Below are 72,089 nucleotides of genomic sequence, written 5' to 3'. Positions count from 1 at the left end.
TGATTTTCTTGAATTCTTCGGGACACAAGTAGTTGAACATGATATCACAGGCTTAATAATTGTACTGCAACATCTTCAGCTCATCTGTTGTCGCATCATGATTCGTTTCTGTCCCTTCTCTGAAGAAATCACCTTGCACACCAACACGAACAACACCCGAAACGGCAGGATTATGACCAAGAATATGCATTTTCATATTATGCTTCCAACTAGCAAAGTTTGTACATCAAAATATGGACCTCTACGATGATAATTTACCTTATTGGACGCCATACTCTCCTAGGTTATGAAACCAATGCAATGGATACCAAAGCTCTAATACCACTTGTAGGATTGAAAGTATGTCTAGAGGGGGGGTGATTGGACTACTTGACAAGATAAAAACCTAGCCTTTTCCCAGTTTTAGTTGTGGGCCGGTTTTAGCAATAATGACTAGTGAAGTTCACCCTGCACATGCACATCTAAGAGTATAGCAGCGGAAAGTAAGACATGCAAATGTAATGTAGAGGGTAAGGTAAGAAGATCAAACGCAAAGGTTGACATGGCGATTTTTGGCATGGTTCCGATAGGTGGTGCTATCCTACGTCCATGTTAGTAGAGACTTCAAACCACGGAGGGTAACTGATGTGAGAGTGTAACATCATAATATTACCTAAGTAGTTTTGCTGGTTGATGACAATACCTTTGCGGACTAATCGTGTGCTTTGAGCATTCAGAGGTTATCAGGTGGCATGAGACGGTTATTCTACCCCTCAGATATTGAACGAGAAGATGGAGTACTTCATAAGATTTAGTGTTGGTGGACTTGAGTCATAGGATAATTCGTACTATCAAGAGGGGGTCCGCAATTGGAAATGTTGGGAGAATCTCTCACGTACACATTGTTCTCCCTCTTTCCTCCCCATCACTTTTGAGTTGTTTTTCGTTATTAGGATCAGGTGCACCTTCATAAGCTGTAACACTGCTACCATGGGCGGTAGTACCGCTCAAGCGGTAGTGCCGCCCTGTAGTACCGGGAGTTTTACCGCTTGTGTTTGTGCACCTGGTGGCTTCGGGACTTTGCCTCGTGGTAAGCAGAAGTACCGCTTGGGGTAGCACGGTAGTACCGCTTGGGCGATACTGCCACTCTCTACTACCAGCTCTACTTCCGCTTAGGTTTTCGTTTTTTCGACTCTGTTTCGAATAGATTTTTGGGCGGCAGTACTTAGCAGTAGTACCGCTCTGGGCGGCACTACCGTACTGCTCCCCTCTGTCTCATTCGTCTGGGTTGTCGATCATCGCTAAGCGGAAGTACCGCTTGTAGGAGCGGTAGTACCACCCCGTGATGCCTCTCATCTTAATTGTACTACCCGGTACTTCCGTGCAAGCGGAAGTACCACTCCCCCGAGCGGTACTACTGGTTATGCACGGTTTGTAGGCAAAAAATGGTCAGATTTCCCCACCACTATATAAGTGGGTCTTCTTCCTTGTGGAGACTTACCTCTCATCCTTAAAAAGCTCCATTGTTGCCCCTAGCTCGTTCTTGCGCGATCTCCTTCCCGAGCCAACGATTCTTGTTAATTTTCTAGGGTTTTGAGGAGAAGGCATGAATCTACACTTCCACAAGTGATATTTGATTCCCCCCACTAATCCCTTGCGGATCTTGTTACTATTGGGTGTTTGAGAACCATAGAAGCAAGAGGTTACCTCGAAGCAATATTCCATTCTCGTGAAGCTTTGTGGTCTCGTTGGGTGCTTCCAATTAAGTTGTTGAGATTGCCCCAACCTTCTTGGCAAAGGTTCGGTTGCCTCCTTCAAGGGCACAAATAGTGGAATCACGGCACGTCGCATTGTGTGAGGGTGCGAGGAGAACACGATGGCCTTAGTGCCATCTTGGGGAGCATTGCATGTCGACACCGCTCCAACGGAGACGTACTTCCCCTCAAAGGGAAGTAACTTCGGTAACACATCCTCGTCTCCAACGGTTCCACTTGTGGTTATTTCTAACCTTTACTTTGTGCAAAGTTGTTTGTTGTTATTATTGTTGATAGCATCATATAGGTTGCTCATCTAGTTGCACATCTAGTCAACCTATTTTTTGCTAATCCTTAGATTCAGATAAAAGTTTAAAATTTGGGAGTTGCCTATTCACCCCCATCTAGTCAACCATATCGATCCTTTTAATTGTTATCAAAGCCTCGTCTCTGTATTAAGGGTTTCACCAACCAAATAGTATGGCTGTCAACGAGGTTAGGGCGGTGGAGTTGCCCGAGGCATCTGCCGCGAACTTGGTCTCCTGAGAGGACCTAAATGAGGCCATGTCCACCTTTAAATCCTCAGTGGCTACCGAGGTCAAGAGCATGCTCAAAGATTTCCTTGGTTGTTTCAAATTGTCTATCGACCCGTTGCATGTGGTTAATCCCACAACTTCGGATACGGGGACCAATTCCGAAAAGGAAAATGCAAGTAGTGATAGAGATAAATTGCCTCGAGGAACGAGTGGGGCAAATATCTTTGTCGCGGTTCCTCCTCCCGTGGTCTATGGAGGACCGGTTCACCCACCGCATATTATTAACCTCGGTTCTCCACCTAAGCTTGTTAAGAATGATTTTGCTAACTGGGTTTTCCGTATAAAGGGTCATTTGAATCACAACTCAACACAATTTTGGAGAATCATTCACCAAGGCTATTACCCACGTGATCCAAGAAACCTCACTCCAAGAAAAGAGGTTGACAATTAGCTTAATCACTCTGCCTTGTTCATCCTTCAAGCAGCTATTCCTATTGAAGATCTTGCTCATTTGTGTCCCTTTGCTCATGCCAAAGATTGTTGGGAGCACATCATTTCCATGTACAAGGGAAGTTCTAGTATTCAATGGTCGAACTATGAAGTTATACTTAATGAGGCCGATAAATTTCTTATGATTGAGGATGATGTTCCTCGTGATCTCTATCGAAGGGTGACAACTCTTGCTATTTCTCTTCAAGATCATGGAAGAAAATATGTGGATGAAAATTGGATCAAGCGTAAGTTTCTCAAGGCCATTATTCCTTTCAACAAATCCATATCCTCCGTCATCCGTTAGAGGCCAGACTTTCACTCCATGTCTCAAGTGCCGTGTTGGATGAGTTCATTGCCATGAACATATTGAACAAGACCGCTGACAATGCTCTAGTTCATGTTGAACGGTCAAGAAAAGACTCTCCCAACCTCGCTTTGAAGGCCAAGACTGTTTTAGAGGAAGATGAAGAAGAAGAAGAAGAGGAATTGTGCCCCGAAGACACCAATTACACTTATCAAGAGCATATGGCTCTTGTGTCAAGACAGTTTTGGGGAAACAAGAGAAACTCAAAGCTCGGTTTCTCCAAGAACAACTCAAATGGGGCCAAAGGCAAGCAACATGTGAGTAATTGCTACAATTGTGGCAATGTGAGTCACTTTGTGGCTGATTGTCCTTAGTAGAAGAGGGAAGACAATGGTGGCTAACTTATTCGCAAAGACAGGGCCAAGCCCTTCCCCAACAAGAACAACTTCTTCAAGGACAAGCCCCAAAAGGTGTTGGTGTCTCAAGAAAAGTACCTATCCGATGAGGATGATGACAATGATGCAAGTGGTGAAGTATCGGGAATGGCCACGGTGTCCGTTGCTTCTTCCTCCCCAAGAAAGGTGTCCCTCTTCAACGCCCCCAATGAGAACCACACTGCCAAGTGCCTTATGGCCAAGGCATCCAACAAGGTAACCTCCAACATCAAAACTATCATTTCCACTACCCCCTCTCCTATGGTTAGTGGATATGAACAAGAGGAGGTTAATGATGAAGGAAACTCCTTTGATAGTTTCATGATAAAAATCAAGGGTAGAACCAAGAAGCACTTCGTTTCTCTCTTGGAACAACTCGGAGAGTCTAATGACCTCATCGAAACTCATGAAGAAACTATCTCTATTTTACAAGGACATAGTCGTGACTATGTTGATGAGATAGTTGATCTCTCCATTTCTATTTAGGAAGAGCAAGGGCTTCGTTTGACTCTTGAGGAGTCACATAACGATGACCTTGCTAAATTACAAAAAGATCTTAATCATGCTCTTGTTGTTACTCGTGTGCTTGAATCTTAAAGGTTGCACTCGGGGCTTGACCATGCTAGAATCAAGAAATAGCTTGACATACTTGACAAGGCCCACAAGGCCTTGAAGAGTGCTCATGCTTCGTTGAAAGAGTCTCATGCTCAACTCCAAGTAAAACTTACTAAGGAGAAAGCCACATGTTCTCCGTTTGTTTTAATTGATAATGCACATGCTACTAACCCATGTTGTGAGCATGTACATCTTGTGGATGAGAATGCCAAATTAAAGGAGCATCTTGAGAAAGGCCTCGTCACATGCATTCAAGGCAAAAAGAATCTCAATGATCTCCAGATCACTCAAAAGGAAGTGGTTGCTAAGGAAGGAGTTGGGTTTGCCCTCAAGGCCAAGAAGAACAAGAAGATCAAGACCAAGCAACCTCCCTTGCTTAAAGAATCCTTTGTCAAGGCTAGGGAGGGTACTCACGAAAAGAGCAAAGCTAAGGTTGGTAATGTCAAGAAGGGAAAAACCCTCCCTCCTAACAATGCCGACGACTTTAACCCATCTTATGTTTTATGTCGTGCTAGTGATGGAAATGTCTTTGACAAATTTGTTGGTTGCCCTTATGAGTACATTGAATGGTCTATTTGGGTTCCTAAGACCCTTGTTACTAACGTGAAAGGACTCATTAAAGAATGGGTACCTAAATCCAAGCATTAATCTTATGCAGGAGTTTGCTTCCGGACCGAAAGCAAGGACTTGATGGTGGATGTTCATCCCGACCCATCTATTGCCACCTAAGTCTCCTTTGGTGATGATGTGATTTCAAAGGTATTGGGTCCTGACAAGGTGGTAATTTCTCCGGAACTTACCATTAAAAAGGTCATGCTTGTTGAGACCCTCGCATACAATTTACTTTACATTCATCAACTTGCACTTATGGGTTTTAGTACTTTATTTGGCATTGACTCTGTGGCCTTTTTTTTGGAGCAAGACTCTTAAAGTAGCTTTTGTTGGGCATGTCGAGAATGGTTTCTATTTGGTTAACTTTTCAGAGCGACCCACTAAGACCACTACTTGCTTAATGGCTAAAGTTGATATTGGCTGGCTATGGCATCACCGACTAGCCCATGTCAATATGAGATCTTTGCAAAGTCTCCTCAACGGGGACCACATTCTTGGACTAACAAATGTAAGTTTTCTAAAGATCGTGCTTGCAGTGCGTGCATTGAAGGAAAGCTACACGAGACAGCTCACCGCCCCACGACTACCATATACTCGAAGAGGCCTTTAGAGCTCCTTAACATGGATCTCTTTGGTCCTCCATCTTTCGATAGTCCTGGGGGAAGAAAGTATTGGTTGGTGATATTGGATTATTACTCAAGACATACTTGGGTATATTTCTTCAAGAGGAAGAGTGAGACTCAACAAACCGTCATTGACCTTTCCAATGAAGCTCAATGATAACATGATGCAAAGGTATTGATGATTAGAAGTGACAATGGCACTGAGTTCAAGAGTTACACCTTTAAATGAATTTCTGAGTGATGAAACAATAAAGCATCAATACTTTGCACCTTATACTCCTCAACAAAATGGTGTAGCAGAAAGGAAGAACCGGACATTGATGGACGCAACAAGAACCATGTTGGCGGACATTAAATCTCCGTATAAATTTTGGGCCGAAGCCATCAACACCGCATGTCATGCATCCAATCGGCTCTACCTCCGCAAAGGCTTGAACAAGACTCCATAAGAAATTCTTACCGGTAACAAGTTGAACCTCAAGTACTTCCGAGTGTTCGGTTGTAAGTGTTTCATTCTTAAGAAATGTGCTCATTTGTTTAAATTTGAACCTAGATCTCAAGAGGGCATATTTGTTGGTTATGCTACAAACTCTCGTGCTTTCCGTGTTCTCAACAAGTCCACTAGACTCATTGAGGAGACGTGCAAGGTGTAGTTTGATGAGAATAATGGCTCCCAAGTGGAGCAAAGTGGTCTTTTGTGATGTAGGTGATGAAATTCCTCCCCAATCCATAAGAATAATGGGTGTGGGACACTTCCTCCCCGTTGAGGAACCCCTTATGGAAGAAGGAGAAGAACAATGTTCCACTCAAGTGGAACCATCACCAACGCATGACCCACATGCTTTCGTAAAACAAATTGAAGGACCTCAACCCTCTGATCAATATCAAGGATAAGTTCAACCTCGTGATGGTGCTGCACCAAGTGATGTCCTTGATCAAGCTCACCGTGAGAATTCTCTAGATCAAGAGCAAGATCCAGATCAATAACAAGTTTAAGATCAAGAACTAGCTTGCAAAGGCAGTAAAGGTCTCAAAAGGCTCCTCCCCAGCTTACCCCTCAGGAGATTCAAGAAATACGTGCTGCCAGGAATGGTGAAAAACTCATAAAGAATTCTCACATACTCGAGAATGTCTATGACAGCTTAATGAGAGGGGGTAACCACTCGTCGTCAATTAACAAACCTTAGTGCCCATCATGCATTTGTTTCTTGCGTTGCACCCCTAAAGGTACGAGAGGCTCTCGAAGACATGGACTAGGTTGAAGCCATGCATGAAGAACTCAACAACTTCGAGCGCAACAAAGTTTGGCTATTGGTGCCAAGGCCAAAGGAGAACCACAATGTCATTGGAACAAAGTGGATCTTTAAGAAAAAGCAAGATGCAAACGGAGTTGCCGTTCGTAATAAGTCAAGATTGGTAGCACAAGTCTACTCCCAAGTCGAGGGTATTGACTAAAGTGAAACCTTTGCTCCTGTTGCTCGTCTTTAATCTATTTGCATGTTGCTTGCATTTGCTTCGCATCACAACTTTAAATTATATCAAATGTATGTGAAGAGTGCATTTCTTAATCGTCCCCTTAAAGAGTTGGTTTATGTCAAGCAGACCCCGGGGTTAGAGGATCCCAAACTCCAAAATCAGATATATGTTCTTGATAAGGCACTATATGGCCTTAAACAAGCCCCACGTGTGTGGTATGAGCACCTTCGGAGATATTACATGATCGTGGGTTTGAAGTTGGGAAAATTGACCCCATTCTTTTTAATAATAAGGTGAAAGGTATTTTGTTCATGTGCCAACTATATGTTGATGATATTATCTTTGGTTCTCCTAACAAAGCTGAAAAGTTTGCCACACTAATGACCGAAGAGATTGAGATGTCTATGATGGGAGAGTTGAAGTTTTTCCTTGGATTCGAAGTCAAGCAACGAAGTCAAGGAACCTTCATCAATCAAGCAAAATATACTCAAGACATGCTCAAAAAGTTCAAGATGGATGACCTCAAGCCAACCAAGACAAAACACTCCTATGCCTCTCAACTGCCATATTGACATCGTTCACAATGGTAAAGCTATGGATCAAAAGGTATATCGCTCTATGATTTGTTCCTTGCTTTACCTTTGTGCATATAGACCAGATACTATGCCGAGTGTGGGAATTTGTGCATGATTTCAATCCGCACCTAAGGAAAGTCACTATGTGTCTGTCAAGCGAATTTTTCGATATTTGGCTCATACCCCAAACTTTGGCCTATGGTATCCCAAAGGTGCTTCATTTGATCTTATGGGTTACTCATATTCGGATTGGGCGGGAGACTGTGTGGAGAGGAAGTGAACTTCCGGATGTTGCCAATTTCTTGCTCGCTCTCTAGTAAGTTGGTCTTTCAAGACGCAAAACTGTGTTTCTCTCTCGTCCACCGAGGCCGAGTATGTCGCTGTTGCAAGTTGTTGTGTTCAGTTGCTTTGGATGAGGCAAACTTTAAAGGATTATGGTGTCACATGTGACAAAGTGCCTCTTTATTGTGATAATATAAGTGCTATCTCAATCTCGAATAACCCGGTTCAACACTGCAAGACGAAGCACATTAGTATTCGTCACCACTTCATCCGGAATCATGTCAAGCATGGGGAAATTGACCTCATTTACCTCAACACTAATGATCAGCTTGCAGATATCTTCACGAAGCCATTGAATGAAGCAAGATTTCATGAGTTAAGGCATGAGCAAAATATCATTGATTTGTGCATTGTGGATTGAAACTAGGCACATCCCACCACTCTCATCATACTATCTTGTTTAGGTGTAGCCATGAATTTAGCGGGAGTGTTGTTCTCTCAATGAACTCTCCCACTCCCTATTATGCATAAATCAATCAAGTCTTTAACTTTGACCATGTTAAATGGTACTAGTGCTTCAAAGACGAATTTTGGTCATGGGCCCAAGGTCCAAATCTTCGCGGTGCCATACCAATTGACTCAAACATAGGTGGCCTCGGCCACCACCCCTTCCTCGTGAGACATTTGCTTTTTAAGAGCTTTCTCGTTTGTGGCGTGATTCTCAGTCTTGTTTCTCTTCCTTTGTGTGTATCTTTACTTCCTTGGAGTTTATTCTCTTATTTTGTCTTGGTTGAATTGTCTTGGTTTTTCGGAAGTTTGTTTTCGTTGTTTGGGGTTGAGCTGTTCTTGTGACACAAGCGGTACTACCGCTCAGGCATGGCCAATACTACCATGCAAGCAGTCCTACAGCTTCGGAAAATGCCTCGGGGGTTACGAGATGTGCAGGGGGGTTCTACCTTCCCCCCATACCCATTCTCTTCTCCTCCCTCTCGTTCTCCTTCTCATAGGCGGCCGCAACGCTCCTGGATGCTGGCTTCGGATCTCCTTGTCTGGGTCGTTCCCCGCTCGTCTAATCGCAGGGGCTCCCCCTTCTGCTCCTTGCACCATGGACTCTGGTACTGCCCATCTTCTTTTCCCTTCATTTTTGTATTTTTCACATCTTGTTCTAGGGAAAGCATGAGGTGCTTTCATGATTTGTTAGCGGATTCTAGGCGTAAGTAGGTATGCATTTGTCTCCTTGTATAAGTATTCTCTCATTTATCTTCGTTTTTTGAGAATGTTCTCACTCGTTCTTCCATTCCCGTGCCATGGAAGCAGTTTCGCCACTCGGGCGGTAGTACCGCTGCTAAGTGACTGGTACTAAGCGCAAGCAGAAGTACCACTCCCGAAGCGCGGTACTACTGCTGGTACTCCAGAACCTCTCTTTTGTGTTTTTCTTTTTCCGAGGTCTTTCTATTCCTTTCATTCTTGTTTGTCGGTTGGTATTCACTTATGTCTTGTCCCTTTCTACCATTTTTTCTGAGTTCCAGGTGACGGTGCCTCCGCCCCTCCTCGTCGCGTGAATCTTGGACGGGTTGGTGGTTCCCAGCGGTTCCGTACGTCTAAAGTTGCCAAGCGAGTGCCAATTCCAAGCAACCTCAACAATAGGTGAAGCGGGCTGTTCCCAAGAAGAAGGCTCCCAAATGCCTTGATGAGATGACCAATGCTGAGGTTGTGGAGTTTCGCAAGCGTAACCCATACCGTCAACCTCAGTAGAAGTGCATGGTTGGTCGCCTGATACGTCTCCATCGTATCTACTTTTCCAAACTCTTTTTCCCTTGTTTTGGACTCTAATTTGCATGATTTGAATGGAACTAACCCGGACTGACGCTGTTTTCAGCAGAATTGCCATGGTGTTGTTTTTGTGCAGAAATAAAAGTTCTCAGAACGTCCTGAAAATTTATGGAGAATATTTCTGGAAAATAAGAAAAATACCTGCGCAAATATCCACCGGAGGGGACGGGCCGGTGGGCCACAAGCCTTGTAGCCGCGGCCTCCCCCTGGCCGCAACTACCAAACTTGTGGGGCCCACGTGGCTCTACCGCCCCCAATTCCAGCGCTATTTATTCCCTTTCATGCCGGAAAAAATCTAGAGAGAATATTTCATCGCGTTTTCGATCCAGAGGCGCCGCCACATCCCGTTCTTCATCTGGAGGGCAGATCTGGAGTCGTTTTGGGCTCCGGATCAAGGAGATCGTCGCCATCGTCATCATCAACCTTCTTCCCTCTCCAATTCCATGAAGCTCTTCATCGTTCGTGAGTAATCTATACGTAGGCTCGCTTGGCAGTGATGAGTAGGATGACATCTATCATGTAATCGAGTTAGTTTTGACGGGGATTGATCCCTATTATCCACTATGTTCTGAGATTGATGTTGCTACTACTTTGCCATGCTTAATGCTTGTCACTAGGGCCCGAGTGCCATGATTTCAGATCTGAAATTATTATGTTTGTCACCAATATATGTGTGTTTTAGATCCGATCTTGCAAGTTGTAGTTACCTACTATGTGTTATGATCCGGCAACCCCGGAGTGACAATAACCGGAACCACTCCCGGTGATGACCATAGTTTGAGGAGTTCATGTGTTCACCAAGTGCTAATGTGTTGGTCCAGTTCTTTATTAAAAGGAGAACCTTAATATCCCGTAGTATCCATTTGGACCCCGCTGCCACGGGAGGGATGGACAATAGATGGCATACTAGTTCTTTTCCCTAAGCACGTATGACTACACACGGAATGCATGCCTACATCACATTGACGAACGGGAGCTGGCCACATATCTCTCCGTGTTATAACTGTTGCATGATGAATGTCATCCAACAAATCACCGATCCATTGCCTACGAGTTTGTCCCACTGCCACTGTTACTTGCTTTGCTCTACTGTTGTTACTACTGTTACTTGCTACCACTGTTACTTGCTTTGCTCTGCTGTTGTTACTACTGTTGCTGCTATTGTTACTTGCTGCCACTATTACTTGCTATTGCTGCTACTTGCTACTGCTGTCACTACTGCTGTTCCTTGCCACTGTTGTTACTCGTTACACTGCTACCACCTGCTACAATACTTTTTTGGCGCCATTGATACTTCAGTTAGGAATAGTCTCCTTTGTCAACAGATCGTTTCTGGCACCGTTGTTATCATACTACCTTTGCTGCTTATATCTCGCTTGCAGATACTAATCTTTCAGGTGTGGTTGAGCCGACACCTCAACTGCTAATATTGGAGAATATTCTTTCACTCCCATCGCGTCGAACCAACAAATTTGGGTTGAATACCCTACCCTCAAAAACTGTCGCGATCCCACGCGCTGGTGGGCCATTGCAAGACAATTGCTAATTGTTGAGCAACTGGGGAGTAGCTCTTTTCTGGCGTCGTTGCCGTGGAGGCATCAAGTGAGGAATAGTTGCACGTCAACAGCATTTTTCTGGCGCCGTTCCCGGGGAAGGATAGCTATATTCTCTGAGTCACTTGGGATTTATATCTGCTGATCACTATGAAGAATCTGAAATATCCAAGAACCGAAGTTTTGCCCTCAACTACGAGGGCAGGTAAGGAACTGCCATCTAGATCTGCACTTGATTCACCTTCAGTTATGAATAAGTTTGCGACACCACCTCCTGCTAGTAATATTGATATGTCGCCTATGCCTGATACTGCTAGAGATGCTATTTTGCCTGATAATGCTATGCCTGATACTGCTAGAGATGCTATGCCTGATACTGCTAGAGATGCTATGCTTGATAGTCCTTTGCCTGATGATGCTAGAGATGCTATTTTTCCTGATGATGCTATGCTTGATACTGCTAGAGATATGATAACCCACAAGTATAGGGGATCAATTGTAGCCTTTCTCGATAAGTAAGAGTGTCAAACCCAACGAGGAGCTAAAGGTAGGACAAATATTCCCTCAAGTTCTATCGACCACCGATACAACTCTACGCACACTTTACGTTCGCTTTACCTAGAACAAGTATGAAACTAGAAGTACTTTGTAGGAGTGATAGGATAGGCTTGCAAGAAAGTAAAGAACACGTAAATAAAACTAGGGGCTGGTTAGATAAAGAAACAACTACGAGTGTCTAACGAGTGTGGAAAAATGGTGGTAGGCGTTGTGGAATTGTCCCTAAGAAATTGACTACGTTACTAGATCGATAGCAAGTATCATGTGGGAGAGGCCTCTGCTAGCATGTCATCCCTTACTTGGAATTCTATGCACTTATAATTGGAACTATTAGCAAGCGTCCGCAACTACTAACGTTCATTAAGGTAAAACCCTACCATAGCAATAAGATATATTGGTCCCCCTTCAATCCCATATGCATCAATTTCTATGCTAGGTTTGAAGCTTCTGTCACTCTAGCCTGCCAATACATAGTCCTATCAACATACAATTAACCCTATGGTGTGATCCACGCGCACGATCATATGATGGGCACCAAAGGACAGCAACATAACCACAAGCAAATTAAAACAATCATAGCAATTCATCAATCACCGATAGGACAACGATAATCTACTCAGACATCATAGGATAGCAACACATCATTGGATAATAATATGTAGCATAAAGCACCATGTTCAAGTAGAGGGTACAACGGGTTGCGGGAGAGTGAACCACTGAATATAGATGGGGGAAGATGATGGAGATGTTGGTGAAGATGACGGAGGTGTTGGTGTAGATCGCCGTCACACTATGATGTCCCGGGCGGCGTTCTAGCGCCGCCGGGAGAGAGGGGGAGAGAGCCCCTGACGTCAGCTGTTCTTTCCTGGCAATGACTCCAGAAAAGTGCTGATCCTGCAATCTCTAGTGTTAGCTAGACGAATGCTTATAAAAACTAACCTTCTCCTGCAACGGCACCAGAAGAATGCTCATAGCACTCCCCAGTAATGAGACTAGAAGAATGTTGTTGATGGCCCACCAGCGCGTGGGTTCGCATCAGTTTTCGAGGGTAGAGTATTCGGCCCAAATTTGTAGGTAAGCCACTCAGGAGGTGATAGTACACTCTCAAGTATTAGGAGCTGAATTTGTCAGATTCAACCACACGTGAAAGATTAGTATCTGCAAGCACAGTAGTAATAACAAAGTAGCGAGTAACGGCAGTGTAACGAGCAATAGCAGCGGCAAGGAACAACAGTAGTGACAGCAGTAGCAAGTAGCAACAGTAGCAAGCGACAGTACTAGCAACAGTAGCAGCAGTAGCAGCAGAGCAAAACAAGTAACAGCAGTAGCAACACTAGTAGCAGCAGCAGAGCAAGACAAGTAACAGTAGTAGCAATAGTAGGACAAACTCGTAGGCATTGGTCGGTGATTTGTTTGGATGATATTCATCATGCAACAGCTATAACACAAAGAGATAAGTGGCTAACTCCCGTTCGTCAATGTGATGTAGGCATGCATTCCGTGTGTCGTCATACGTGCTTAGGGAAAAGAACTTGCATGACATCTATTGTCCATCCCTCCCGTGGCAGCGGGGTCCGGAAGGAAACTATGGGATATTAAGGTTCTCCTTTTCATAAAGAACCGGACCAACGCATTAGCACTTGGTGAACACATGAACTCCTCAAACTATGGTCATCATCGGGAGTGGTTCCGGTTATTGTCACTCCGGGGTTGCCGGATCATAACACATAGTAGGTAACTACAACTTGCAAGATCGGATCTAAAACACACATATATTGGTGGCAACATAATAATTTCAGATCTGAAATCATGGCACTCGGGCCCTAGTGACAAGCATTAAGCATGGCAAAGTAGTAGCAACATCAAATCTCAGAACATAGTGGATACTAGGGATCAATCCCCATCAAAACTAACTCGATTACATGATAGATCTCATACTACTCATCACCGCCCAGCGAGCCTACGAATAGATTACTCACGAACGACGAAGAGCTTCATGGAATTGGGGAGGGAAAAAGGTTGATGATGACGATGGCGACGATTTCCCCTCTCCGGAGCCGAAGACGGACTCCAGATCTGCCCTCCATATGAAGAACAGGTGGTGGCGGCACCTCCGTATCAAAACGCGACGAAAACTTCTCTTTTTATTTTTTCTGGGACGAAAGACAACTTATAGAGCTGGAGTTGGGGGCGGTAGGTGCCTGTGGGCCCCACAAGCCTGCCCACCGCCACCAGGGGGTGGTGGCGGAGCAGGGGCCTGTGGCCCACTGGCCCACCCCCTGAGGTGGATCCTGGCGCAGGTATTTTTGATATTTTCCAAAACTGCTCCCCGTAAATTTTCAGGACGTTTGGAGAACTTTGATTTCCGCACAAAAATAACACCAAGGCAATTCTGCTGAAAACAACGTCAGTCCAGGTTAGTTCCATTCAAATCATGCAAATTATAGTCCAAAACAAGGGCAAAAGAGTTTGGAAAAGTAGATACGTTGGAGACGTATCAACTCCCCCAAGCTTAAAACCTTGCTTGTCTTCAAGCAACACAGTTGACAAACTGAGAGAGAAAGAAAAACTTTGACAAACTGTGTTTGATCTTGTTGTTGCAACTATGTCTAACTCATAACCAGAATTTCAGCAAGATCACAAGTTAACCACATAAGAAAATGACACAAAGGTCTCACGGTAAACTAATATCAATGGCATAATCAGCTAACGAGCAAATAATAATGAGTTTCAAATACGAACACTTCAATCAAAACATGCATGAAGCAATATGAATAGGTAGTATCTCGCTAGCTCTTTCTGAGACCGCAAAACATAAATGCAGAGCACTTCCAAAGATCAAGGGCTGACTAAACATTGTAATTCATAGCAACGAAGATCCAGTCATAGTCATACTCAATATCAATCAAAAGCAAAGCATAAAAATGACAGAGGTGCTCTCTAATTGGTGCTTATATAAGAGGAGGATGACTCGACAGGAAAATAAATAGACATGCCCTTCGTGGGGGGAAGCATTGATTTGCAGAGGTGCCATAGCTCAAGATTTGAAAACAGAGATAATAATTTTGGGTGGCATGCTTTCATTGTCAACGCAATGACCAAGATTTCTCAATATCTTCCATGCTACTCATGCTATAGGCGGTTCCCAAACAGAAAAGTAAAGTTTTAACTCCCCACCACCAATCAATCACACTCCACGGCTAGTCGAATCCTCGGGTACCGTCCATACTAACATCAATCCCGGGGGAGTCTTGTTTTACAGTTATGTTTTCGATTTAAGCATGGAACTGGGCATCCCAAATATCGGCCCCTTTCTCGTGAATGACTGTGAATAAACACATGTCGAGGATAACACTCCTAGCATGGAAGATACCAATAGCCCTCTGTCACCACATGAGCGGTTCGGGCATGCAAAACAGATTTATTTCTTGAAGGTTTAGAGAATGGCACATGCAAATTTACTTGGAACGGTAGGTAGATACCGCAAATAGGTAGGTATGGTGGACTCTCATGGAAAAACTTTTGGGTTTATGGAAGTGGATGCACAAGCAGTATTCCCGCTTAGTACAAGTGAAGGCTAGCAAAAGACTGGGAAGAGACCAACTAGAGAGCGACAACAGTCATGAAGATGCAATGAGTTTGACTAACATTGAATGCAAGCATGAACAGGATATAAATCACCATGAATGATTTTGTTCCAACTACATGCATGAACATGCACCAAGTCAAGCCACTTGAAACATTCAAAGGAGAATACCATCCTATCATACTACATCATAGTCATCTCAAAATCTATAATGGCATTCAAGACAAACCATTATAAGCTGTCAGCTGAATAAGCATGGCATCAGAAACTATGATCTCTAAGTTGTCATTGCAAACATGGTTCTCTCACAACAAAGCTAAATCTGGGTCGACAAGCTAGTCATATTTACAAAAACAAAATGGATAGAGTTCATACCAGCTTTTTAGTCTCAGTCACTTCATCATATATCATCATTGTTGCCTTTCATTTGCACGATCGAACGATGAAAACAATAATAAGCGCATTGGACTAAGCTGAATCTGCAGGCAAACATAAAGGAGAAGATAAAATAATATGGCTCTTTGAAATCTAAACAGGTAAGCATGGAAGAACCAATAAACATTGTAACCAATACCTTCTACCTTGACACAAAGAAAAAGAAAACTATTTACACGGGAAAGCTCCCAACAAGAAAAATAAGAAAGAAAAATCTTTTTGGGTTTTCTCAAAAGGACACAAAACAAGAAAATAAGAAAACAAAAAGAAACTAGCATGGATAATAAAGTGGCAAAGTGTAAACACCGGCTAACAATGTGAAAGCATAAGCATGAATGTAAAGTCAGTGAGAACACGTACTCCCCCAAGCTTAGGCTTTTGGCCTAGCTTGGCCTACTCCCATGGTGGGAAATAACTAGCTACGGTATACTCTGGAGAAGACTGTGGATGCCACTGCTGTGTGAGCTCCTCTGGCTCCCACTGATAAACTGGCGTCTGGTACTCGACTGGCGGCTCGGGCACGGGCGCCTGTGGTTGGGCCAACCCCGATATGCGTAAATGTCCGCGGGCATAATAGTGTACCTCCTGCATGAAGATCAAACAAAGAAGGAGCAGGCAAAGTAATAGTCTCTCGAGTACCCTGACTAAACACCAGGTTATAAATCATCCGTCTACCAGCATCTCTATCCAGAAAATGATGGCGAACCATGCTGTCATAATCCAGATATCTCTCAGGAAGAAGCATCTCTCCTTCCTCTCCCAGTCTAATGGGTATCTCAGAGTGTCTAGCAAGACGGGTAGCGTAGATACCTCCATAGACAGTACCTTTAGAACGGTTCAGGTTCAACCATTGAGCTACTATAGCGCCCAAGCTATAAGTCTTATCGTTATAAAGGCCTTCACGCAAAACCGCAAGGTCGGGAGAACTAAGTGATCCAGCCTCCCCACGGCCAATCAAACATTTTCCCACAAATAGTGAGAAGTACCGAAGCACAGGAAAATGTATGCTAGCAATTGTAGCGCGAGACACTCCTCTCTCCTCTCCAACAGCAATAGAACCAATGAAATCCTCCATGTCCCGTAGACGAGGGTCACGGATATCCCCAACATAAGGTAATTTGCATACATTGCAGAAATCCTGCAGCGTCATGCACTGGGGAACATCGTATATCATGAACTCAACCATGGGAGGATTCTTCCTCGGATAAAAGTTGAAGCTTTGAACGAAAATATTGGTGAGGAGGAGATATTGTGGGCACTTATCTTCAACGAACGCAGTAAGACCTGCGTTCTCCACCAAGTAATAAAAGTCTTCATAAAGTCCGGTGGCGCGCAAAAATTCATCACTTGGCCACTCGCACGCTCGAACTTCTATGACTTGAGGGACTACGTACTTGCGGTGGTTCTTCTCATCCTCCTTGTGGTTACGGCTTGAAGAGCCTCTCAAGAACCTCCTCATCTCTTCCTTTTTCTAGCTGTGAAAAATTCTGAAATTTTTAGAGACTTCGAAAGAAAAGTGAATAAGGATTAACCCAACTTGTAGCAACTACTCCTACTAGTGCCTAGAGACCGTATCACGCGCTAAAACTACTTGGGACCAGCTAAAATCAACTTTTATAGCTCAAGAACAGGGTCACTAAGGTAGCAAGAATACGCGAAGGATAAAGCACTAGAGCAAAAACTAATTGGACCAATGGAGGAGTCACTTACCAAGGAGCAATTTCCCCAAAACAGTTCGGAGAATGGTGCTTTGAGCAAGGAGATCGAAAATCACAGCCAAATGAGCAAGAACATGGGTTTCAGGTGCGAAACAATTTTTTCTGGAGGTGGAAGAAGAGGCTGGGAGCTGGAATGAGTGGAGGGGATGCCTGTGGGCCCCACAAGCTTGCACCCCGCCACCAGGGGTAGGTGGCGGTGGGGGGGCTTGTGGCCCTTCGGTCAGGCCCCCTGACCATCTCTTAGGCCCAGAAATTTTCAAAAATTCCAGAACAAATCATACTAAATTTTCATGACCATCGGAGAACTTTTATTTTCGAGGTATTTTCTCCGGGACACTAAAACAGAAAACAGGAAACGCTAAACTAATTCCATCATTTTTCTTCTAAGAAACAGAAAAGGAAAACTCAAAACAGAGGTATGTGACTCTCTGATTCATCTGTTTCATGGTCATCGAAAGAAATCCCTCAATGGGGTTGATCAAATCCTTATGACAAAACCTTCTCGAATCGCAAGAGAGAACGGAGAAATTTCGAATAGCCACTAAGTCACCTCAATGGGGATATGTATCTCCCCAACAAGCAAATCATACTTCATCTTGACACGAGGAATAGGGCATTCAAAGCTCCCAATGAGAATCGATGAAGTCTTCTCGATAGCATTGATGCAATGTACTGGATATCGTTTCTTCGGGAAGTGCACGGTGTGCTCAGTACCGTTGACATGGAAAGTGACATTGCCTTTGTTGCAATCTATAACAGCCCCTGCAGTGTTTAAAAAGGGCCTTCCAAGGATGATAGGCATGGCATCGTCCTGGGGAATATCCAAGATAACAAAGTCTGTTAAGATAGTGGTATTAGCAACCACAACAGACACATCCTCGCAAATGCCGATAGGGAAAGCAGTTGATTTGTCGGCCATTTGCAGAGAAATTTCAGTGGGTGTCAACTTATCCAATTCAAGTCTACGATAAAGAGAGAGCGGGCATAACACTAACACCGGCTCCAAGGTCACATAAGGCAGTTCTTATGTAGTTTCCTTTAATGGAGCAAGGTATAGTGGGCACTCCGGGATCACCAAATTTCTTAGGAGTTCCACCTTTGAAAGTGTAATTGTCAAGCATGGTGGAGATCTCAAGATCTGGTATCTTCCGTTTATTAGTCACGATATCTTTCATGTACTTGGCATACGGAGACATCTTGAGCATATCAGTTAACCGCATCTACAGAAAGACGGGTCTTATCATCTCAACGAAGCGCTCAAAATCCTCATCATCTTTTTTCTTGGATGGCTTAGGAGGAAAGGGCATAGGTCTCTGAAACCATGGCTCTCTTTCTTTACCATGCTTCCTAGCGGTGAAGTCATTCTTGTCGTATCTCTTAGGTTGTGGATTATCAGGATTAACCGTAGGTTCAATCTCCACATCCTTATCATGGCTAGGTTGAGCATTATTATGAACATCACTGTCCATATTGTCACCAGGTTCATGTTCATCACCTGATGTGTTTCTGCATCAGACGTAGAAATATCATTAGGTTCTTCAGGTGTGATAGTATTTGGTGAACTGGCGTGCAGGTTTCTATCATCCTTCTTCTTCTCCTTCGGATGACTAGGTGTATCAGCATTGATTCCTTGATAATCTTGATCAATTCTCTTTGGATGACCGTCAGGATACAAAGGTTCCTGAGTCATTTTGCCTCCTCTAGTAATGACTCTGATAGAGTTGTCATTTAATTCATTGAGCAGGTCACTTTGAGCTTTAAGTACTTGTTCTACCTGAGTAGTAATCATTGAGGCATGTTTACTCAGAAGCTTCAGAGCATTGACATTTCTGTCTACACAAGCACTTAAATGGCTAAGCATACGAGTACTTTGTTCCAAATGTCTGCTAACATAATCATTGAAACTCTATTGTTTGGCAACAAAGTTGTCAAATTCATCAAAGCATAGACTAGCAGGTTTATCAAAAGGAATATCACTCTCATCAAACCTACGCAGAGAATTCACTTCTACTACCTATATCGGGTTATCGAGACCGTGGATCTCTTTGATAGGTGGTAGATTTTTGACATCTTCAGATCTAATGCCTTTCTCTTGCATAGATTTCTTGGCTTCTTGCATATCTTCGGGACTGAGGAATAGAATACCTCTTTTATTAGGAGTTTCCTTACGAGGTGGTTCGGGAATAGTCCAAGCATTATCGTTGATCAAGAGGTTATTCAGTAGGGTCTCAGCTTGTTCTACAGTTCGTTCCCTAAAAACACAACCGACACAACTATCTAGGTAGTCTCTAGAGGCATCGGTAAGTCCGTTATAGAGGATATCAAGTATCTCGTTCTTCTTAAAAGGATGATCAGGCAAAGCATTCTGTAGCTGGACGAGCCTCCCCCAAGCTTGTGGAAGACTCTCTTCTTGGAGTTTAGCAAAGTTGTATATTTCCTGCAAGGCAGCTTGCTTCTTATGGGCATGGAAATATTTCTCACAGAAGTAATAGACCATCTCCTAGGGACTACGCACACATCCAGGAGCAAGAGAGGTGAACCAGGCTTTAGCATCAGCCTTTAGAGAGAAAGGAAACAGGTTAAGGATATATTAGTGGCGGATCTTCTCCTCATTAGTGAAAAGGTTGGCTATTTCTGATAGTTTGGCAAGATGGGCTATGACCGTCTCAGACTCATAACCGTGAAAAGGATCAGATTCGACTAGAGAGATTATCTCAGGGTCGACAGAGAATTCATAATCCTTATCAGTGACAAAGATAGGCGAAGTGGCAAACTTCGGATCATTTTTCATCCTAACTTCCCGAGATTTTTCCTTCCACTTGAGAATTAATTTATCAGCGTCATAGGCATCCTTACACGCAAGAAAATACTCAGCTATCTCTCCCTCCATAACGTAACCCTCAGGTATATCAGGCAATTCATATCTAGGAGTGCTAGATCTAACAGGAGCAAAAGCAGGTTCTATCTCAATAGCATCGACAGTTTCAGAAGCATCACGAGCATTGGCAGTAACTCTAGCAATATGAGCATCAAGGAACACTCCTAGTGGAACATCAGGCAAAGGAGTATCTCTAGCAGTATCAAGCATAGCATCATCAGGCAAAATAGCATCTCTAGCATCATCAGGCAAAGCAATATCAAGCATAGCATCTCTAGCAGTATCAAGCATAGTATCTCTAGCAGTATCAAGCATAGTATCATCAAGCATAGTATCAAGCATAGCATCTCTAGGAGTAGTATCACAAGCATCATCAAGCACAGGCGACATATCAAGATTTCTAGCAGGAGGTGATGTCGCAAACTTACTCATAACTAAAGGTGAATCAAGTGTAGAGCTAGATGGCAATTCCTTACCTCCCCTCGTAGTTGAGGGCAAGACTTTGGTCTTCGAATCCTTCAGATTCTTCATAGTGATCAGCAGATATAAATCCCAAGTGACTCAGAGAATATAGCAATACCTCCCCGGCAACGGCGCGAGAAAAATGCTGGCGTCAGCTGTGCTTCCCTGGCAATGACTCCAGAAAAGTGATGATCCATCAATCTCTAGTGTTAGCTAGACGAATGCTTATAACAACTAACCTTCTCCTGCAACGGCACCAGAAGAATGCTAATAGCACTCCCCAGTAATGAGACTAGAAGAATGTTGTTGATGGCCCACCAACGCATGGGTTCACATCAGTTTTCGAGGGTAGAGTATTCGACCCAAATTTGTAGGTAAGCCGGTCAGGAGGTGAGAGTATACTCTCAAGTATTAGCAGCTGAATTTGTCAGATTCAACCACACCTGAAAGATTAGTATCTGCAAGCACAGTAGTAACAACAAAGTAGCGAGTAACGGCAGTGTAACGAGCAATAGTAGTGGCAAGGAACAACAGTAGTGACAGCAGTAGCAAGTAGCAACAGTAGCAAGCGACAGTAGTAGTAACAGTAGCAGCAGTAGCACCAGAGCAAAATAAGTAACAACAGTAGCAACAGTAGTAGCAGCAGCAGAGCAAGACAAGTAACAGTAGTAGCAATAGTAGGACAAACTCATAGGCATTGGGTCGGTGATTTGTTTGGATGATAATCATGATTCAACAGCTATAACACGGAGAGATAAGTGGCTAGCTCCCGTTCGTCAATGTGATGTAGGCATGCATTCCGTGTGTCGTCATACGTGCTTAGGGAAAAGAACTTGCATGACATCTATTGTCCATCCCTCCCGTGGCAGCGGGGTCCAAAAGGAAACTACGGGATATTAAGGTTCTCCTTTTAATAATGAACCGGACCAACGCATTAGCACTTGGTGAACACATGAACTCCTCAAACTATGGTCATCACCGGGAGTGGTTCCGGTTATTGTCACTCCGGGGTTGCCGGATCATAACACATAGTAGGTAACTACAACTTGCAAGATCGGATCTAAAACACACATATATTGGTGGCAACATAATAATTTCAGATCTGAAATCATGGCACTCGGGCCCTAGTGACAAGAATTAAGCATGGCAAAGTAGTAGCGACATCAAATCTCAGAACATAGTGGATACTAGGGATCAATCCCCATCAAAACTAACTCGATTACATGATAGATCTCATCCTACTCATCACCGCCCAGCGAGCCTATGAATAGATTACTCACGAACGACGAAGAGCTTTATGGAATTGGAGAGGGAAGAAGGTTGATGATGACGATGGCGACGATTTCCCCTCTCCGGAGCCCAAGACGGACTCCAGATGAAGAACAGGTGGTGGCGGCGCCTCCGTATCAAAAACGCGACGAAAACTTCTCTTTTTATTTTTTCTGGGACGAAAGACAACTTATAGAGCTAGAGTTGGGGGCGGCAGGTGCCTGTGGCCCCCACAAGCCTGCCCACCGCCACCAGGGGGTGGTGGCGGAGCAGGGGCTTGTGGCCCAGTGGCCCACCCCCTGAGGTGGATCCTACGCAGGTATTTTTGATATTTTCCAAAACTGCTCCCCGTAAATTTTCAGGACGTTTGGAGAACTTTGATTTCTGCACAAAAATAACACCAAGGCAATTCTGCTGAAAACAACGTCAGTCCAGGTTAGTTCCATTGAAATCATGCAACTTATAGTCCAAAACAAGGGCAAAAGAGTTTGGAAAAGTAGATACGTTGGAGACGTATCACCCCCCCCCCCTCCTTCTTCTTCTTCCTTGACCTCCTCCCTAGATGGGAGAAGGGTTTCCCCTCTGGTCCATGGTCTCCATGGCGGCGGAGGGGAGAGAGCCCCTCCGAGATTGGATCTCTCTCTCTGTGTCCTTCTGTTTCTGCGCTCCCAGATTCTGCGTTTCATCGTTTCTTAAATTCCCGGAGATCCGTAACTCTGATTGGGCTGAAATTTTAACACGGTTTTCTTCCGGTTATTATCTTTCTTTCGGCGAAAGAAGGACTCCAACCGCTTTAAGGAGTAGCCACAACCCTGCCTGCCTCAGGCCCACCCCCTGGTCGCGGCGACAGGGCTTGTGGGCACTCCGTGCATTACCTCGCGTTGATTCTTCTTCCCAAAAATCATAAATATTCCAAGAAAAATCCCCCTAAGTTTTTATTACGTTTGGACTTCATTTGGTATGGATATTGTGCGAAACAAAAAACATCCAACAAACAGGAACTGGCACTAGGCACTGGATCAATATGTTAGTCCCAAAAATAGTATAAAAAGTTGCCAAAAGTATATGAAAGTTGTAGAATATTGACATGAAACAATCAAAAATTATAGATACGACGGAGACATATTAGCATCCCCAAGCTTAATTCCTGCTCGTCCTCGAGTAGGTAAATGATAAAAAAGATAATTTTTGATGTGGAATGCTACCTAGCATAATCTTGATCATATAATCTGATCATGGCATGAATACTAAAACACGAGTGATTTGAAGCAATAGTCTATCATTTGACATAAAGACAATAATATTTCAAGCATACTAACAAAGCAATCATGTCTTCTCAAAATATCATGGCCAAAGAAAGTTATCCCTACAAAATCATATAGTCTAGCTATGCTCCATCTTCCCCACACAACGTATTTAAATCATGCACAACCCCGGTTTTAGCCAAGCAATTGTTTCATACTTTAGCGTTCTCAAACCTTTTCAACTTTCACGCAATACATGAGCGTGAGCCATGGACATAGCACTACAGGTGGAATAGAATATGGTGGTCGTGGAGAAGACAAAAAAGGAGGAGATAGTCTCACATCAACTAGGTGTATCAACGGGCTATGGAGATGCCCATCAATATATATCAATGTGAGTGAGTAGGGATTACCACGCAACGGATGCACTAGAGCTTATAAGTGTATGAAAGCTCACAAAAGAAACTAGTGGGTGTGCACCCAACTTGCTTGCTCACGAAGACCTAGGGCAATTTTGAGGAAGCCCATCATTGGCATATACAAGCAAAGTTATATAATGAAAATTTCCCACTAGTATATGGAAGTGACAAGATAGGAGACTCTCTGTCATGAAGATCATAGTGCTATTTGAAGCACAAGTGAGGAAAGAGGATAGTAGCAATTGTCCCTTCTCTCTTTTCTCTCATTTTTTTGTGGGCTCTTTGGCCTCTTTTTTTTGGTGGGCATCTTTGGCCTCTTTTTTGTAAATGGGCTTCGCTGGCCTCTTTTATTTCCTCACATGGGACAATGATCTATTAATAATGATCATCACACTTACAACTCAATACTTAGAGCAATGATGACTCTATATCAAATGCCTTCGGTAGTGTACCGTGACAATGATCTAGCATAGCAATGACATCAAAAAACGGACAAGCCATGGAAACATCATGCTAGCTATCTTACGATCATGCAATGGCAATATGGAAGTGGTGGCACATGTCATGAGACAAAACAGTGGTAGTTGCATGGCAATATATCTTGGAATGGCTATGAAAATTCCATAATAGGTAGGTATGGTGGCTGTTTTGAGGGAGGCTATATGGTGGGTGTAATGCACCGGCGAAAGTTGCGAGGTACTAGAGAGGCTACCAATGGTGGAAGGGTGAGAGTGCGTATAATCCATGGACTCAACATTAGTCATAAAGAACTCACATACTTATTGCAAAAGTCTATTAGTCATCGAAACAAGGTACGACACGCATGCTCCTAGGGGAAAGGTTGGTAGGAGTTAACCATCGCGCGATCCCGACCTCCACACAAAGGATGACAATCAATAAATAAATCATGCTCCGACTTCATCACATAACGGTTCACCATACGTGCATGCTACAGGAATCACAAACCTTAACTCAAGTATTTCTAAAAAAACACAATTACTCACTAGCATGACTCTAATATCACATATTCATGTCGCAAAACTGTTGCAAGCAATCAAACATATCATATTCATGTTGGGGAACGTCGCATGGGAAACAAAAATTTCCTACGCGCACGAAGACCTATCATGGTGATGTCCATCTACGAGAGGGGATGTGTGATCTACGTACCCTTGTAGACCATACAGCAGAAGCGTTAGTGAACGCGGTTGATGTAGTGGAACGTCCTCACGTCCCTCGATCCGCCCCGCGAACTATCCCGCGATCAGTCCCACGATCTAGTGCCGAACGGACGGCACCTCCGCGTTCAGCACACATACAGCTCGACGATGATCTCGGCCTTCTTGATCCAGCAAGAGAGACGGAGAGGTAGAAGAGTTCTCCGGCAGCGTGATGGCGCTTCGGAGGTTGGTGATGATCTTGTCTCAGCAGGGCTCCGCCCGAGCTCCGCAGAAACGCTATCTAGAGGAAAAACCGTGGAGGTATGTGGTCGGGCTGCCGTGGAAAAGTCGTCTCAAATCAGCCCTAAAACCTCCGTATATATAGGTGGGAGAGGGGGGACCTTGCCTTGGGGCTCAAGGAGCCCCAAGGGGGTCAGCCGAGCCAAAGGGGGGAAGGACTCCCCCCCAAACCGAGTCCTACTTGGTTTGGTGGGTGGAGTCCTTCTTTCCTTTCCCACCTCCTCCTTTTTTTTTCTCTTTGATTTTTCTTCCAATGCGCATAGGGCCCTTTTGGGCTGTCCCACCAGCCCACTAAGGGCTGGTGCGCCACCCTCAAGGCCTATGGGCTTCCCTGGGGTGTGTCACCCCCCGGTGAACTCCCGGAACCCATTCGTCATTCCCGGTACATTCCCAGTAACTCCGAAAACCTTCCGGTAATCAAATGAGGTCATCCTATATATCAATCTTCGTTTCCGGACCATTCCGAAAACCCTCGTGACATCACGTGATTCTCCTAATGACGTGATCCAGTTATCAAGCAACAACACCTTGTTCATAATCAGAAGATACTGACTATCATTGATCAACTGGCTAGCCAACTAGAGGCTTGCTAGGGACAGTGTTTTGTCTATGTATCCACACATGTAAATGAGTCTTCATCCAATACAATTATAGCATGGATAATAAACGATTATCTTGATACAGGAATTATAATAATAACTATATTTATCATTGCCTCTAGGGCATAATTCCAACAGTCTCCCACTTGCACTAGAGTCAATAATCTAGCCCTCACATCATCATGCGAATTACATTGTAATAAATCTAACATCCATAAAGTTCTGGTGTTGATCATGCTTTGGCCGTGGAAGAGGTTGAGTCAGCGGGTCTGCTACATTCAGATCCGTGTGCACTTTGCATATATTTACGTCCTCCCCTTCGACGTAGTCGCGGATGAGGTTGAAGCGTCATTTGATGTGTCTGGACTTCTTGTGAAACCGTGGTTCCTTTGCTAAGGCAATGGCACCCGTGTTGTCACAGAACAAGGTTATTGGATTCAGTGCGCTTGGCACCACTCCAAGATCCGTCATGAACTGCTTCATCCAGACACCCTCCTTAGCTGCCTCCGAGGCAGCCATGTACTCCGTTTCACATGTAGAATCTGCTACGACGCTTTGCTTGGAACTGCACCAGCTTACCGCACCCCCATTAAGAATAAATACGTATCCGGTTTGCGACTTAGAGTCGTCCGGATCTGTGTCAAAGCTTGCATCGACGTAACCTTTTACGACGAGCTCTTCGTCACCTCCATACACGAGAAACATCTCCTTAGTCCTTTTCAGGTACTTCAGGATATTCATGACCGCTGTCCAGTGATCCACTTGTGGATTACTCTGGAACCTACCTGCCATACTTATGGCCAGGCTAACGTCCGATCTAGTGCACATCATTGCATACATGATAGAGCCTATGGCGGAAGCATAGTGGACGGAGCGCATATGCTCTCTATCCTCATCAGTTGCTGGGCACTGAGTCTTACTCAATATCGTACCTTGTAAAACTGGCAAGAACCCCTTCTTGGACTGTTCCATTTTGAACCTCTTCAAAACTTTATCAAGGTATGTGCTTTCTGAAAGTCCTATCAGGCGTTTTGATCTATCCCTATAGATCTTAATGCCTAGAATGTAAGCAGCTTCTCCTAGGTCCTTCATAGAGAAACTTTTATTCAAGTAATCCTTTATTCTCTCCAAAAACTCTATGTTGTTTCCAATCAGCAATATGTCATCCACATATAATATTAGAAACGCCACAGAGCTCCCACTCACTTTCTTGTAAATACAAGATTCTCCAACCACTTGTATAAACCCAAATGCTTTGATCACCTCATCAAAGTGTTTGTTCCAACTCCGAGATGCTTGCACCAGTCCATAAATGGATCGCTGGAGCTTGCACACCTTGTTAGCATTCTTAGGATCGACAAAACCTTCGGGTTGCATCATATACAATTCTTCCTTAAGGAAACCGTTAAGGAACGCCGTTTTGACATCCATCTGCCAGATTTCATAATCGAAAAATGCAGCTATTGCTAACATGATTCTGACGGACTTAAGCATCGCCACGGGTGAGAATGTCTCATCGTAGTCAACTCCTTGAACTTGTGAAAAACCCTTTGCCACAAGTCGAGCTTTATAAACGGTCATATTGCCGTTAGCGTCCGTCTTCCTCTTAAAGATCCATTTGTTCTGAATAGCCTTGCGGCCCTCAGGCAGTACCTCCAAAGTCCACACTTTGTTCTCATACATGGATCCTATCTCGGACTTCATGGCTTCTAGCCATTTGTTGGAATCTGGGCCCACCATTGCTTCTTCATAATTTGCAGGTTCATTGTTGTCCAACAACATGATTGATAACACGGGATTACCGTACCACTCTGGAGCAGCACGTAGTCTCGTCGACCTGCGTGGTTCGACAGAAACTTGAACCGGAGTTTCATGATCATTATCATTAACTTCCTCCTCAACCGGCGTCGCAATGACAGAGGTTTCCCCTTGCCCTACGCCACCATCTAGAGGGATGAGAGGTTCGACAACCTCGTCAAGTTCTATCTTCCTCCCACTCAATTCTCTCGAGAGAAACCCCTTCTCGAAAAAAGCTCCGTCTTTAGCAACAAACACTTTGCCCTCGGATTTTAGATAGAAGGTGTACCCAACTGTCTCTTTTGGGTAACCTATGAAGACGCACCTTTCCGCTTTGGGTTCCAGCTTTTTAGGCTGTAGCTTTTTGACATAAGCATCACATCCCCAAACTTTAAGAAACGACAACTTTAGCCTTTTGCCATACCACAGTTCGTATGGTGTCGTCTCAACGGATTTTGATGGTGCCCTATTTAAAGTGAATGCAGCTGTTTCTAATGCATAACCCCAAAACGATAACGGCAAATCGGTAAGAGACATCATAGATCGCACCATCTCTAATAAAGTACGATTACGACGTTCGGACACACCATTACGCTGTGGTGTTCCAGGCGGTGTCAACTGTGAAACAATTCCACATTGTCTTAAGTGAGCACCAAACTCGAAACTCAGATATTCACCCCCACGATCAGACCGTAGGAACTTGATCTTCTTGTTGCGATGATTTTCAACTTCACTCTGAAATTGGTTGAACTTTTCAAATGTTTCAGACTTGTGCTTCATTAAGTAGACATAACCATATCTACTCAAATCGTCAGTGAAGGTGAGAAAATAACGATATCCGCCGCGTGCCTCTACGCTCATCGGACCACACACATGGGTATGTATGATTTCCAACAAGTCACTTGCACGCTCCATTGTTCCGGAGAACGGAGTTTTAGTCATCTTGCCCATGAGGCGTGGTTCGCACGTGTGAAGTGAATCAAAGTCAAGTGACTCCAAAAGTCCATCGGCATGGAGTTTCTTCATGCGCTTTACACCAATATGACCTAAGCGGCAGTGCCACAAAAATATGGCGCTATCATTGTTAACTCTAACTCTTTTGGTCTCAATGTTATGTATGTGTGTATCGCTATCAAGATTCAATATGAACAATCCTCTCACATTGGGTGCATGACCATAAAAGATGTTACTCATTGAAATAGAACAACCATTATTCTCTGACTTAAAAGAGTAACCGTCTCGCAATAAACAAGATCCAGGTATAATGTTCATGCTCAACGCAGGCACTAAATAACAATGATTCAAGTTCACAACTAATCCTGATGGTAACTGAAGTGAAACTGTGCCGACGGCGATTGCATCAACCTTGGAACCATTTCCTACGCGCATCGTCACTTCATCTTTCGCCAGCCTTCGTCTATTCTGCAGTTCCTGTTTCGAGTTGCAAATATGAGCAACAGAACCGGTATCGAATACCGAGGCACTACTACGAGAGCGAGTTAAGTACACATCAATAACATGTATATCAAATATACCTGATTTTCTTTGGCCGCCTTCTTATCTGCCAGATACTTGGGGCAATTGTGCTTCCAGTGACCCATACCCTTGCAATAGTAACACTCTGTTTTAGGCTTAGGTCCAGCTTTGGGTTTCTTCGTCGGATTGGCAACAGGCTTGCCGCTCTTCTTTGAATTACCCTTCTTGCCTTTGCCGTTTCTCTTGAAACTAGTGGTCTTATTCACCATCAACACTTGATGCTCTTTACGAAGTTCAGACTCTGCGACTTTCAACATCGCAAACAACTCGCCGGGAGACTTGTTCATCCCTTGCATGTTGTAGTTCAACACAAAGCCTTTATAGCTTAGCGGAAGTGATTGAAGGATTTGTCAGTGATAGCCTCTTGCGGGAGTTCAATCCCCAGCTCAGCTAGACGGTTTGAGTACCCAGACATTTTGAGCACATGTTCACTGACAGACGAGTTCTCCTCCATCTTGCAAGCATAGAATTTATCGGAGGTCTCATACCTCTCGATCCGGGCGTTCTTCTGAAAGATAAACTTCAACTCCTGGAACATCTCAAATGCTCCATGACGCTCAAAGCGACGTTGAAGTCCCGGTTCTAAGCCATACAAGACTGCACATTGAACTACTCAGTAGTCCTCCTTACGTGCTAACCAAGCGTTCTTCACATCCTGATCAACCGTAGCGGGTGGTTCATCTCCTTGCGCAGCATTAAGGACATAATCCTTCTTCCCAGCTTGTAAGATTAGCTTAAGATTACGAGCCCAGTCTACAAAGTTGCTTTCATCATCTTTCAACTTAGCTTTCTCTAGGAACATATTAAAATTCAGGGTGACTGTCGCGTGAGCCATGATCTACAACACAAATATATTCAAAGTGGACTTAGACTATGTTCAAGATAATTAGAGTTTAACTTAATCAAATTATTCGCTAAACTCCCACTCAAAAAGTACATCTCTCTAGTCATTTGAGTGGTTCATGATCCACTTACACTAGCTCAAGTCCGATCATCACGTGAGTTGAGCATAGTTTCAATGGTAAGCATCCCTATGCTAATCATATCATCTATATGATTCATGATCGACCTTTCGGTCTCATGTGTTCCGAGGCCATGTCTACACATGCTAGGCTCATCAAGCTTAACCCGAGTGTTCCACGTGCGCAACTGTTTTGCACCCGTTGTATGTGAACGTTGAGTCTATCACACCCGATCATCACGTGGTGTCTCGAAACGACGAACTGTAGCAACGGTCCATAGTCGGGGAGACCACAGTTTCGTCTTGAAATTTTAGCGAGAGATCACCTCATAATGCTACCGTCGTTCTAAGCAAAATAAGGTGCATAAAAGGATTAACATCACATGCAATTCATAAGTGACATGATATGGCCATCATCACGTGCTCCTTGATCTCCATCACCAAAGCACCGGCACAATCTTCTTGTCACCGGTGCCACACCATGATCTCCATCAACGTGTCGCCATCGGGGTTGTCGTGCTACTCATGCTATTACTACTAAAGCTACATCCTAGCAAAATAGTAAACGTATCCGCAAGCACAAATGTTAGTATAAAGACAACCCTATGGCTCCTGCCGGTTGCCGTACCATCGACGTGCAAGTCGATATAATCTATTACAACATGATCATCTCATACATCCAATATATCACATCACATTGTTGGCCATATCACATCACAAGCATACCCTGCAAAAACAAGTTAGACGTCCTCTAATTTTGTTGTTGCATGTTTTACGTGGTGACCATGGGTATCTACTAGGATTGCATCTTACTTACGCAAACACCACAATGGAGATATATGAGTTGCTATTTAACCTCATCCAAGGACCTCCTTGGTCAAATCCGATTCAACTAAAGTTGGAGAAACTGGCACTTGCCAGTCATCTTTGAAACCAGTCTACCGTAAGCGTACGAGTAATGTCGGTCCAAGCCGCTTCAATCCAACAATACCGCGGAATCAAGAAAAGACTAAGGAGGGCAGCAAACCGCACATCACCGCCCACAAAAACTTTTGTGTTCTACTCGAGAAGACATCTACGCATGAACCTAGCTCATGATGCCACTGTTGGGGAACGTCGCATGGGAAACAAAAATTTTCCTACGCGCACGAAGACCTATCATGGTGATGTCCATCTACGAGAGGGGATGTGTGATCTACGTACCCTTGTAGAACGTACAGCAGAAGCGTTAGTGAATGCGGTTGATGTAGTGGAACGTCCTCACGTCCCTCGATCCGCCCCGCGAACTATCCCGCGATCAGTCCCACGATCTAGTGCCGAACGGACGGCACCTCCGCGTTCAGCACACGTACAGCTCGACGATGATCTCGGCCTTCTTGATCCAGCAAGAGAGACGCAGAGGTAGAAGAGTTCTCCGGCAGCGTGATGGCGCTCCGGAGGTTGGTGATGATCTTGTCTCAGCAGGGCTCCGCCCGAGCTCCGCAGAAACGCGATCTAGAGGAAAACCGTGGAGGTATGTGGTCGGGCTGCCGTGGAAAAGTCGTCTCAAATCAGCCCTAAAACCTCCGTATATATAGGTGGGAGAGGGGGGGACCTTGCCTTGGGGCTCAAGGAGCCCCAAGGGGGTCGGCCGAGCCAAAGGGGGGAAGGACTCCCCCCCAAACCGAGTCCTACTTGGTTTGGTGGGTGGAGTCCTTCTTTCCTTTCCCACCTCCTCCTTTTTTTTCTTTTCTCTTTGATTTTTATTCCAATGCGCATAGGGCCCTTTTGGGCTCTCCCACCAGCCCACTAAGGGCTGGTGCGCCACCCTCAAGGCCTATGGGATTCCCCGGAGTGTGTTGCCCCCCCCCCCCCGGTGAATTCCCGGAACCCATTCGTCATTCCCGGTACATTCCCGGTAACTCCGAAAACCTTCCGGTAATCAAATGAGGTCATCCTATATATCAATCTTCGTTTCTGGACCATTCCGGAAACCCTCGTGACGTCCGTGATCTCATCCGGGACTCCGAACAACATTCGGTAACCAACCATATAACTCAAATACGCATAAAACAACGTCGAACCTTAAGTGTGCAGACCCTGCGGGTTCAAGAACTATGTAGACATGACCCGAGAGACTCCTCGGTCAATATCCAATAGCGGGACCTGGATGCCCATATTGGATCCTACATTTTCTACGAAGATCTTATCGTTTGAACCTCAGTGCCAAGGATTCATATAAACCCGTATGTCATTCCCTTTGTCCTTCGGTATGTTACTTGCCCGAGATTCGATCGTCAGTATCCCCATACCTATTTCAATCCCGTTTACCCGCAAGTCACTTTACTCGTACTGTAATACAAGATCCCGCAACTTACACTAAGTCACATTGCTTTCAAGGCTTGTGTGTGATGTTGTATTACCGAGTGGGCCCCGAGATACCTCTCCGTCACACGGAGTGACAAATCCCAGTCTTGATCCATACTAACTCAACGAACACCTTCGGAGATACCTGTAGAGCATCTTTATAGTCACCCAGTTACGTTGCGACGTTTGATACACACAAAGTATTCCTCCGGTGTTAGTGAGTTATATGATCTCATGGTCATAGGAACAAATACTTGGCACGCAGAAAACAGTAGCAACAAAATGACACGATCAACATGCTACGTCTATTAGTTTGGGTCTAGTCCGTCACGTGATTCTCCTAATGACGTGATCCAGTTATCAAGCAACAACACCTTGTTCATAATCGGAAGACACTTACTATCTTTGATCAACTGGCTAGCCAACTAGAGGCTTGCTAGGGACAGTGTTTTGTCTATGTATCCACACATGTAAATGAGTCTTCATCCAATACAATTATAGCATGGATAATAAATGATTATCTTGATACAGGAATTATAATAATAACTATATTTATCATTGTCTCTAGGGCATAATTCCAACAATTCAGTGATCTACAAGTTTTATGTAGGATTTTATGACTAACCATGTGAATGACCAACTCCTGTTAACTCTCTAAATAGGTATAAGTGAAGCATGAGAGTTTAATTCTTTCTACAAAAGATATGCCCCGCTCTAACAAATATAAGTGAAGCAAAAGAGCATTCTACAAATGGCGGTTTTCTATGTGTAGGGAAACAAGCAATCCAAACTTCAAAAGATATAAGTGAAGCACAAGAAGCATTCTATAAAGCCAACCAAGGACTATCTCATACCAGCATGGTGCATAAAAGAAAAAGGAAAAATAAACACAAAAGACGCTCCAAGCATTTGCACATATCATGTGACGAATTAAAATATAGCACCGAGTAAAATTACCGATAGATTGTAGACGAAAGAGGAGATGCCTTCCGGGGCATCCCCAAGCTTAGACGCTTGAGTATTCCTTGAATATTACCTTGGGGTGACTCGGGCATCCCCAAGCTTAGGCTCTTGCCTCTCCTTATTCCTTCATCCATCGTGCTCTAACCCAAAACTTGAAAACTTCAATCACATAAAACTCAACTAAACATCGTGAGATCCGTTAGTATAATAAAATAAATCACCACTTCAAGTACTGTTGTGAACCCATTCTAAATTCATATTAGCATTATATCTACTTTAATCCAACTTCACCATGGTTCATACCCCCTGATACTACCCATAGATTCATCAAAATAAGAGAACAATGCATAGAAAATAGAATCTGTCAAAATAGAACAGTCTGTAGCAATATGTATATTCCGTATACTTATGATATCTCAAAAAATCTGAAAAATTACGAACGTATGGAAAATTTGCATATCAATCAGCAGCAAAATAAATAAACTCAAAAGCTCTTCCAGAATAAAAATGAAAATTAACTTCGTGAGCAGAAAGTTTATGTCTTTTCTCAGCGTGATCAATCAACTATCACCCAAACTAATCGTAAAGTCTTTACTTGGCACATTACTTTTAAAAACACAAAGGAATTTTACAAGGGGGTAATCATTTTTGTGAGAAACTTCCATGAAAAATTCTACCATGAGCATGAACACAAGTGTTCAAGGTCGACCCTCACTTCCACAATGCATCACCTTTCAATCACTTCTCTTTTTGAAAAAGTTTTAAGTTCCCCTCTATATTTTTTTGTTTTTAAACTAAATAAAAGCACTCAACAGAAATGAATTACTCTCTAAAACTTCCGGGTTGTCTCCCAGGCAGCACTTTCTTTAAAGCCATTAAGCTAGGCATAAAGTGCGCAAGTAATGGATCCACCCAGATCCCAAGGTATATCAAAGCCAATTTTAATTAGAAATGATTTGAAATTTAGTAGTGAGCACAAGGTAACATATATCATGCAATGACGAAGTCTAGCTCTCTTCCTATGCATTGGCATGTCATAAAAGAACAATTCATGCACATCAAGTAAAGGCCAATACATAGCATAAGCAGTTTCTTGCAATTTTATCGTATTGGAAACATAGAGAGGTGGAGATGTAGTTCCTCTCTCATAATAATTGCAAGTAGGAGCAGCAAGCACATGCATATTATATTCATCAAAATCATCATGTGTAACATAAGGAACTATAGCTAGCTCATCTTCATAAGCATCATCTAGCTCATCTTCATAAGCATCATTCATAATGGCATCATGGCCACAAGCATAGCAAGCATCAAGTTCATCAAAAAGGGATATTTCAAATGAATCCAAGGGATCATAGCATTCATCTTTCGGTAAGAACGAAGGGAAATTAAATAATGTATGAGTAGAAGAGTTACTCTCATTAGAAGGTGGACACGGGTAGTGTCGTCGTTTTGTCACGGCAGATGTCCTCGTGAAAGGACTTAGTACGGGAGCCATCGCACTTTGGTGGCGACTCAAAGGGGTTGAACAGGAGGAACGCGGTGGGTTACCCAGGTTCGGCCCCTCGCGTGGAGGTAATAGCCTACGTCCTGCTTTGCGTGTATTGATGTGGATTCGATTACAAGAAAGGTGTCACTCGCCTAACCTAGCGTTCGATGATTTTTAACCTACCTCTCCCCCTTCAGACTCGCCTTTATATATAGGTCAAGGCCTTAGGGTTTTACAAGAGTCCCTTCCTCCTTACAAATCGTGGCCATCGCGGTCTCTAAGTCGCCGTCTTGCAAAAACCCAAAGACCTTCCATAAATCATAACCGTCCCGCGGCCTTGAACCGCCCAGGCTGAGGCCCAAATAGCCCAAAGGATGAATCGCCTTACTAGTAACCCGGCCCATATTTGGGCGGGTAACTTAATAAGCAATATCCCCAACATTAGGCCCCAAATTGACTTGAATTTTCATGCCAAGGCTTCCGCTTTAGTTGAAGGTGATTCACTCCTTCGTTTTCCTCCATACGCCAGAAATGTTAACTCGCCAACCGGTACCGGAAAAATCTTTGAGTCGCCAATCCATTTCCCGTCAGCACCTTCCTTATCCCTCGATCTTCGGGAAATTTAACATAATCCCAACGGATCTTTTAGTGCATCATTATCCCAAAATTTTCGGACGTCATCATGGCGAATCTTTTATTCCCCAACGGTTCCCGCTCACGGCGCCTCGATTCCAGCGCCCGTCCTGATAAATAGGCGGAAGGGACAGGGCTGGCGCTGGCCACCTACTAGTCTCGTCAGTCCCCCCCCCCCATTATCGCAGCAAAAGACCGCATCGCTTCCCGAGGGCTTCGCCACCGGCCGCAACTTCCGCCCCCGTTCAAGGAGCTTCGCTGCCGCCCGCAAGCCGTCGCCTTCGTCAAGCTTCGCACCTCGGTCGATCCATCCGCCGTCATTATCCATCGCATCATCACCGGCAACCTTATTGCTCGCCCCGAGCTCCGCCGCCGCCGAAGGTCTCTTCGTTCGTCGGGACCCCCGCGCTTCTCCAGCGATCTCCGTCACCACCGGTCCTCTTTGATCGAGAGCATCAGGTTAGGCCCTCGTTCCCCCTCCTAGGAGTAGGTTTATTCCCCGCTTGTGTTTCCGCCATTGCCGTAGCTTTGAAGCTTTCCGCTCATAGTCAGTCATTTCCCTCGAATCGATTAATCCGAGCGCCGCTAGGGTAGCGAGTGCCTTGAATAATGTTAACCATCCACTGTACTTGCGAATTTATGAATACAATGTCTTCTCCAAACAAAGGGCGTCATCTGATAATACATTGCTCATGCCCAACCATATTCGTAGGTTTTTATATCTGTTCGGCAGATCCATTCCTCATTCACTGTTTGTAAAAAACTGTTTGTAACCTTCATTCCCCCCTTAGTGCTTCGGAACGAATAGATTCTACCATCCATAGTAACATAGCCTTTGGAAATAGCCATGTTTCCATAAGTCGCCATATCAATCCAACCCGGCCTCTTCGTCTGGCGGGTTAACATGAACTGATCCCGATTCATATAGTAGATGTCCAAAACATGTAATACCATACTTCTACCTATTTGTAGCATGGGTGCCGTTTTCAAGAGCGATTGGCTTCCTACCAAAGTTGATGACGCTGTCTTAGCTAATTACGTGAAAGCGGGCTGTTTGGATCCTCAAGATGTTATTGGATGGCACACCGGGCTGGGAGAAGATCTCCCCAACCCCAAAGAAGGGGAAATAGTAGTCTTTGTGGAACACTTGGAACGGGGTTTTAAGCCGCCCGGATCCAAGTTTCTTAGGGACGCTTTCACCTTCATGAACGTCCGACTCCAGGATTTGGGACCCAATTCCATAAGCAACTTGAGCCAGTTCCAAGTCCTTTGCGAAGCTTATCTGCGGATCGAACCTTCCGTTCCTCTGTTCTGGCACTTTTTCCATCTGAATCGCCAGACGGAATTCCACAACGGCCCCAGTTTGGAACTCGGCGGTGTCAACATTCAGCGACGTAGGGACAGTTCGTTTCCTTCACTCACCATGCCTAGCCATCCCAAGGGCTGGGGTGAATCTTGGTTTTATTGTCAAGAAACGTCCCCTACTAGTGAGAACAAGCTTCTGGGCTACAGGCCAACCCGCCTCCCGGTTAACTTCAAGCTCCCCGACAAGCTCACCGAGGAAGAAGAGTCGGAGTTCATCCCAATATTGTCTGAACTGAGATCCCTGACGAACAACGGTCTTACCGGGGTTGACCTGATCCGCTGCTGGGTCGAATGGCGGATTCTTCCTCTAAGCCGCCGAGATGGCCTAATGTGTGAATTTGACGGCACTCTAGATCATCCCCAATGCTACTTTCACACAGCATTAACAGAGAAATACATTGTTGCCATCATCAAAAAGCTGACCGGCGAGCCCGCAGGAAAGTGCGGCCAAATCGGCCTTAAGCCCTTCTGCAAGATTAACCCGGCGCCCAAGGTAACCAAAGCTGACCCGCCCTTGATTTTTACTCCTTCTTTTTTATTGCCATCATGACTTCATACCATATACCTTTCCAGAAAGGCGACAAGTTCTGGTCCAGGAGACCTAAAAAGCAAGCCATGAAAACTGCTAAGCCGCCCTCTAGGAAAAACAAGGGCAAAGGTAAATCTGCTGCGGCTGAGCCATCTGAAGTCGACGAATCTCAAATCGGCGACGCACTTTCAGAGGTACCAATCCGTCCTCTTTTTCACTCGCCACCTATTACTTTTGACCTTTTATTTATATCTCTCACTCTTCTTGTATTAGAATGAAGATAACGAAAGCCAAGAAGACTCTGTTGAGGAAATTTCTGTTTCCTCTGATTCATCTCCTTCTCCACCTAAGCCGGCCCGGCGAATATGTGGGAAAGTCCCCTTCTCACATCCAAATGCCCATTTGGACCCAAATTTCTTACTGAAGAAAACACAGCACGCCTCAAACCGGAAGACACGAAGTCACTCGGGCGACCTGATATCTGGCTTGCCAGCAACAAACAAAAGAAAACCAAGCGAGGTACCTCTTTTTTTATATGAGCAACCATTGTTCGTGCTGCTTTGGATTACATCTGCAACCCGCCTGTATTACTGATGTATAATTCCTGCAGAACTCTCCCCCCACTTCCGGCGACTCAGTGATGTCAACACTTCCACCAATGATTCGAGTTCCGGGGTAAGTCTTTTGCCTTGATTTTTGAGAATAACGATCTTTTCAATTCCTTCACACGCTTATCTCCTTTTGTTAGGGCACAAGCCAAAAAAAGGAAAACCAGTGGATCAATCCCTGATGCAACTTCTGAACTTCCAAGGAAATCAACTCCGGCTCAAGAGGACCCGGGTCAAGCTGAGCCGGCAATTCAAGTGGATCTTCCTGAGTCGTCGAGAGGAACAGCGGACGCCCCTAAATCGCCGAACGTATTGGCGACAGCGGATGACCCAGATGTTGTAGTCATTACTGGTTCCGGTTTTTCCAAGACGGCGGCGACAGTTCTGTCCAAACACGTAGCATCCTCCTCTCAAGCAATCCCCGAGTCTGGGCTCTCCAAGGCGAAGCTTTCCGACTATGCAAATCTGGAGTTTAAAGAACTCTGTTCTGGCTTTGCAAGTCGCCTGGAAGCGAGCTATGAGATGGAGAAAATATGCTAAAGATGTAAAACAAGAAACATGAGGTAGACTTTATACTCTATACTATTCCCAGTAACCCCCAAGGGCCGGGTCATCAGTAAAAAGATGAGCCGGGTCTTTAGAAAAAGCCTCGCGACCAGTAACCCCAAGGGTCGGGTCATCAGTAAAAAGATGAGCCGGGTCTTGATTTCTGTATAATTTTCCTTGAGAAATTATACATTAGCCCCCAAGTGTCAGGGGTATCGCCTTGCAATAATTCTGAGACTTGTCTTTATTTTAAACTTTCAAATAGGAAAACCTTGCCCAGACCAAACTGGCGCTGGGCGACTTAAGGAAAAACTTGGCTGATCAACAAGACGCCCAAACTCAGTCGGAAGATAAATATAAATTGGCTCTAGTTGAACTGGAAAAACTCAAAGCCGAGTCAGAAAAAACTCAAGCTGACCAAAACGCGGCTTTGAAGAAAGCAGAGAAAGCTGAAGCGAAGCTGGCGACTGTTCAACAGGAGTTGTCCGGCTTAAAACGTCATATCTCTAACATGACGCAAGCCATCTTTGGTAAGCCTTACCTAAATCTCCAACCTTATCCCCTCCTTTGGGCCAAATTTCTGATGTTAAGTTACTGGTTATCAAATTCCAGGTCCAAGAGTAGCCAACCTGCAAGAAGACTGTGTGTTGATGCTGAAGGCGATTTATACGCTGACAGAGCAACTGTACACAGGCAGTGTGTTGACCGTCAAGGCTGTAATGGGCGCAAAAGAGCCGATTACTTCCATCAAGAAGGTACTTGGATGTCTGTCCACGCTTCCTCCCCAGATCGGCGAGTTAACTCGGTCAGCCGCCCGGAAAGGCGTCCTAACGGCCCTGAGTCGCTGCTTAGCGTATGCCCCGGAGATTAATTTGGAAGAAGTAGCCGCTGGCTTCCCTCAGCTTAAAGACGATGGATCAGAGTTCGTTGAAGAAGATTACCAGAAAGTTGTCAAGGATTCTCGGTTGGCTGCAACTCGACTCGCCGCAAGTCTTGATTTAACGAAGTATCATGCGGCTTATGACAGTAAGAATAAAAAAGTTAGCCCGCCAACCTTCGTGGTGACCAACCTAATTCCTCGGCGACCCAAGAATCCCTTCGACTGGGAAGCAGACTTGGCCTCAATTTTGACCGACGAAGACGACTTTGCTGCCTTGGCCAGATGCAATTGGGTCTTGGGCGATTTACAAATCGAGGTTGGTTAGAGCTTACGCCAGGACTTAGCGAAGTAGACTTTCCTGAATTTGGCCTGTGAGCCATGTAAAGCCAGTACTATTTCTTGATGACATCTGCAAGAAAAACCCTTATATTGCTTTTTGAGGCGATTTGAAATATTTGGTCCGCCTTTATAAGAATCTCCTACAATGCTTAATCCGCCAAGGATGAAACAAATCTTAGCACCCTCCTGTTTTAAGCTTTGAACACATCATCCGTGAAAACAAAAGAACTACGAATTGTCTCAACGTTAAACCATAATAAGAGTAATTTCGTCGGCTCATACGGTCGCGACAGGGGGAGGCGAGTCAGAAAGCTCGTGCACCCACCCTAAATGCAGGTTTCGTCGGCTCATACGGTCGCGACAGGGGGAGGCGAGTCAGAAAGCTCGTGCACCCACCCTAAATGCAGGTTTCGTCGGCTCATACGGTCGCGACAGGGGGAGGCGAGTCAGAAAGCTCGTGCACCCACCCTAAATGCAGATTTCGTCGGCTCATACGGTCGCGACAGGGGGAGGCGAGTCAGAAAGCTCGTGCACCCACCCTAAATGCAGGTTTCGTCGGCTCATACGGTCGCGACAGGGGGAGGCGAGTCAGAAAGCTCGTGCACCCACCCTAAATGCAGGTTTCGTCGGCTCATACGGTCAAGACAGGGGGAGGCGAGTCAGAAAGCTCGTGCACCCACCCTAAATGCAGGTTTCGTCGGCTCATACGGTTGCGATAGGGGGAGGCGAGTCAGAAAGCTCGTGCACCCACCCTAAATGCAGGTTTCGTCGGCTCATACTGTCGCGACAGGGGGAGGAGAGTCAGAAAGCTCGTGCACCCACCCTAAATGCAGGTTTCGTCGGCTCATACGGTCGCGACAGGGCGAGGCGAGTCAGAAAGCTCGTGCACCCACCCTAAATGCAGGTTTCGTCGGCTCATACGGTCGCGACAGGGGGAGGCGAGTCAGAAAGCTCGTGCACCCACCCTAAATGCAAGTTTCGTCGGCTCATACGGTCGCGATAGGGGGAGGCGAGTCAGAAAGATCGTGCACCCACCCTAAATGCAGGTTTCGTCGGCTCATACGGTCGCGACAGGGGGAGGCGAGTCAGAAAGCTCGTGCACCCACCCTAAATGCAGGTTTCGTCGGCTCATACGGTCGCGACAGGGGGAGGCGAGTCAGAAAGCTCATGCACCCACGCTAAATGCAGGTTTCGTCGGCTCATACGGTCGCGACAGGAGGAGGCGAGTCAGAAAGCTCGTGCACCCACCCTAAATGCAGGTTTCGTCGGCTCATACGGTCGCGACAGGGGAAGGCGAGTCAAAAGCTCGTGTACCCACCCTAAATGCATGTTCCGTCGGCTCATAAGGTCGCAACAGGATGACACAAATCTTATTTCCCTTTTTTTTAAAGAAAAAGCCCCCAAGTCGGAGAGCATTTTATTACTTCATAATGAAACTGAAAAACTTACAAAGCATGGAGTTTTAAGAACTCAAGTGTAGTAAGGCCGCAAATGGGCAATATTCCAGGGGCCAGTTGACTCAGCCTCTGTAGTCGGTCGATCAGGCCGAAGATCCATCAAGTAGTAAGAGCCATTGCGAAGGTTCTTGCTGACGATGAAAGGCCCTTCCCAAGGGGGCGAGAGCTTGTGCATGCCTGCCCGATCTTGTATCAGACGAAGTACCAAGTCGCCCTCCTGGAAAGCCCGACTCTTAACCCGGCGACTATGATAACGCCGCAGATCTTGCTCATAGATAGCTGAACGAGCCGCCGCTAAGTCACGCGCCTCTTCCAAGGCATCCAAGGAATCTTGACGCGCCAACTCATTATCTTGCTCCACATATGCGGCGACTCTAAGAGAATCATGTCTTATGTCAGTAGGAAGGACAGCTTCTGCTCCATAGACCAAAAAGAAGGGGGTGAACCCCGTGGATCGATTCGGGGTGGTCCGGATGCTCCATAATACCGAAGGTAGTTCCTCAACCCAACACCCTGGAGTTCTTTCCAGGGGAACCATGAGCCGAGGTTTGATCCCTCACAAGACTTCTTGATTCGCCCGCTCTGCATGCCCGTTCGACTGCGGGTGCGCAACTGCAGAAACATCAAGCCGGATATGCTCTCGACGACAAAAATCCAGCATCGCTCCTTGGGACAAGTTAGTACCATTGTCCGTGATAATACTGTGCGGATATCCAAAACGAAAAATTAGCTTTTTCAGCAATTTGACCGCGGTTTTCGCATCGCAAGCTCCAACAGGTTCCGCTTCAACCCCTTTAGTGAACTTATCGACTGCCACCAATAAGTGAGTTTTCTTGTTAGAGGACATTTTAAAGGGACCGACCATGTCCAGGCCCCAGACCGCGAAAGGCCAAGTAATGGGAATCATCCTCAATTCTTGAGCCGGCACATGAGCTTGTTTCCCATATCGTTGGCACCCCTCGCACCGCCGTACTATATCTTCTGCATCTGCATGAGCCGTCAACCAGAAGAAACCATGTCGAAAAGCTTTTGATACCAAAGAACGTGACCCGGCGTGATGCCCGCAGTCCCCAGAATGAATGTCATTTAAGATTACGCATCCTTCCTCGGAAGAAACACACCGCTGAAAGACCCCCGAAGCACTTCGTTTATATAACTCGCCATTAATGATGACCAGGGATTTGCTACGACGAACGATCTGGCGAGCCAAAACTTCGTCGGTGGGTAACTCGCCACGAGTGAGATACGCCAGATAAGGAAGAGCCCAATCCGGAGTGGCGTGGAGAGCCGCCACAAGCTGTGACTCGGGATCTGGTATCGCCAATTCCTCCTCCGTGGGTATAGTCACAGACGGTTTATGCAAGACATCCAAGAAAACATTAGGGGGACCGGTTTTCTCTGTGAGCCGAGTCGCGAGAGGGCATCAGCTGCTTTGTTGAGTCGCCGGTCAACATGATCAACCTGGTACCCATGGAAATAGCCCGCCACGTCAGATACAGCTCGCCTGTAAGCTGTCATCATAGGATCCCGAGAGTCCAACGTACCCGAAACCTGTTGCGCCACCAAATCTGAATCCCCAAAGCATCTAACTCGAGTTAGGTTCATCTCTTTTGCCAGTCGCAAACCGTGAAGCAGAGCTTCATATTCCGCCGCATTATTTGTGTAGGGGAGCATCAGCCGGAGAACATAACAGAATTTATCTGCTTGAGGGGATATCAACACCACACCAGCCCCCGAGCCCTCCAACTGCCTGGATCCATCAAAGTAAATAGTCCAATAGGTAAGGTCAGGCCGATCTTCCGGAGCCTGAAGCTCCGTCCAATCGTTAACGAAATCAACTAGTGCCTGGGACTTGATGGCCATGCGGGGGGTATATTGTATGTGATGATACCCAAGCTCTATTGCCCATTTGGCGATTCGCCCCGTTGCCTCCCGATTTTGGATGACGTCACCGAGGGGTGCGGAACTGACCACAGTGATCGGGTGCTCCTGGAAATAATGTTTAAGCTTTCGACTCGCCATGAACACCCCATAGACCAGTTTCTGCCAATGTGGGTATCGCTGTTTGGAAAGAGTTAACACCTCACTGATAAAGTACACCGGGCATTGCACCGGGTATTCCTTTCCTTCCACCTTTCTTTCGACGACCACAGCCACGCTGACCGCTTTGGAATTCGCGGCGATATACAGGAGCATAGGCTCCTTTTCAGTTGGGGCTGCCAAGACCGGCGGGTTAACCAATTGATGCTTCAAGGCCTGAAGCGCCTCGTCTGCCTCCTCTGTCCATACGAATCGGTCGGATTTTCTCAACAATTGATAAAGAGGAATCGCCTTTTCTCCGAGGCGGCTCACGAAACGACTTAGAGCCGCAATGCGACCCGCCAATCGCTGAACTTGATTAACATTCGTCGGCTTGCCGAGGGAAGTGACCGCTTCAATTTTGTCCGGGTTAGCCTCGATGCCGCGCTCCGATACCAAGAAACCCAGTAGTTTTCCCGCAGGTACGCCGAAAACGCACTTGGTAGGATTTAGCTTCATCTGATATACCCATAAATTATCAAAGGTTTCCTGAAGGTCTTCCAGAAGTGTCTCCTCCCGGCGGGTCTTGATCACAATGTCGTCAACATAAGCATGGACGTTGCGGCCAATTTGGTTATGAAGACAATTCTGAATGCAGCGTTGATAAGTCGCCCCTGCGCTCTTGAGCCCGAACGGCATGGACACATAGCAAAAGGCCCCGAAGGGGGTTATGAAGGCCGTCTTCTCCTGATCTTCCACAGCCATTTTGATCTGATGATAACCTGAATAGGCGTCCAAAAAGCACAATCGTTCGCATCCCGCCACCGAGTCAATGGTTTGGTCGATGCGGGGAAGAGCGAAAGGATCCTTGGGACAAGCTCTGTTGAGGTCCGTATAGTCAATACACATACGGAACGTGCCATTCTTCTTGAGTACTAACACCGGGTTAGCCAGCCATTTGGGGTGAAAGACTTCCACGATGAACCCGACGGCTAAAAGACGGGCGACTTCCTCTCCAATCGCCTTCCGTCGCTCCTCGTTAAACCTGCGAAGGTATTTATGGACAGGTTTGCATTTTGGGTCAATATTAAGATGGTGCTCAGCGAATTATCTCGGTACACCCGGCATGTCAGAGGGTTTCCATGTGAAGATGTCCCGATTCTCACGGATGAATTCGATGAGCGCGCTTTCCTATTTGGGATCCAGACCCGTCCCAATGGTGAACTGCTTGGATGAGTCGCCAGGAATGAAATCGATTGTCTTAGTATCCTTCGTCGGCTTGAATTTCAGGGGCGACTCAGAATCTGTAGTCGGCTTCTTGAGTGGTGACATGTCTGCCGGGTCAACATTGGCCCGATGGTGTTTGAGCTCTTCCGCCGCACAGGCGACCTCCGCATAAGCCGCGTCCCCTTCCTCGCACTCCTTCGCGATTCTTCTATCTCCATCGATCGTGATGGGTCCTTTGGGACCCGGCATTTTTAGTTTGAGGTAGGCATAGCACGGGCGGGCCATGAAGCGGGCGTAAGCCGGTCGTCCGAACAGCGCGTGGTATGGGCTTTTCAGTTTGACCACCTCGAAGATTAGGGATTCCGACCTGTAATTCTGCGCAGTCCCAAATGCTACTGAGAGCCTGACCCGGCCGATGGGATAAGCCGACTTGCCCGGGACAATGCCATGGAAAACCGTGGTTGAAGGCATCAAGTCTTTTCCCGATAGATTCATCCTCCGAAAGGTGTCGAAGTATAGGATATTAATGCTGCTTCCACCATCCATTAATACCTTTGACAAGGTGTAACCCCCCACTTGGGGAGCCACGACTAATGCCAGGTCGCCCGGGTTATCTATTCTTGGCGGGTGATCCTCTCTGCTCCACGTTATGGTCTGCTCGGACCAATGGAGATACCTGGGAATTGCCGGCTCGGTTACGCTGTACGCCCGGTGATTTACCTTTTTATCACGCCTGCAAGCATTAGTGGTGAAAACGTGGTACTGCCCATTACTTAGCTGTTTGGGATTGTTGCGGAAGCCCCCGTTGTCATCCTGGTCCTGTGGAGCCCCGTGTGGGGGTGGCTGCTGGAAAACTCCCGGCGGGTTGTACCGCCGCTGGTGGTGCACCGGGTACTGGCCGCCGCCTGGGTGTGGGCCTCCCTGAGCCTCCTGTTCGGGGAAGCCGCCGAAGGGGTTGTGCCTTTGGTTGGGCGCGGCGAGTTGGTCCTGGCGACGGTTCGGATCTTCGCTTTGGCTCTTCTTGATTGCCTCGGCCCGAAATTCTCGCATCACGAAACAGTTCTCCCACGAGTGGCCCGCCGGGCCGTCGGCCGTGGCGTGGTGCGGGCAAGGGCCTTTGAGTAGCTCTTCGTAATTACGCGGCCTTTTCCCACTGAAGCCTCGATTCTTCTTTTTGCCGTCATTGGCGTTGGTGTTGGCAACCAAATCCGAGGGCTCCTCCTATGGCCTACGCTTGTCGTTGGTCCCCTGGTTGTAACGGTTGCGGCCTTGGAGGCGGGTGTGGTTTTTGGTCGAATCGCCCTTCTTGGGCGAGTTACCCTTACCATCCTCGCCGGGATCCTTGGTATCATCGGCCTCGGCGTACCTAGTGAGGGTGTCCATCAGTTCGCCCATATCCTGAACTTTCCGTTTGAGTCGCCCCAATTTCTGGACCAGCGGTTCATAGTGGCAGTTGTGCTCGAGGATAAGCACAGCTTGCGCTGCCGTGATGCCATCCGATGAATGGATAATTTCCGCGACTCGCCGCGACCAATGGTGCGCCGACTCATCCAGGCGTTGTACGCAGTGTTGTAAGTCGACGATCGTCATCGGCCGTTTACAGGTTCCCCGGAAGTTTTTGATGAAACGCTCTTTTAGCTCGGCCCAGGACTGGATAAAATTGGGGGGTAAGTTTTTCAACCAAGTGTGCGCCGATCCCTCGAGCATCATGGTGAAGTACCTGGCGCAAACCGCCTCGTTTACGTCGAGCATGTCCATGGCGATCTCATAGCCCTCGATCCATGATGTTGGTTCGAGATCTGGTGTGTAATTAGGCACCTTTCTTGGTCCTTTGAAATCCTTGGGCATTCTTTCGTTCCGAAGGGCTAGGGACAAGCAGGGCACCCCAACTCGCCCTCCGGTCCCCGCGAGGGGAGTCGGGGCCTCTTGAATGTTGGGGGGATCTCTGCCCGGCGGGTTCCGCTCGGGCGGGTTGTCCTGCGGGAAGTGTCGCGGGGCACTGTTTACTGCTGGCTGATCCTCCGGCCTACTCCTGGGGTAGCTCGCCTGAGGGGTGGAGTGGAATCTCTCAGGGCTGTGCGAGAACTGCGCGTTTTGGACCACCGCCGTTTTCAACATCTCGATGGCGTTCCTTGCTTCAATCTCAGCTGGGGTGTTGCCGTGGATCGGAAGAGACTCCAGATGGCGAGTTGCGGCAAGCACGTTATCCACCGGGTTGGAGAAGTGGCCTCGAGGGGTACGGAAACGAGGAATTTGACCCTCAGTCGGCTGAATTGGCGGGTTAGGCGGGCGGCCCGGTCCTCCTGCTGGGGCGGCTGCCATCCCGGGTGTTTGGGGAGTGTCGAACAGGCGAGTCGGGTTGAGATCATGGGGCAGGCGACCCTGGTGTCTCTGCTGATGGACGGCGTCGGACGCGCGCTGCTGTCTTTCGAGCCGCCAGTTGTCAGTGTTCAATCGCATCCTTTCGGCCGTGATCTGGGCTTGTCGAGTTTCCATCCTGGCGGACTCCGTCTCAGCATCCTGATGGGCCTTTGCCACCGCCTCCCTCAGCTTTGCTAACTCTGCGTTTATCTCTTCTTGGTTCTCTCGCGTGAGGGGAGTTGACATTAATCTCGTGATTTCCGCCGCTAAATCCACCAGGACTGCTGACGCACTTCTGGATGTCCCGCCGGTCCCATCGCCTCCGGTGGGGTTCTGTGCGGGCTGAGTCGCCCCGGCCATGTAGATGGCGATCTAGCGGCGGGTTCGATCGAGGATTTCCGGATCCATGGCCAATGACAAGCCTCCGAGACCGTCTCCATGGAGGGACTGGATGGAATCTGAATCGCCCATGGATGATTCATCGTCAGAGTTGACCGGGGTAACCTCCTGAGCCGCCGCGTGCTCTGGCTCCTCCGACCCCTGCGTGAACCCCACAAGGACCGGGTGGGTCAGATTCCGTGTTATGACTGGACGGACGTACCTGGCCGGCTCGACGATGTCGGTGGAGATGTCCGGCTCAGGAACAGATGATCCGATCATGCCGATGAAGACGTTGATCTTGCCGAAGGGGACCCTGTAGCCTGATTCGAGAGAGTTCGCTTCAGGTCCCCATCGTTGGTTGTCGATGTAGGCTATGCCGCGTCGGCTCCGAGTCATGAGCGCCATCGCATAACTCCCAAACCCTGGTAGGGCTCCCTTTGAGAACTCAACTCCACCGTGCATAGGCCCCACGGCGGGCGCCAACTGTCGTGGTTTTGTCACGGCAGATGTCCTCGTGAAAGGACTTAGTACGGGAGCCATCGCACTTTGGTGGCGACTCAAAGGGGTTGAACAGGAGGAACGCGGCGGGTTACCCAGGTCCGGCCCCTCGTGTGGAGGTAATAGCCTACGTCCTGCTTTGCGTGTATTGATGTGGATTCGATTACAAGAAAGGCGTCACTCGCCTAACCTAGCGCTCGATGATTTTTAACCTACCTCTCCCCCTTCAGACTCGCCTTTATATATAGGTCGAGGCCTTAGGGTTTTACAAGAGTCCCTTCCTCCTTACAAATCGTGTCCATCGCGGTCTCTAAGTCGCCGTCTTGCAAAAACCCAAAGACCTTCCATAAATCATAACCGTCCCGCGGCCTTGAACCGCCCAGGCTGAGGCCCAAATAGCCCAAAGGATGAATCGCCTTACTAGTAACCCGGCCCATATTTGGGCGGGTCACTTAATAAGCAATATCTCCAACAGGTAGCTAGTCTACTCTTCCTCCTTTTGTTCTTCGCTCTCCTCTTCATCTTTTTCATCTAACGAGCTCACAATTTCAGCATTTTCTTCTTCATTAGTTTCCTGCAAAATAATAGTCTCTTCTTGGGCAGCATAGGATTTCTCCTTAAATCGTTCAATATGGGCATTATATTCATAATTAGTATAACAATATCGAAGCATAGCCAAATTTTCAAATCGTAAGGAGCATCATCATTATCATCACACCTTTTAAACACAGCCTCAATTTCATAAGCACCCATAAAAGCAACAAGCTCTTCTATTTGATCCACATCATAGTAATCATATATACCATTAGCCTAAGAAGCCAAGGTTCTATGATCATTAAATTCACAAGAAAAGGGAAGGTGTGGAGCCTTCATCCTAGAGCAACAAGTAACACCATATCTCTTGCATAGTTCCCAAGCATACCATTTCAATAAATGGATTTGATCCCATAAAAGTTTCCCTTTTTGAGTCAAGCGATAATCCCTAAAGTATTCACGTTGATCCAACGTGTATCCCATTATATAATTGAATGGGTCTTTCTCAGGATTATTAAAAAAGTGCATAATATTTTCCACATAACGAGCCTCGAGGGTTTTAGGAGGTTCCCCATCTCCATGAATAGCAAGTACACCTAATTTTTTTGGTATTTCGTGTTCCATATCCATCACTAAAGATAGAGAACAACTTAGAACAGAAAATAAATCTACTTAGTGATAAAGCAAACAAGCACACACGAGGATATTCACCCCACGCTATTGCTCCCCGGCAACGACGCCACAAAAAGGTCTTGATAACCCACAAGTATAGGGGATCAATTGTAGCCTTTCTCGATACGTCAGAGTGTAGAACCCAACGAGGAGCTAAAGGTGGGACAAATATTCCCTCAAGTTCTATCGACCACCGATACAACTCTACTCACACTTTACGTTCGCTTTACCTAGAACAAGTATGAAACTAGAAGTACTTTGTAGGAGTGATAGGATAGGCTTGCAAGAAAGTAAAGAACACGTAAATAAAACTAGGGGCTGGTTAGATAAATAAACAACTAAGAGTGTCTAACGAGTGTGGAAAAGTGGTGGTAGGAGTTGTGGAATTGTCCCTAAGCAATTAACTACGTCACTAGATCGATAGCAAGTATCATGTGGGAGAGGCCTCTACTAGCATGTCATCCCTTACTTGGAATTCAATGCACTTATGATTGGAACTATTAGCAAGCGTCCACAACTACTAACGTTCATTAAGGTAAAACCCAACCATAGCAATAAGATATATTGGTCCCCCTTCAATCCCATATGCATCAATTTCTATGCTAGGTTTGAAGCTTCTGTCACTCAAGCCTGCCAATACATAGTCCTATCAACATACAACTAACCCTATGGTGTGATCCACGCGCGCGATCATATGATGGGCACCAAAGGACAGCAACATAACCACAAGCAAATTAAAACAATCATAGCAATTCATCAATCACCGATAGGAAAACGATAATCTACTCATACATCATAGGATAGCAACACATCATTGGATAATAATATGTAGCATAAAGCACCATGTTCAAGTAAAGGGTACAGCGGGTTGCGGGAAATAGAACCGCTGAATATAGATGGGGGAAGATGATGGATATGTTGGTGAAGATGCCGGACGTGTTGGTGTAGATCGCCGTCACACGGTGATGTGTCGGGCGGCTTTCCGGTGCCGCCGGGGGAGAGGGGGAGAGAGCCCCCTCCTTCTTCTTCTTCCTTGACCTCCTCCCGATATGGGAGAAGGATTTCCCCTCTGGTCCATCGTCTCCATGGCGGCGGAGGGGCGAGAGCCCCTCCGAGATTGGATATCTCTCTGTGTGTCCTTCTGTTTCTGCGCTCCCAGATTCTGCGTTTCACCGTTTCTTAAATTCCCGGAGATCCGTAACTCCGATTGGGCTGAAATTTAACACAATTTTCTTCCAGATATTATCTTTGTTGTGGCGAAAGAAGGGCTCCAACCGCCTTAAGGAGTGTCCACAAGCCTGCCTGCCGCGGGCCCACCCCCTGGCCGCGGTGACAGGGCTTGTGGGCACTCCGTGCATCGCCTCGCGTTGGTACTTCTTCCCAAAAATCATAAATATTCCAGAAAAATCCCCGTAAGTTTTTATTACGTTTGGACTTCGTTTGGTATGGATATTCTGCGAAACAAAAAACATGCAACAAACACGAACTGACACTGGGCACTGGATCAATATGTTAGTCCCAAAAATAGTATAAAAAGTTGCCAAAAGTATATGAAAGTTGTAGAATATTGGCATGAAACAATCAAAAATTATAGATACGACGGAGACGTATCAAGATACTACTTTGCTGATATACCACTAGGGGTATTCCTTGATGCTCATATTGCTAGAGTTACTGCCAATGCTCGTGATGCTTCTGAAACTGCCGATACTATTGAGATAGAACCTGCTTTTACTCCTGCTAGATCTAGCTCTCCTAGATATGAATTGCCTGATATACGTGAGCGTTATGTTATGGAGGGATAGATAGCTGAGGATTTTCTTAAGTGCAAGGATGCCTATGACGCTGAAAAATTACTTCTCAAGTGGAAGGAAAAAATCTCTGAAAGCTAGGATGAAATACGACCCGAAGTTTGCCACTTCACCTATCTTTATCACCAATGATGATTACGAATTCTCTGTCGACCTTGAGATAATCTCTGTAGTCGAATCTGATCCTTTCCATGGTTATGAGTCTGAGACGGTCGTAGCCCATCTTACCAAGCTACACAATATAGACACTCTTTTCACTAGCGAGGAGAAGATCCGCTACTACTATATCCTTAAGCTGTTTCCTTACTCTCTAAAGGATGATGCTAAAGCCTGGTTCACTTCTCTTGCTCCTAGATGTGTGAGTAGTTCCCAGTATATGGTCTATTACTTCTGTGAGAAATATTTCCCTGCCCATAAGAAGCAAGCTGCCTTGCAGGAAATATACAACTTTGCTCAACTCAAAGAAGAGAGTCTCCCACAAGCTTGGGGAGGCTCATCCAGCTATAGAATGCTTTGCCTAATCGCCCTCTTAAGAAGAATGAGATACTTGATATCTTCTATAACGGACTTACCGATGCTTCTAGAGACCACCTAGATAGTTGTGCCGGTTGTGTTTTTAGGGAACGAACTGTAGAACAAGCTGAGGTCCTACTGAATAACATCGTGATCAACATTAATGCTTGGACTATCCCCGAACCACCTCCTAAGCCAACTCCTAAGAAACGAGGTATTCTATTCCAGTCCCGAAGATATGCAAGAAGCCAAGAAATCTATGCAAGAGAAAGGCATTAGATCTGAAGAAGTCAAAAATCTACCGCCTATCAAAGAGATCCATGGTCTCGATAACCCGATACAAGTAGTAGAGGTGAATTCTCTGTGTAGATTCAGTGAGAGTGATATTCCTTTTGACAAACCTGCTAGCCTATGCTTTGATGAATTTGACAACTTTGTTGCCTAACAATAGAGTTTCAATGATTATGTTAGCAGACAATTGGAACAAAGTACTCGTATGCTTAGTCATTTAAGTGCTTGTGTAGACAGAAATGTCAATGATATAAAGCTTCTGAGTAAACATGCCTCTATGATTACTACTCAGGTAGAACAAGTACTTAAAGCTCAGAATGACTTGCTCAATGAATTAAATGACAACTCTGTCAGAGTCATTACTAGAGGAGGCAAAATGACTCAGGAACCTTTGTATCCTGAAGGCCATCCTAAGATAATTGATAAAGATTCTCAAGGAATTAATGCTGATATACCCAGTCATCCTAATAAGAAGAAGAAGGATGATAGAAATCTACATGTTAGTTCACCAGATACTGTCACACCTGAAGAACCAAATGATATTTTTGCGTCTGATGCAGAAACACAATCTGGTGATGAACATGAACCTGGTGACAATATGGACAGCGACGTTCATAATAATGCTCAAACTAGGAATGATAAGGATGTGGAGATTGAACCTACGGTTAAGCCTGATAACCCACAACCTAAGAGATACGATAAGAATGACTTCACTGCTAGGAGGCACGGTAAAGAAAGGGAGCCATGGGTTCAAAGACCTATGCCCTTTCCTCCTAAGTCATCCAATAAAAAAGATGATGAGGATTTTGAGCACTTCGTTGAGATGACCAGACCTGTCTTTCTGCAGATGCGGTTAATTGATATGCTCAAAATGTCTCCATATGCCAAGTACATGAAAGATATAATGACTAATAAACGAAAGATACCAGATCTTGAGATCTCCACCATGCTTGCCAATTACACTTTCAAAGGTGGAACTCCTAAGAAACTTGGTGATCCCGGAGTGCGCACTATACCTTGCTCCATTAAAGGAAACTATGTAAGAACTACCTTATGTGACCTTGGAGCCGGTGTTAATGTTATGCCTCTCTCTCTTTATCATAGACTTGAACTAGATAAGTTGACACCCACTGAAATTTCTGTGCAAATGGTCGACAAATCAACTGCTTTCCCTATCGGCATTTGCGAGGATGTGCCTGTTGTGGTTGCTAACACCACTATCTTAACATACTTTGTTATCTTGGATATTCCTGAGGACGATGCCATGGCTGTCATCCTCGGCAGACCCTTTTTAAACACTGCAGGGGCTGTTATAGATTGCAACAAAGGCAATGTCACTTTCCATGTCAACGGTAATGAGCATACGGTGCACTTTCCGAAGAAACGATATCAAGTACATTGCATCAATGCTATCGAAAAAACTTCATCGATTCTTATTGGGAGCTTTGAATGCCCTATTCCTCGTGTCAAGATGAAGTATGATTTGCCTGTTGGGGAGATACATATCCCCATTGAGGTGACTTAGTTGCTATTCGACAATTCTCCGTTTCCTCTTGCGATTCGAAAAGGTTTTGTCATGAGGATTTGATCAACCCCATTGACGGATTTCTTTCGATGACCATGAAATGGATGAATCAAGGAGTCACATACCTCTGTTTTAAGCTTTAACTTTCTGTTGCTTAGAAGAAAATTGATAGATTTAGTTTAGTTTTTCCTGTTTTCTGTTTTAGCGTGCCGGAGAAAAGTACCCCGAAAATAAAAGTTCTCCGATGGTCCTGAAAATCAAATATGATTTTTCTGGATTTTTCGAAAAATACTGGGACTGAGAGTTGGCCTGGGGGCCACACCAGTGGGCCACAAGCCCTGTAGCCGCGGCTACCAAGCTTGTGGGGCCCACAGGGCCCCCCTCCACTCATTCCAGCTCCCATCCTCTTCTTCTACCTCCAGAAAAAATCGTTTCGCAGCTCAAACCCATGTTCTTGCTCATTTGGCTGTGATTTTCGATCTCCTTGCTCAAAGCACCATTCTCCGAACCGTTTTGGGGAAATTACTCCTTGCTAAGTGACTCCTCCATTGGTCCAATTAGTTTCTACTCTAGTGCTTTATCCTTCGCGTATTTTTGCTACCTTGGTGACCCTGTTCTTGAGCTTGAAATGTTGACTTTAGCTGGTCCCAAGTAGTTTTAGCGCGCGATACGGTCTCTAGGCACTAGTAGGAGTAGTTGCTACAAGGTGTGGTTGGTCTTTATTCACTTTACTCTTGAACTTCAAAAAATTTCAGCAAAAAGAAATTATGTTCAGGAGGAAGTTTCATGGTAGTTCCTCAAGTAAGAAGGGTCCCCGTCTTTCTATTCGGGAGCCCGATCCTTGTCAACTAAGGGACGCACCGGCACAACCATGTGAATGGCCTTCCGATGAGTTCATGATCGAAGCAGGCTTCAAGGATGAGTTTGATACACTTTTCTGCAATACCGGGTTAGAAGAATTCCTCTCAGATAAATGTGAACAGTATGCTATGCTCACTGCCTCTTTCGTGCGTATATTTAAATTTTCAGTTGACCATGACTCATCCATACTTGTTGATCTGTATGATAAATCCTACACCATGGATTTGGAGGATTTCAATAGGATTTGCAAGATGCCCGATGGGGGTAGTCTTAATGATCCTGTTAAGTCTTTGGTTAGAGATTTTGTCTCTAGTATAATTGTTGGAGAAACTAGAGACATCACGCAAGCTACCATAGGAAGCATTCATTTCCCTGCCTTGCACTACTTTGCCCTCTTCATAGGTAGATGCATTAACGGCAAGATTGAACATTGTCACCTATGCGCATCCGACCTTAGTATCCTTAAGAGCGCAGTAACAGGTGGCAGGAGCTTCAACATGGGAGCTATAATAGCTAGGAGGCTGAATAATAATGCCATTGATGGGGATTTCTTTGGTGGGATTTATGCTACACACTTAGCAAATTTTCTTGGAGTACCCATCCGTTCAGGAGACCCCCCTCTCCGTACAGCCTACCTTGATCATGTCGCTTTAACACGCTACCAGTTCCTTGAGAGGGATGATGAATCCCTCCTATATTGTTTGATATTTAACCGGTAGCATGTTTTCCATATTACCCTTCCTGCTCCTGCTCTCTTTGACTTTCAGGTAAAACGGAGATATTACATAACCATAGGAGAGGTAGAGAAGTATGAGAGGGAGGCAAAGGCTACTTGTCTCCGTGAGGCAGCTATTCAGGCAGTGGCTGCAGCACTCCCGTATAACACCCATTATGATTTTGGGTTTCGCCAGGACCATCCATGGGAGTAGACCAAGCTAGGCCAAAAGCCTAAGCTTGGGGGAGTACGTGTTTGCACCAACTTTACATTCATGCTTATGCTTTCACTTTGTTAGTCGGTGTTTACCTTTGCCACTGTATTATCCATGCTAGTTTATTTTCGTTTTCTTGTTTTCTTGTTTTGTGTCCTTTTGAGAAAAACCCAAAAAGATTTTCCTTTCCTCTTTTGCTGGTTGGGAGCTTTCCCGTGTTAATAGTTTTCTTTTTCTTTGAGTCGAGGTATAAGACCATGGTTACAATGTTTAGTGGCTCTCGCATGCATACATGTTCATTTATTAAAGAGCCATCTTACTTTGTCTTCTCCTTTGTGTTTGCCTGCAGATTCAGCCTAGTCCAATGCACGAGCACTCTTATTATTGTACACATCATTCGATCGTGCAAGTGAAAGGCAATAATGATGATATATGATGAAGTGACTGAGACTGGAAAAGCTGGTATGAACTCTATCTATTTTGTTTTTGTAAATATGACTAGCTTGTCGTCCCAGATTCAGCTTTGTTGAGAGAGAACCATGTTTGCAATGACAACAGAGATCATAGTTTCTGATGCCATGCTTAATTAGCTAGGAGCTTATAATGGTTTGTCTTGAATGCCAACATAGATTTTGAGATGACTATGATGTAGTATGATAGGATGATATTCTCCTTTGAATGATTCAAGTGGCTTGACTTGGCGCATGTTCATGCATGTAATTGAAACAAAATCAGCATAGCCTCTATGATGTTCGTGTTCATGGTGATTTATATCCTGCTCATGCTTGCACTCAATGTTAGTCAAACTCATTGCATTTTGATGACTGTTGTCGCTCTCTAGTTGGTCGCTTCCTAGTCTTTTGCTAGCCTTCACTTGTACTAAGCGGAATACTGCTTGTGCATCCACTTCCATAAACCCAAAAGTTTTTCCATGAGAGTCCACCATACCTACCTATTTGCGGTATCTACTTGCCGTTCCAAGTAAATTTGCATGTGCCATTCTCTAAACCTTCAAGAAATAATCTGTTTTGCATGCCCGAACCGCTCATGTGGTGACAGGGGGCTATTGGTATCTTCCATGTTAGGCATTTTATCCTTGACATGTGTTTATTCACTGTCATTCACGAGAAAGGGGCCGGTAATTGGAATGCCCAGTTCCACGCTTAAATCGAAAACATAACTGTAAAACAAGACTCCCCCCGAATTGATATTAGTATGGACGGTACCCGAGGATTCGGCTAGCCGTGGAGTGTGATTGATTGGTGGTGGGGGAGTTAAAACTTTACTTTTCTGTTTGGGAACCGCCTATAGCATGAATAGCATGGAAGATATTGAGAACTCTTGGTCATTGCTTTGACAATGAAAGCATGCCACTCAACATTATTATCTCTATTTTCAAAGCTTGAGCTCTGGCACCTCTACAAATCAGTGCTTCCCTCTACGAAGGGCATGTCTATTTATTTTCCTGTTGAGTCATCCTCTTCTTATATAAGCACCAACTATAGAGCACCTCTGTCATTTTTATGCTTTGCTTTTAATTGATATTGAGTATGACTATGACTGGATCTTCGTTGCTATGAATTACAATGTTTAGTCAACCCTTGATCTTTGAAAGTGTTGTGCATTTATGTTTTGCGGTCTCAAAAAGAGCTAGCGAGATACCACCTATTCATATTGCTTCATGCTTGTTTTGATTGAATTGTTGGTATCTGAAACTCATTATTATTTTCTCGCTAGCTGATTATGCCATTGATATTAGTTTACCGTGAGACCTTTGTGTCACTTGATTATGTGGTTAACTTGTGATCTTGCTGAAATTCTGGTTATGAGTTAGACATAGTTGCAACAACAAGATCAAACAGAGTTTGTCAAAGTTTTTCTTTCTCTTTTAGTGTGTCAACTGAGTTGCTTGAGGACAAGCAAGGTTTTAAGCTTGGGGGAGTTGATACGTCTCCATCGTATCTACTTTTCCAAACTCTTTTGCCCTTGTTTTGGACTCTAATTTGCATGATTTGAATGGAACTAACCTGGACTGACGCTATTTTCAGCAGAATTGCCATGGTGTTGTTTTTGTGCAGAAATAAAAGTTCTCGGAACGTCCTGAAAATTTACGGAGAATATTTCTGGAAGATATGAAAAATACCTGCGCAAAGATCCACCAGAGGGGACGGGACAGTGGGCCACAAGCCCTGTAGCTGGGGCCTCCCCCCTGGCCGCGGCTACCAAGCTTGTGGGGCCCACGTTGCTCTGCCGCCCCCAATTTCAGCGCTATTTATTCCCTTTCGTCCCGGAAAAAATCAAGAGAGAATATTTCATCGCGTTTTCGATCCAGAGGCGCCGCCACATCCCGTTCTTCATCTGGAAGGCAGATCAGGAGTCCGTTTTGGGCTCCGGATCAAGGAGATCGTCACCATCGTCATCATCAACCTTCTTCCATCTCCAATTCCAAGAAGCTCTTCATCGTTCATGAGTAATCTATTCGTAGGCTCGCTGGGCGGTGATGAGTAGGATGAGATCTATCATGTAATCAAGTTAGTTTTGACGGGGATTGATCCCTAGTATCCACTATGTTCTGAGATTGATGTTGCTACTACTTTGCCATCCTTAAAGCTTGTCACTAGGGCCCGAGTGCCATGATTTCAGATCTAAAATTATTATGTGTGTGACCAATATATGTGTGTTTTAGATCCGATCTTGCAAGTTGTAGTTACCTACTATGTGTTATGATCCGGCAACCCCGGAGTGACAATAACCGGAACCACTCCCGGTGATGACCAAAGTTTGAGGAGTTCATGTGTTCACCAAGTGCTAATGCATTGGTCTGGTTCTTTATTAAAAGGAGAACCTTAATATCACGTAGTATCCATTTGGACCCCGCTGCCACAGGAGGGATGGACAATAGATGTCATACAAGTTCTTTTCCCTAAGCACGTATGACTACACACGGAATGCATGGCTACATCACATTGACGAACGAGAGCTAGCCACATATCTCTCTGTGTTATAACTTTTGCATGATGAATGTCATCCAACAAATCACCAATCCATTGCCTATGAGTTTGTCCCACTGCCACTGTTACTTTCTTTGCTCTGCTGCCGTTACTACTGTTGCTGCTACTTTTACTTGTTGCCACTGTTACTTGCTTTGCTCTGCTGCTGTTACTACTGTTTCTTCTACTATTACTTGTTGCCACTGTTACTTGCTACTACTTCTACTTGCTACTGCTGTCACTACTGCTGTTCCTTGCCACTGCTATTACTCGTTACACTGCTACCACCTGCTACAATACTTTTCTAGCGCCATTGATACTTCAGTTAGGAATAGTCTGCCTTGTCAACAGATCGTTTCTGGCACCGTTGTTACCATACTACCTTTGCTGCTTATATCCTGCTTGCAGATACTAATCTTTTAGGTGTGGCTGAGCCGACACCTCAACTGCTAATACTGGAGAATATTCTTTCACTCCGATCATGTCGAACCAACAAATTTGGGTTGAATACTCTACCCTCGAAAACTACCGCGATCCCACGCGCTGGTGGGACATTGCAAGACAATTGCTAATTGTTGAGCAACTGGGGAGCAGCTCTTTTCTAGCGTCGTTGTCGTGGAGGCATCAAGTCAGGAATAGTTGCACGTCAACATCGCCCCTTCTGGACCAAGGACCAATCTGTCATTCTTACAGGGATCCTAAAGAATAGAACCAATCTGTTTGTGCTGGATGCCAAGTCCATCGACACGGGGCACATGACCAACAATCCCCACACTGCCTACTTTGGTCAAGCCCTTGCTCTGTGTGTTCAATGGGGTTCGGTCCCCATCGTCCGTTTCAACAAGGCTTTCGATTGCGCGGTTGTGGCTCAATTTTATGCCACAATTCACTTTCACGCGGATGATAAGCGCCGCTTGACTTGGATGACTGGTGACAGAGTTCTGCGCTGCGACTGGAAAACTTTTATGAACTCTTTGGGCTATGAAGATCGTGGAACGAATGAGTCTATTGGAGTGAGTCCACACACTAAGGTCAGGCCTATTCACAAGAACAAGCTTATTTGTTATCCCAAGGTTGTCCAAACTGTCAAAGGTACCCGCACCAAGCTTGTTCCTTTTCTGGACATTATGCATCGCATATTCCGCAACACCCTGTTTCCTTGGGTTGGAAACGAGGATCAGGTTCACTCCTATCTTGTGAATCTTCTGCTTTTGTGCATCAAGGATAGAGGCAATGAGTCTACTTTGGATGTTTCCCACATCGTGTGGAAGGAGCTTCGATCTGTGGTTCTTGACAAGAAGGTTCCCATCTATGGGCCATATCTGTTCAAGCTCATTGGGGATACCTGGGCTGCTATGTTTCCTAGTGAGCTCATGGTGTCTAATCATATGGCATCTCATGGTGTCCTCAAACTTCGTGTGAAGGAAAACTGGGGCATTGCACCTTCGGTTGCAGAAATTGCTACCACTCACTCCGACGATGAGCCTCAGCCAGACTACACTAATTAGACTTATGTTCCTTCTTCTGAGCATGTTCCGCCTTGGACAACCAAGCTCAAGATGAAGCTGCAGAACCTTCTATGCTTTCAGGTCAAAGGGCAGTACAAGGCCCATGTGGAGTCCAAGAAAGCTCGCAGTCGTGACAAGATCATCATGAGGAAGATGGGTTTGACTGTTGACAGCGGGTCTGAGGACGGGATTACTGATGAGGAGGAATGAGTCAAAAAGAATTGTTAGTGGGATGAGTCAGATGAGGAGGTTCGTGCTGCCACTGATGGACAAGATGATGATGAGGAGGACTGGTCTCTCTGGGCTTGCCATCACCTTGTCTTGTTTTAGTTCTCTTTGCCCCTTTTGGTGTCTCGATGCAAAAGGGGGAGAGAGTTAGGGATTTGCATTCATATGTTCGCTGAGTCACGAGTGTTTTTATCTGCATGTGTTTTCCTCTCTCTTGTGAACTCGTTTATTGCTTGTGTTTGGTTTATGTTTTTCCAAGTGTGGTATGAACTTATGTATGGTGTAAGACATATGATACCCCGTCTATCCTATTATGTCTACTATCTTTATGTTGTGAGATTTTGTGTCTCGTATGCTTGCTTACTTGCATTACCCATCTTCTGTTTAGGCAATTATATGGTCGTGTCTATAAAATATAGGGGGGGTGTTGATCCTAGTGTGTGCTCTTTGCATTCCAAAAACATATTCAAATAGAGCACACATCTAGGGGGAGCCCGTCTACATTTTGTAGGTATTGGGTTTGCCTAACCTTACTGTTATATCCTAGTGGCAAATCTGGTGTTGTCATCAACCTACCATAAAGCGGGAGATTGTAAGAGCATAATCTTCCATAAGTAGTGTTGCTGGTTGATGACAATACCTTTGCGGACTATTCGTGTGCTTTGAACTTTCATAGGTTATCAGGTGGGACGAGACGGTTATTCTACCCCTCAGATGTTAAATGATAAGACGGAGTACTTCGTATGATTTAGTGTTGGTTGACTTGAGTCATAGGATAATCCGTACTATCAAGAGGGGGTCCGCAATTGGAATTGTTGGGAGAATCTCTCAGGTACACATTCTTCTCCCTCTTTCCTCCCGACACTTTGGAGCTCTTTTTGTCCTTAGGATCATGTGCACCTTCATAAGCGGTAGTACCGCTATCATGGGTGGTAGTATCGCTCAAGCGGTAGTGCCACCATGCAGTACCAGGACTTGTGTCGCTTGTGTTTGTGCATCTGGTGGCTTCGGGCCTTTGCCTTCTCGTAAGCGGAAGTAACGCTTGGGATAGCGTGGTAGTACCGCTTGGGCGGTACTGCTGCTCTCTACTACTGGCCCTACTTCCGCTTAGGTTTTTGTTTTTTCGATTCTGTTTCGAATAGACTTTTGGGCGGCAGTACTTAACGCTAGTACCGCTCTCGGTGGCACTACCGTACTACTCCCCTCTGTCTTATTTTTCTGGGATGTTGGTCATCACTAAGCGGAAGTAGCACTTGAAGGAGCGGTAGTATCGCTCCGGCGGAATACCGCCCTTTGTGGCGTGTGAGACTGACCGTACTACCCGATACTTCCGTGCAAGCGAAAGTACCGCTCCCTCGAGCGATATCACGCTTATGCACGGTTTGTAGGCAGAAAATAGTCAAATTTCCCCACCACTATATAAGTGGGTCTTCTTCCCCATGGAGACTTACCTCTCATCCTTAAAAAGCTCCATTGTGGCCCCCAAGCTCATTCTTGCCCGATCTCCTTCCCTAGCCAATGATTCTTGTTGATTTTCTACGGTTTGGAGGAGAAGGCCTCAATATACACTTCCACCAAGAGATATTTGATTCCCCCCACTATTCCCTTGCGGATATTATTACTCTTGGGTGCTTGAGCACCCTAGAAGGAAGAGATCACCTCGAAGCAATATTCCATTGCAGTGAAGCTTCATGGTCTTGTTGGGCGCCTCCAATTAAGTTGTGGAGATTTCCCCAACCTTGTTTGTAAAGGCTCGGTTGCCGCCTTCAAGGGCACCAATAGTGGAATCACGGAACGCCGCGTTGTGCGAGGGCGTGAGGAGAACACGGTGGCCTTAGTGGCATCTTGGGGAGCATTGTGCGTCCACACAGCTCCAACAGATACGTACTTCCCCTAGAAGGGATGGAACTTCAGTAACACATCCTCGTCTCCAACGGTTCCACTTGTGGTTATTTCTAACCTTTACTTTGTGCAAAGTATTTTGTTGTTATTACTGTTGCTAGCATCATATAGGTTGCTCATATAGTTGCATATCTAGTCAACATATTTGTTGCTAGTCCTTAGATTTAAAGAAAAGTTTAAAATTTGGGAGTTGCCTATTCACCCCCCTCTAGTCAACCATATCGATCCTTTCAGAGAGTCCACGGGGGGCTGCACCCACAAGGGGTCCACGAAGAAGCGGCCTTGTCTATTCCACCACAGAGGACTAGCCTCACTCACGGTAGATCTTCATGAGGTAGGCGATCTCCTTGCCCTTACCAACTTCTTGGTTTAACTCCACAACACGAAGTAGGAGGCTCCCAAGAGACACCTAACCAATCTAGGAGGCACCACCCTCCAAAAGGTAATAGATGCGGCAGAACGATGAACTCCTTGCTCTTGTGCTTCAAAAGATAGTCTCCTCAACACTCAATCACTCTCTCACATATTTGGCATGGGTACGAGAGATTGATCTTGTTGAAAGGAACTTGGAGAGGCTAGAAATCAAGGTTCAAATTGTTGGATTGGAATCTCTTGATCTCAACACATGAGTAGGTGGCTCTCTCTCAGAAAAATGGATCTCGGAAGTGCAAGTGTGTTTTAAGTGCTTCCTTTACAAACGAGAGGAGGTGGATGGGGCATATATAGGCATCCCCATAATCCAACCGTTACAACATTATTGCCCAACTCGGTGACACCGAAAAGAATCTCGGTGGTACCGAGTTGCACTCAATGTGGGAACTTTTGAATTCTTGGTGAGATCGATATAGGAATCTCGATGGTACCAATATGATGACCTAGACCAGTTACCAAATCTCAGTGAGACCGATTTCAAACTCAGAAATTCAGATTCTTGAAATCTTCTCAACATAAAGTTGGTCACCGAATCTTGCTGGAACCGATGTGAAAGTTGGTGGTACCGAGATGGTAGGGTTTGGTATAGGATCTATCAATTGTAAAATAGGTACGTCCGAATGGAAATAATTGGGGCACAGATTTTCCTGATGTGGCTTTGAACAAAGATATTTTGTGGGAGAATGGCTGAGTATTTTTGGTGGCTACCTCTAAGCACTTGAGCAACCAATTCATCATAATACCTCACCCCTTTTAATAGTATTGGCTTCCCTATGGACTCAAAGTGATTTCTCAAAAATGTAAATTGTAGAGTCTTCTTGCTTGAAGCTTGAACCATTCCTATTCCTTTCCTTGCATCAAGGGGTTTCTCCTCACAAACCTATAGCCAAGGCATCTTTGAAATTTTCTGAAATATACTTGAATAAGGTAATTAGTCCAATGTTGATATGTTGTTTATCAATTATCAAAACGACCTTAGGGAGCAATTGTGCTTTCAGCCTCCCACAGATTGATAAACTTTAGGTCATCCACTTGAGGGAAATTTCCTTCTGTCCTACAAAACTCTGCGTTTGGAGGCCCAACACGAGTCTACAAGAGCAAGTTGTGTAGACATCAAGCTCTTTTCTGGCGCCATAGCCGGGGAGGTGAGTGCTTGAAGGTATTGAAGGTATATCTTTAGATCTTGCAATTGAATCTTTGAGTTCCTTGTTTTATCACTAGTTTGGTTCATAAAAAGAAAATTATAAAAAAATGGAATTGACGTGGACTCATCTTGTTCACCTTTATCATGTCTTTCTTGAAAATGATGGAAAGGAAAATTGTGTTGAATTGATAGAAGAAGAATTCAATAAAAATTTTGCAATAAAATCCTTGAATGATGAGCATGATAGAAATATTGTTTTTATGAATTCTCTGAATATCCATGATACTAATGATATGCAAAGCCACAAGCTTGGGGATGCTATGTTTGATGAAGATGATATATTTAGTCCCCCAAGTTTTGATGAGAAAATTTATTATGATGAAAGCATGCCTCCTATTTATGATGATTATATCGATGAAGGTGGGTTTGGAAGAGTGTCAACTCTAGATAATAATGATCCCACTATTCTGGAGGGTGTTTAATCTTTTCATAATGATAAAAGTGGATTTGGAGAGGTCATGAATTTATTTAGTGACGAGTACACTATTTTGGAAGAGGTTTCAATTGACTATGACAAAAAAGTTGCTAACTATGATGATTATAGTGATGACATGTTTGCTACAAAAAGTAATAGTAACCATGAAACTTGTCATCATATTTTAATTTTCACATGGATTATATCAATGAAGTATCTCATGATAGTCATTTTATTGAGTTTGCTCCCACTATCATGAAAAGAATGTTGTATGTGATAGTTATATTGTTGAATTCCTTCATTATGCTACTGAAAATTATTATGAGGGAGGAACATATGCTTGTAGGAATTGCAATAATATCAAGTTTCCTCTCTATGTGTCGAGAATTTTGAAGTTGCACTTTTTTGCCTTCCTATGCTAGTTGATTCTTGTTCCCATAAATTGTTTACTCACAAAATCCCTATGCATAGGAAGTGGGTTAGACTTAAATGTGCTTGTCATGTGCTTCATGATGCTCTCTTGCATGTTCAGTTACTACTTTTTATGTGAGCATCATTGAAATCATCATGCCTAGCTAAAAGGCATTAAAGAAAAGTGCTTGTTAGGAGAGAACCCAATAATTATCCTTAATATTTTTGAGTGTTCACATGATTAAGATACATTATTAATCATTTTATATAGCTTTTATTTCAATAAAATGCCAAGTAAACCCTTTGGGATAGTGTGGATACTTGCTTGTTTGATTCTGTGCAAAAACATGAACTTTTACGCCGAGTGCAGAATTTCTCTGATTTTACTAGGTATTAAAAAATTCTGAAATTCTTACACAGTTTTAGTATGAAAGTTTCTGCGTTGTCCTTATTTTTCAGAATTTTTAGAGTTGCATACATATGAGCATAATTCAGATCTTCACACACTATTCTGTTTTTGACAGATTCTGTTCTGCATGCATAGTTTGCTTGTTTTAGTGTTTACATAGCTTATATTCAGTGATATAAATTATGGGAATGATATAATACGGTAGGTATTATGTGAGAACAATTATGAATCTTGTCTTTGCATTACCTAAGTGAATGATCTATATATATCATACTAACCCATCTCACGAAGTTCTGTTAAGTTTTGTGTGATTGAAGTTTTCAAGTGTTGGGTGAGATACCAATAAGAGTAGAATAAGGATCAGAAATAACCTAAGCTTGAGGATTCCCAAGGCCCCCCACGATAATATCGAAGGAAGACTCAAGCGTCTAACCTTGGGGATGCCCGAGAAGGCATCCCCTCTTTCATCTCCAACATTATCGGTATATCTTACTTGGAGCTATATTTTTATTCATCACATGATATATGTTTTTATTGGAGAAAAATTTTATTTTTTAGTTCTTTGTTAGATGTTATTTATAATCTTGTTTTTTTTAAAGGTTCAAAAATTGCCTTTAGAATGCTTGAATTGCATGTGTGATGTGTGATGTACAAAAACAAAAAAATTTGATGTAGTATTTGAAATATCAGATTTTACTCGAACGTGGAAAGTTTCTGAATTTTTTTAAGAGTACTTTCATACGAATTATTTATCACTTCCTAAATTTTTGGTATCTTTGGAGATAAAGAAGTACACTTTTTATATTGTTGGGGGGATAACCCCGGGGTAGGCTCATCAAGCCTGCTCCTTCATCTCCTGCCCAAAGGATATGAACAAACACAGTTTCCCAAGGCCCAAGTCTTCTGGCCGGCTAGGCCGTGCCTACCGGCTGGAGGACAAGGCAGCCATCTCTCTGGATGGCTAGGCAACCCCTACCGGCTAGAGTCGAGATGGTTACCTTTTCCTGACCGGCTTGGTCAGGCCAGCCGGCTAGGAACGAGGCGGCCGTGCCCAAGCCGGCTAGCCAAGCAGGCTAGCCGGCCGGGGATCACAAGTTACATCAGATCATAGGTCAGGATGAGACCTAACGATTAAAGGTAGCTATGCGTCAGCAAAGGTACTGGATCGGAGTGTCCGGCAGGTACGAGCGTCGACGGCCACGCCGCTGACCTACCCCGGCTCTGATCCATCACCTAGCATAGTGTCGGACCGTCACACTCCCACTCCATTAGTGCACTCGGCGTGGGGAACAATTGAGGCGGTCGTACTACCTGCCCATGACGGATCTCGATGAACGACGCTCGATGTACAGCGCGTGCTCAACGTCAACCTTACGCGAGAGCTTCATTGGCCAGCCGGCGGGTCCCACAGCCAATCGAGACCATGCAGCCGGCGGGCCCCTCAAGCGACAAGACAAGACTCTCGTGGGCCCCTGGTCAGCCGGCGAGGCTGCTAGCCGGGTCCCACTCTTGTACCCTTTATCCATATTGTAGGCCGGTGGGTTTGTCTATAAAACCCCCCCGGTCACCCTCCATGCAAGAGAGGTCGAACAACACTTCACACCCACCAACCACATAGAAAGAGGCAGAGACGAGCCGGCTGCTCCCCTCTTCCTCCACCCAACACAGCTTCAGGAGCAACCTTGTAATCCATTCATATGCATCAAACACTCCGGCAGGACTAGGGGTCTTATCTCTACGGAGAGCCCTGGACCTGGGTACATCGTGCGTTCCATGCTTGTACCAACCTCGTTCCCAGCGCCCTCCTTTGTCCCTTCGGTTCTCACCGACTTTAGCCTACCTATGGCATATGTTGTGAGTATTCACCGACATTTGGCGCCCACCGTGGGGCCGATCGCGGTATCGGCTGGCTTTACGCGCTGGGCAGGGCCCCGCACCTACGCCACCGGATGCATCACGTCCGGATCGGTCTGCATGCCCGTGGAGCCCGCTTTCGACGAGGCAACACCGATGATGATCGACGTCCCCGTCCGCCATGCGGATTCGGACGAAGATTCTGATGACGAGGCGCTTCCTAGAGTCGTCGTCGCTGCTATGGAGAACCTCAACGTTCTCTTAAGTGACTTACGTCTCAACGACGGTCCTCGTTACTTCGGCGAGGACTTCGACGTTGAGGCGCTTTGCGCCAGCTTCAGCAGGCTCTCTATCGCTGAGACACCTGCCCATGACGTGTACCCCAGCAACGTCCTCGTCTTCGACGGCCCTCCGCCGTCGATGGGGTTCTTCACCCCATACCATGTCGCCGCCCTATCCAACGTCGTGGAGGTGATGGTTATCAGCGCTGGCCAGCGCGGCTCATGGCAAGGCGTCAGCGGATGCTGGTGAGCCCGTTGTTGCCACTGCTGATACTCTTCAGGACGCCATCGCCAGCCTGAAGACACCCGTCGCTGCTTCCGCGAATCCTAGCGACGCCCGGGCCTCACTGGAGGAGGCTCGCAAGCGTATCTTGGAGGAGGGCATCGCCGTCGCCTCGGCAAAACATCGGATTGAGGCCACACAGCGCGAGTATAACTCAGCATACAGCCTCACTCCGATTTCCGAGGCCCCTAGCCGGCTTGGATCGGTCCGCAGTCGCGACCAGTTCATTGCTGAGATCCTAGGCGGCGATCAGCCCACCTATGAGACCCCTGCAGCCAACATGCGGGCAGCACAGGCGGCCATGGAAGAGATGGCGAGCCTGGAGGGCGAGGAGCGCGCCTTCCAGGAGAAGTGTGTCAAGGATCTCCTTGACGCTGCCAACAAACAGGAGACTCGGCTTGACCCCGGTCAGGCCCAGTCTGAATCCCCAGGACCCAACTCCGGAGCACGCCGCAACCCAAGCAGTCAGCATCACGCAGAAGGATCTTCCTCGCATCGCACCTCTGGTCGGAGGGGCGAGGGAAGCCAAGACCGGCGCTCCCAGCGCCAGAGCGAGCACACTTCAAGCAAGCGTCGCGGAGGCGACGAGGGCGATTCAGAGTGTGAGATTCTTCACCCGGGAAGAACTCATGTCTCTGGTTCGCGAGGAGCCTCCCCTCTCGCTACTCGGATTGGCACTCGCACTCCCCAGGATGATCGGGACGCCCGCAGGCGTCTCATCGTCCTGGCCCAGTCGGCCCTCCTGGAGGAGGACGGTCCCATCGGTCCGGCCTGCTTCGGCCCCCGGATCCGAGGGGAGCCATTCCCCCGAGGTTTCACCTTGCCTCGGGATACGCCTAAGTACAACGGCACGGCCAAGCCACAGGACTGGCTGATCGACTACACCACGGCCATCAGCATCGCCAGGGGCAACAAGCGCATAGCAGTCCGCTACGTGCCACTCATGTTGGTCGGCTTGGATCGGACTTGGCTTAACAGCCTTCCGGCCGGCAACGTCAACTCCTGGGTGGACTCCGAGGAGGCGTTCGTCCGCAACTTCACTGGCACCTACAAGCGCCCTGGCTGGCCTCGCGAGCTGGCCATGTGCATCCAGAGGCCCGACGAACCCCTTCGCGACTACGTCACCCGATGGACAGAGCTCCGCAACTCCTGCGAGGGGGTGCATGAGGTACAAGTCATCCAGTACTTCATCGACGGTTGCCGAGATGGCACCCTCCTCAAGCACAAGCTTATGTGCTCCGAGCCAACTTCTCTGGCGGTGCTCATGGCCAAGGCGGACAAGTATGCCACGGCCGACTCGGCGATGCGCGTCAAGGTGACCGCCTCGTACAAGGTTGTCCCCACGCCGGCTACTCCCAAGCCAGATGGAGACAATCGAGGCGGCCAGAACAACAACAAGCGCAAGGCGGATCAAATGGATTCATACTCCAACAACAAGTTGGTAGCCAGCATGGAGGGCGAGGCGTCGGATCCTCAAGCCGGCCCTCCGCGGAAGCGTTCCAACAGGAACAACGCCAACTGGCTGCCCAAGCAGTCCTTCGAGCAACTGCTCGACGCCCCCTGCAAGATACATTCTGGGGCGCAGCCATCCGATCAGACCCTTCGACAGTGCAGCTTCGCACGCCAGCTGTCGCAAGGGGATGGCGTGCCGGCTCCCCCAGGTGCGCAGGCGGCGCCTCGCGCACCGGCTCCGGCTCCACCACCGCCGCCTCGCGGCGACGGCCACCTCCAGGACGACTACCCTCATCAAGACGGAGCATTCGTCATCTTCACCAGCGAAGGCGACGAGACGCACAGCCTGCGCCAGATACGGCGCGAGGTGAATGCCACGATTCCCCCGGTTCCCCAGTATATGCATTGGTCTGACAAACGAATCACATGGAGCCGGGTGGACCATCCTACGGTGATGCCCAACCCGGGCTCATACGCACTCGTCCTCGACCCCACCTTCGCCTCCAAGAGGCTCAGCTGCCGGTTCTCCCGGGTGTTGGTCGATGGCGGCAGCAACATCAACATCCTGTACCTCGACACTCTTCTCAAGCTCGGGTTCAAGGAGACGGACGTCCTGCCGACCAGTACTGTCTTCCACGGCATCCTGCCTGGGCAGTCCTGTTCGCCCATTGGCAAAATCCAGCTGGACGTCCTCTTCGGCGACAAAGCTCACTTCCGCCGAGAGTCCATATGGTTCGAGGTAGTGGACCTCAGCAGCTCGTATCACGCGCTGCTGGGCAGACCGGCTCTGGCCAAATTCATGGCTATTCCGCACTACGCCTACCTGAAGATGAAGATGACGGGTCCCAAGGTCATCATCACTATTGCTGGCGACTACAAGAAGTCGCTCGAGTGTGCCCAAGATAGCAGCCGCCTCGCTGACGCCCTGGTGATCGCCGAGGAGAAGCGGCAGATCGACTGGCTCGTGGCCCAGGCTACTGAGCAGCCAGCGATTCCTTCTCCTCCATCCCGGTCTGCCGGTGAGGGCTCTTTCAAGCCGGCCAAAGAGACCAAGCAGGTCCCACTCGACCCTATTGTCGTGGTTTTGTCACGGCAGATGTCCTTGTGAAAGGACTTGATGATGGAGCCATCGCACCTTGGTGGCGACTCAAAGGGGGTGAGTGAAAGCGAGACTCAGATTTACCCAGGTTTGGCCCCTCGTGAGGAGGTAAATCCTACGTCCTGCTTTGTGTAGATTAACGGTGGTTTCAATTACAAGGAGGGTGTAACTCGCCTGACCTAGCTCTTGATTCTCTCTAACTCGCCTGACCTTTCCCTGGGACTCGCCTTTATATACAAGTCGAGGCCCTAGGGTTTACAAAGTCCTGCAATCCTACTCTTGGTAGTCTTCCTTATCTCTAAGTCGTCGTGTTCCCCACGACCAGGAGCTTCCTTGACGTTCCATCATCCACATGGTCTTCTTGAACCTCCCTACAACTCCTAGGCCATTGGACGCATAATCAAAGGTGAGTCGCCCCTTCGGTGACCCGGCCCATTAAGGGCGGGTTACCCACATGTAACATCCCCAACATTAGGCCCCAGATTGTCGTGAATTCATTCGTGCCAATAAACTCCCTTCAATCTTGGGACGACTCTCCTCATTTCCAACCTTCGGTGATCGTTGAGCCGCCACCCGTGGCACTCTAACCTGAGTCGCCACTTCGGCGAACGTTGAGCCGCCATCCGTGGCACTCTAACCTGAGTCACCATACAGTATTTAAAGGGCGTTGCCTCATATCCTCGATTCCAGTCCCCAAACACTGTAACTATCAGCGAATATTTCGCCCATAATTGCTTATGCCGAAAATCTAGGCACCATCATTGCGTTTACTCACTTGTTGCCTCGATCCCCGCATTGACAGCCTCGTTTTCCATTCTTGCCCTTTAAATAGTAAGAGAAATGGGGGCGAGAGAAACCTCGTCACCAACCCCCATCTCACCTTCGTCTTCGTCTTCGTCTCCGCGCACCGGCGTCCCGGCACCGTATCCAAGCTCTAGTGTCCCCGCGTCGTCCTCGGCTCCAGCGCCCCGGCGTCATCCCCGGCTCCCGGAGTCTTTCTCCATCGACCACGGCTCTCCGGGCGGCAAGGAACACAAAGCTCCGAGCCTCTGCTCTCGGGGGCGATCCCCCGTTGTCAGGTACACACCTTCCCTCTCTTAGGTGTAGACCGAGAACTCCATGTCCGTAGCTCTCTTGCTAGCCAGCTCCATAACAGGATGAACACCTCGAACTATTTTAGATCTGCTCCCCGTTGCAGCAGTTAGCTTTAGATAGCAACAGCCATCGGCCCTTTTAATCATGGCCTCTCGCTAGTTCAAACCCATGTTCTGTTGACCAACACTGTAGTTGTACTATATGCGCAGTTCATCGCCATTACTTCAGGCGATATCTTCTTATTTTAATCTGTCCGTAGATCCATAGCTTACCGCATGTCCGTAGAAACATGTTTATTTACCCACTGAGAATATCTCTAAGGACAAGAATGTTTCCGAGAGTCGCCTTTTAACTTCAGCCTTCATGGCGACTCAGTTTCATTACTGTAGTCAGGACGCCTTTTCTTCCAGTCTGGAGGGCGAGTTAGAACAACCTCCAAAGGTACACTCGTAGATCACCAAGATAACGGGCTACGATGCACGTTAACTGTTGGGCGAGTTATCACACCCTTTATGAACACCATAGGCCTGTACCAGCGGGTTAAAATACTTTGGCGGGTTATCAAACTCTTTGCGAACATTATAGACCCGTATTAGCGGGTTAGAATATTTTCTAATCTTTTGCTGAGTCGCCTAGCACTCCGTTTTTTGTAGTCATGGCCATCACGAAATTTGACTGGTTGCCGACGAAAGTCGACGATACCATGCTCGACAAATATGTTAAGGCGGGTCTCCTTGACAGTAAGGAGACTATCAGTTGGAGAACCGCCCCGGGCAAGCTGATTCCCAACCCCGCTCCAGGAGAAGTAGTGATTTTCACCGATTATCTTGAGCACGGATTCAAGCCGCCTGGGTCAAAGTTTTTCCGGGACGTCCTGCATTTTCTCAACCTCCATCCTCAAGACCTAGAACCCAATTCCATCAGCAATTTATGCCAATTCCAGGTCTTCTGTGAAGTGTAGTTGCAGAGAGAACCCATGATCCCCCTGTTCTGGAACTTCTTCCACTTAAACTGCCAGACCGAGTTCCCCAATGGTCCCAACGATGATCTTGGAGGAGTTAACATCTAGAGGCGCCGCGAGCGTGGATTCCCGACAGTCCTTTTGCCCAGCCACCCCAGAGGATGGGCCGAGTCATGGTTCTATTGCCGAGATACTTCTCCACCAGGCGAGAATCCTCTTCGGGGTTTCAGAGCAGACCGCTTGCCAATGGATTTCAAATTCCCTGACAAGCTCACCGAAGAAGAAGAGTCGGAGTTCATCCCACTCTTTTCAGATCTGAAATTCTTGTACAACAACGGGCTCATCGGGATTGACCTGTTCCGCTGCTGGATAGAGTGGAATATCCTTCCCTTGAGCCATCGCGGCGGGTTGATGTATGATTATGATGGCACTTTAGAGCATCCACAGCGCGCCAGTCGCCGCCAACTCTCAGAGAGCGAAATCGTCGGAGTCATCAAGAAATTGACCGGCGAGTCTCCGGAAGAGTATGCCAAGATTGTCCATAAAGGCTTCTGAGGTCATCTTTTGTTGGCGACTCTCATGCAGATGAGGCACCTTCTGAGGTAAGGCTTTTTTCCTTGTCCCTTCTCTATATGTTCCAACTTAAGCTTATACCATATATCCTTACATGTAGGGTGATGATGACGAGAGCAAGAATGATGCAGTCAAGGTAATTTCCATTTCTTCCGACTCACCTTCTTCTTCCCCTAGACCAGCCAGGCGGATCTGCGGAAAAGTGCCCATATCTCATCCTCATGC

The sequence above is a fragment of the Hordeum vulgare genome, chromosome 1H (assembly GCF_904849725.1).
Source record: "Hordeum vulgare subsp. vulgare chromosome 1H, MorexV3_pseudomolecules_assembly, whole genome shotgun sequence".
Classification (NCBI taxonomy): Eukaryota; Viridiplantae; Streptophyta; class Magnoliopsida; order Poales; family Poaceae; genus Hordeum; species Hordeum vulgare.
The sequence above is the reverse complement of the archived record's forward strand: the minus strand, read 5'-3'. Positions refer to the sequence as shown.